A 72,089-nucleotide genomic window follows, 5' to 3' on the forward strand; every position below is an offset into this window, starting at 1 on the left:
AAATACTAGGAATTTCACTGTGCTCATATTAAACTTCTTGTATTCACATGGTTCTTCATAGTTTTTCTTTAAAATTAAACTCTTCATAGTGTTATCAAATATGAGGTTCCAGCTCTTTGATTCCTGTTTGAAACCATAGATGGATCTTTGAATTTTGCATACTTTATGCTAATTTCTTACTGATGTGAATCATTCATATTGAGACATGTAAATCTCTTCCTTAAAGTCATCATTAAAGAACAATGTCTTCACATCCATCTGCCATATTTCATAGTCATACCATGCTACCATGGCTAGAAATTTCATAATGTACTTTAATATCATGACTAGAGAAAATGTTTCCTCATAGTCAATACCTTGCATTTGAGTATATCCTTTTGCTACCAATCTTTCTTTGAAGTTCATTACCTTTCCTTTTGTAAATCCATTTGCTTCTTATGAGAACAATTCCCTCAGGTGGATCTACTAAGGATCATACTTGGTTCGAATACATTTAGTCTATCTAGAATTGCATGGCTTCAAGCCATTTGGATGAATCGGCATCAAACAATGCTTCTTTGAAATTTCTTGGACTCATCTTCTTGGATGGCCTTCTTTGATATCTTTGGAGCTTGTGTTTCTTTAACTGACAGTTGGAGTGTGGGTTCTAGTATTTCAGAAGTGGAGGTTCCCGAATATCTTCGAGTTCTATCATTCCGACTTTTCTATCAAATAGAAACTCCTTTTCCATGAAGGTGAAAGTTCTTGAATGAAAGACTTTTTTCATTGGGATCATAAAAATAATATCCAGCAAAATTCTTTGGATATTCCATAAAGTAGCACAAATTAGCTCTACTATCTAATTTGTCTCCCATTTCCTGCTTCACTAAGCATAACATCCTCATATTCTTAAGAAAGAATATTTTTGTTTATTTCACATCCATATCTCGTATGAAGTTTTATCTAATGCCTTTGTATGGATTTGATTCAACAATATTGCTGTAGTTTCAAGTGCAAATCACTAGAGAGATGACGAAAATTCAAAGAATCTCATCATAGATCGAACCATATCCATCAATGTTCGATTTGACATACCACTCAATTGGGGTGTGGCAGGTGGATTACAGTGTGAGAGAATCACATTCTCTTTAAGGTAGTTTTGAAATCCAATACTTAAGTATTCTCCACCTTAATCAGATCGAAGTGTTTAATAATCTTTCCTAGTTGTTTATCTATTTCAGCTCTGAATTCTTTGAACTTTTCAAAGGTTTCAGACTTGTATTTTATTAAATACATATACAAATACCTCGAAAAGTCATCAATAAAGATGAAATATGATCGATCATATTTGGTGCTAACACTTAGTGGGCCAAGCACATCTGTATGGATAAAATCCAAAATATCATGTGCATATTCCACTTTCCATAGGAAATGGACTTTAGTCATCTTTCCTTTCAGCAAAGACTTACATGTTTCAAGAGAGTTAATATATGACATGTCAAACATGCACTCTTCCACTAGCTTGTGCATTCTTATTTGAGAATTATATCATAGTCTAGCGTGCCACAAGTGTGCTTGATTTAGACTATCTTTTTTTTAGTTTGTTTTTGAAATCATTTAGACATTGTTTATGAAATATCACCATATTTTTTGAGTTCTAGCTATTTTCAGAATACATCTGGTCTAGATACTTTCCAAGGTCCATGCTTCTCGTAGTATAAACAAACATGTTCTGAATTATCGAGCTTTGTGGGACCTTTAAGTATCATTTGGAGCTTGCCTCTTATTAGAATTGTTTTTCTGGTAAGGTGAAAAACATTTCTTTCTCTTACATTGTGGGTTATTTTTCATATATGACGAGAAGCCCATGAGAGAACAACATTTTCCTTCTTTGCGGTGGCCTCGTAAGTCGTAAGTATATTGACTAGCTCTTCAAAGCTAGCCTCTAACTTATTTATGTTGGAGTTCACCACAAACTTTTCAAATGTGTAATAGATTGACAAAAAGATAATGTCATCATGTAAGTTGTTGAGAATCATCAATTCCAGTCCCACCACCTGCTCAATAAGCCCAATCACATGCACACCATGTTCATGGGCCAGAGCCAAAACTTGCATACGTATAATCACGAGCTTTCTTGAAAGTAGTGTGCATCACATTACGAATTTCAGCACCACATGTGCATTTGAATGTCAGCATAATTCATTATTTCCTCAAATTGTCCCCACAGTTAATTTGACATAGAAGCGACTATATTATACTTTAGCTTGCATACTATGGTCTCACCATCTCACATGCTTCACTAGTTCAACAAGGTAAACCCGAGGACCGCCTATGTTTTTAAGAACTTTATGCTTGTTTCAAATACTCTGGTTTCATGATATTGTTTACGATGTTTAAACAAGTGCTTTCGCAAAATTTGGTTGTGGTTGTTTTATTCCACATATTTTAGAACAATAGATGTTTTTTATTGCAATTTGAATGATTACTATTTATTTAAGAAAATTTTTATTTTTCCGCAAATTTAAAATAATTTAAAAGTACGGTACGTTACAAGTAAGATATAAAGATCGACTTGTTGCACAAGGTTTTTCTCAAAGGCCTGGAATTGATTATGAAGAAACGTATTCTCCTGTTATGGATGCTATTACGTTTCGGTATTTTATTAGTTTGGCGGTATCTGAAAATTTAGAAATGCATCTTATGGATGTTGTCACAGCTCATGCGGATCACTCGATAGTAATATATATATGAAAATCCTGAAGGATTTCAGATGTCTGAAGCACAAAGTTCAAAACCCAGAGAATGTTATTACGTGAAATTGTAAAGAACATTATGTGGGTTAAAGCAATCCGGCCAAATGTGGTATAATCAGCTAAGTGAACACTTAATGAAAAAGGGATATATAAACAATTCGATATGCCCTTACGTTTTCATTAAGAAAACAACATCCGGATGAGTAATTATTGCTATATATATTGATGATTTAAACATCATTGGAACGAATAAGGAAATTCAAGAAGTTGTGTCGTACTTGAAGGAAGAATTTGAAATGAAGGACCTTGGAAAAAAAAGTATTGTCTGGGTTTACAAATTGAACACATAGAATGTGAAATATTTGTTCACCAGTCAAATTATACAGAAAAGGTCCTTATACGTTTTAATATGGATAAATCAAATCCTTTAAGTATTCCAATGGTTGTTAGATCATTAAACATAGAAAATGATCTATTCCGTCTATGCGAAGATAACGAAGTTATTTTTGGTCCAGAAGTACCATATCTAAGTGCTATCGGTGCCCTTATGTATTTTGCAAATTGTACAAGACCAGATATATATTTTGATGTAAATTTATAGGCAAGATTTAGCCCAACTCCAACAAAAAGACACTAGAACAGAATTTAACATATATTCCGTTATCTACGATGAACGACAGACTTGAGACTTTTGTATTCAAAAGATACCAATCAAAGCATAATTGGTTATGCTGATGTTGGGTATTTATCTAATCTACACAAGGCACGTTCCCAAACCAGATATGTATTTACTCATGGAGTCACTGCAATTTCTTGGCATTCACAGAAACAAACGCTTGTAACAACTTCATCAAATCACGCCGAGATTATTGCACTACATGAAGCAATTTGTGAATGTGTGTGGCTAAAATCAATGACCGAACATATCCAAACCTCATACGGATTATCATTCGACAAGAAGCTCGTGACACTATATGTAGTAGCCCGAATTCCAAATTGGGTAATTAACGGAGTAATGGTGATTAAGAAGGTTTAAGGTGTAATTTTGGATATGGTCATGATCGGACGGACCGAAGAGGGTTCGGAAGCACCGAAGAGTTCGGACGATCCGAAGTGTAGTTCGGTGAATCCGATCATAGGTGTCAAGTGTTGATCGACACGTCATTTTCCATGCATGTTCGGACGGTCCGAAGTGTATGATCGGAGGATCCGATCATGAGCTGTCAAGAGCCAATGGACACGTAGCGTTCGGACGTTCCGAAGTGTTGTTCGGAGGATCCGAACATGGCCTATAAATAGTGCTCGGATTTCTCATTTGTGACTTGCCAATTCATGATTATGCCTCATAGTTGAGAGGATTTGGAAGGTTTCTAGGGTTAGTTGTTGGTCGAGCGATAGCCAAGAGCTGCCAGGAGTAGTAGCGTAGCGGCGCCTGAGTTTCAAGGCAATCGACATCAAAGGGCAGTCGACGGACGAAGGTAAACCCTAAACCTTTGGTAGTACTAGGGAGTACTGGTTTTGCTAGTCGAGCATGGTAGTATTGATTGAGTATGCTTTTGATGCGTAGGCTTGTGCTAGACCTGATTAGCGGTGTTGCGTAAGGCTAGGCTTGCTGTGATAGAGGTACGAAAGTACTATCCGAGATATCCTGGTTGAGTATACATTCATATATGTGTTGCATGAGTATTTGCTGCATTGTTATATGTCATATGATGCATGCTATTATGTCACGAGTTATGATGCATATTGCATATCATGTTGAGCCGTATCTCCTTCGAGATAGCCTTTACTGTTGAGCTGTATCTCTTTCGAGATAAGCTATATCTTGGGGCCGCTCAGCCCTGTCTTGTGGACGCATGGACACCGAGAGTACACAGTGGCCGACGGGTCGGGAGGGCTTCGGTGGTCCGGGACATTTTAGGTCCACGTCTGTCTTGTAGTGGATGCAGTGACCCAGAGGTTGGACCGCGCGGCACTATCCACTTGGCGCCTCTAGACTGAGCATTTTGAGATCCTTTGTGATTCCTGTTTCTTGACTACCCTGGTATCATACCATAGCATGTGCATTTCATATAGGTTTGTATACTCATACTTTTGTACTGGGCGTTCTTATCGCTCACGTCCTCGGTTTTGTTTATTCTTGGACACCCCATTCCCACGGGGCAGGCCTCAGGTTGGATGGCTCAGGAGGAGCAGGAGGAGGACGTTGAGTAGCTGGTTGGTTTAGTTTTCAGTGTTTTCCATTTGATTCGATATGGTTGTACTGGATATTTCATTTTGAGTTAGTCTAGACTTCGATTTCGATTGGGTTGTATAACTATTGTTGTTGGCCATATTTCCGCTGTTACCTCTGATTATAATTAATTAGGTTAATTGCATGCTTAGTTTTTGATTAGTAGGTGATTCTGGAACGGGTCACTACATTTATGGTATCAGAGCATGCGTATGATTTTGGGATATAGATTCTGTTTTGGGATTTCCGTTGACCATTTTACCATTTTCCCTATTCTATCTTGTAGCGATGGCTGACCATTTTGATGACGGGAGTAGTCAGGGGAGTGTAGGTCGATGGGGTGACCAGGACGATCTTAGACGTCATCGTGAGCATCGTCATCGTCGGGATGGTCCTAGGCGTTTCGATATGCATCGTTTCATGCAGATGGGGCCTAAGCCTTTAGTTGGCGGTGAGACTCCCGATGATGCGGAAGATTGGTTAGAGCGCATGGAGAGTTGTTTCCGCGCATTCCAGTGCACCGATGAGCAGAAGATGGAGACCCTTAGTTTTCTTCTCGAGGGCCGTGCTCGCAGGTGGTGGCGATCGACTTCTGCGCCGATAGTTCAGTCGCATGGTAGAGCGACTTGGGTCGATTTCCGTGCAGCGTTCATGCAGCTGTACTTTCCTCCAGCCCTTCGCCAGGCCAAGACGATTGAGCTCCTGAACCTTAAGCAGGGGAGTATGTCTGTTGATGAGTATCAGCAGAAATTCTTTGAGTTGTTACCCTTCGCTCCTCATATCAGTGGCAGTTCTGAGGCCAAGTATGATCATTTCCTCCAGGGCCTTAATCAGGAGATCTTTGATCGAGTCACTGTCTGTGATAATCCTACTTCTTATGATGGGTTAGTGAACCGGTGTCGCCAGGCAGAGATCAGTCTCCAGCGTGGTAGGGCTATTCTTTCTTCTTCTAGACCTCCGAGTACTTTGAGGCCTCGATCTCAGTCATTCAAGAAATCTGGTTCATCTTCTTCTGGATCTGGATCTCGATCTAGTGGTGTTTTCCGCTTTGGTAAGAAGAAGGAGTCTTGTGCGCATTGTGGGAAGAACCATCCATCGGAGCAATGCCGAGTAGCCGCAGGAGCTTGTTATCAGTGCGGAGAGATGGGGCATATTAAGAAGAATTGTCCTCAGTTGCGAGGTGGAGCAGGATCCGGTTCTGGATCTCAGACGACTGTTCAGCAGAGGAGGCAGGGTCAGGCAGTGGGTAGTTCGAATCTTCGACCTCGTGCCCAAGGTCAGGTTTTTGCGCTGAACCAGGATCAGGCTGCAGATGAGACGGAGAGAGTCATAGCAGGTACTTTTCATTTATGCGGTATTCCTGCTTTTGTTCTTATTGATACAGGAGCCTCTCATTCCTTCATTTCTGCACGATTTGTTAAGCGTCATAGGTTACCCTATGTTTCTCTAGACGTCATTCTTTCTGTTTCTACTCCGATGGGTCATTCGGTGTTAGCGAAGCGTCTAGTGATGGGTTGTCCCTTAGATTTTGAGGGTAACGAGTTGACTACGAATCTTATGATCCTAGAGATGGAAGATTTTGATTGTATCTTGGGTATAGACTTATTGACTACCTACCGAGCTACTGTGGATTGTTACCAGAAGCTTGTTCAGTTTCGTACGAATGAAAGCTCTAGTTGGTTTTTCTATGGTGAGGGAGCGCGACCTCCGATGCCAGTGGTATCTGCTCTGAAAGCCTGTCGTGCTTTAGAGTCGGGCGGGGAAGGCTACCTCATCTATGCGATTGATTCATCCGCAGGTAGTGTTGGTCTAGAGGATATTCCAGTGGTTTGTGAATTTCCTGATGTTTTCCCAGATGAGATTCCTGGTTTTCCTCCGGTTAGAGAGGTGGAATTTGGCATAGATTTAATGCCAGGGACTGCACCGATTTCTCGTGCCCCCTATCGTCTTGCTCCGTCAGAGATGAGAGAGCTGAAGCAGCAATTGCAGGATCTTCTTGATAAGGGTTATATTCGCCCGAGTGTTTCGCCTTGGGGAGCTCCAGTCTTGTTTGTCAAGAAGAAGGATGGATCGATGCGGTTGTGCATTGATTATCGCCAGCTGAATCGGGTGACGATCAAAAACAAGTACCCTTTACCCCGTATTGATGACTTGTTCGATCAGCTTCAGGGTACTTCTGTTTACTCCAAGATCGACTTGCGATCGGGTTATCATCAGATGAGAGTCAGAGATGATGATATTTCCAAGACTGCATTTCGTACTCGTTATGGGCATTACGAGTTTCTAGTTATGCCATTCGGATTGACGAATGCGCCAGCGGTGTTCATGGATCTGATGAACCGAGTCTTCCGAGATTTTCTGGATCAGTTTGTGGTGGTTTTCATTGACGATATCTTGATCTATTCCCACAGTGTGGAAGAGCATGCCCAACACTTGAGGATTGTGTTGCAGATTCTTCGCGAGAAGCAATTGTATGCTAAGCTGAGTAAGTGCGAGTTCTGGATTGATCGTGTGGTATTCCTTGGTCATGTGATTTCCAAGGAAGGAGTTTCTGTGGATCCCAGCAAGATTGAAGCAGTGCTGAATTGGTCACGTCCGACGACGGTGGCTGAGATCCGTAGTTTTCTAGGTCTGGCAGGGTATTATCGTCGCTTCATCGTGAATTTCTCTCAGATAGCCAGACCATTGACGCAACTTACTCGGAGGGATGTTCCATTTGAGTGGTCATCCGAGTGCGAAGATAGTTTCAGAGAGCTTCGTCGACTTCTGACTTCCGCACCTGTTTTGGCGTTACCGTCAGGATCTGATGGTTTCAGTGTTTACACCGATGCCTCCATTCAAGGCTTAGGGTGTGTGTTGACGCAAAACGGTCATGTGATTGCTTATGCTTCCAGACAACTGAAATCTCACGAGGAGAAGTATCCCACTCATGATCTGGAATTGGCAGCTATTGTGTTTGCGCTGAAGATTTGGCGTCATTATTTGTACGGTGTTCAGTTTGAAATCTTTACTGATCATAAGAGTCTGAAATATCTGTTCACTCAGGCTGAGTTGAACATGAGGCAACGTCGTTGGATGGATTTGCTGAAGGATTATGATTGCGAGATCAAGTACCATCCAGGTTCTGCGAATCTCACAGCTGATGCGCTTAGTCGCAAGGTGAGAGCCTCTGCACTTCAGACTTGTGCTATGACTAGTGCCATCCAGGATAGTTGCTCGTTGGGGTTTAACTTCAAGCATCGGAAAGGTATGGAGAGCATTCGTGTTGCTACCATTTTATTTGAGCCCAATTTGTTCACTCGGATTCGAGAAGCTCAGATGTCTGATCTCAAGACTCAGAGATTAGCTCGGTTAGTTGGTGGTGATAGCAATTTCCATTATCAGTCCAATGGTCTTCTGTGCTTATCTAATCGGGTTGTAGTACCAGAGGATGACACTTTGAGGGACGAGATATTGTCTCAGGCGCATCGAAGCAAGTTAAGTGTTCATCCAGGAAGCAACAAGATGTATAGAGACTTGAGGATGCGGTTTTGGTGGAAAGGGATGAAGCGCAGCGTGTATCAGTTTGTCTCCAAGTGTCTAGTTTGCCAGCAGGTTAAGGCAGAGCACCGTCGACCGGGAGGATTGTTGTTGAACTTACCTATTCCAGAATGGAAGTGGGAGCATATTACGATGGATTTCATTACTCACTTGCCATTATCTTCGAGGAACAGCGATGCTATCTGGGTAGTGGTGGATCGACTCACCAAGTCTGCTCATTTTCTGCCGTATAATCGTGATTTCACTTTCGATCGTATGGCTCGATTGTACATTCAGGAGATTGTACGTTTGCATGGAGTGCCTGTCAGTATTGTTAGTGACAGAGATCCTCGTTTTACCTCACGGTTTTGGGGTAGTTTCCAGTCAGCTTTGGGTACTACACTGAGTCTGAGTACTGCTTATCATCCGGAGACTGACGGTCAATCAGAGAGGACTATCCGTACGCTTGAGGATATGTTGCGAGCCTGTGTTATGGATTTCGGACCCGCTTGGCAGGATCATTTGCCTTTGATTGAGTTCGCGTACAACAACAGCTATCATCGTAGTATTGGTATGGCACCATTTGAGGCGTTGTACGGGCGACGTTGTCGTTCTCCATTATTCTGGGATGAAGTCGGGGAACGACAGGTAGAGGGACCGGAGTTAGTCCAGCAGGCTATAGATAAGGTTGCAGTAATCAAGAAGCGGATTAAGACTGCTCAGGATCGACAGGCTAGTTATGCGAACACAAAGCGTCGACCTCTTCATTTTCAGCCAGGTGAGAAGGTGTTTCTCCGAGTTTCGCCTTTTCGCAGGATTTTGAGATTTGGTCTCAAGGGTAAGCTGTCTCCGAGATTTATTGGTCCATTCGAGATACTGGAATGTGTGGGAGATTTAGCTTACAGACTTGCGTTGCCGCCGTACCTATCAAGTATTCATGATGTGTTCCACGTATCCTTGTTGAGACGTTATGTAGCAGATGAGTCGCACATCTTACATCCATCTGAAGTTCAACTTGATACGGATTTGTCTTACGTGGAGCGACCAGTTCAGATTCTAGATCGCAAAGATAAGGTGTTGCGGAATAAGATCATTCCTCTTGTCTTAGTGCAGTGGCAGCGTCGAGGCACTGAAGAAGCCACTTGGGAGTTAGAGAGTCGTATGCGTTCGGAGCATCCAGAGCTCTTTTGAGTTGTGCTTTGTATAAGTTTGTGTTTTCAGTTGTAATCATAGTATCAGTTGTATTCAACAACAATTGAGATGTATTAATGATGTTGTTATTTCGTTTTGTTCATTCTCTAAGCCTGATTTCGAGGACGAAATCTTTTAAGGGGGGGAGAATGTAGTAGCCCGAATTCCAAATTGGGTAATTAACGGAGTAATGGTGATTAAGAAGGTTTAAGGTGTAATTTTGGATATGGTCATGATCGGACGGACCGAAGAGGGTTCGGAAGCACCGAAGAGTTCGGACGATCCGAAGTGTAGTTCGGTGAATCCGATCATAGGTGTCAAGTGTTGATCGACACGTCATTTTCCATGCATGTTCGGACGGTCCGAAGTGTATGATCGGAGGATCCGATCATGAGCTGTCAAGAGCCAATGGACACGTAGCGTTCGGACGTTCCGAAGTGTTGTTCGGAGGATCCGAACATGGCCTATAAATAGTGCTCGGATTTCTCATTTGTGACTTGCCAATTCATGATTATGCCTCATAGTTGAGAGGATTTGGAAGGTTTCTAGGGTTAGTTGTTGGTCGAGCGATAGCCAAGAGCTGCCAGGAGTAGTAGCGTAGCGGCGCCTGAGTTTCAAGGCAATCGACATCAAAGGGCTGTCGACGGACGAAGGTAAACCCTAAACCTTTGGTAGTACTAGGGAGTACTGGTTTTGCTAGTCGAGCATGGTAGTATTGATTGAGTATGCTTTTGATGCGTAGGCTTGTGCTAGACCTGATTAGCGGTGTTGCGTAAGGCTAGGCTTGCTGTGATAGAGGTACGAAAGTACTATCCGAGATATCCTGGTTGAGTATACATTCATATATGTGTTGCATGAGTATTTGCTGCATTGTTATATGTCATATGATGCATGCTATTATGTCACGAGTTATGATGCATATTGCATATCATGTTGAGCCGTATCTCCTTCGAGATAGCCTTTACTGTTGAGCTGTATCTCTTTCGAGATAAGCTATATCTTGGGGCCGCTCAGCCCTGTCTTGTGGACGCATGGACACCGAGAGTACACAGTGGCCGACGGGTCGGGAGGGCTTCGGTGGTCCGGGACATTTTAGGTCCACGTCTGTCTTGTAGTGGATGCAGTGACCCAGAGGTTGGACCGCGCGGCACTATCCACTTGGCGCCTCTAGACTGAGCATTTTGAGATCCTTTGTGATTCCTGTTTCTTGACTACCCTGGTATCATACCATAGCATGTGCATTTCATATAGGTTTGTATACTCATACTTTTGTACTGGGCGTTCTTATCGCTCACGTCCTCGGTTTTGTTTATTCTTGGACACCCCATTCCCACGGGGCAGGCCTCAGGTTGGATGGCTCAGGAGGAGCAGGAGGAGGACGTTGAGTAGCTGGTTGGTTTAGTTTTCAGTGTTTTCCATTTGATTCGATATGGTTGTACTGGATATTTCATTTTGAGTTAGTCTAGACTTCGATTTCGATTGGGTTGTATAACTATTGTTGTTGGCCATATTTCCGCTGTTACCTCTGATTATAATTAATTAGGTTAATTGCATGCTTAGTTTTTGATTAGTAGGTGATTCTGGAACGGGTCACTACACTATATGAACATAATTGATGTGAATCTTTGTACGTACGAATAGCAAACACGATTAATTTAGAATCGTGCCCTCAATTCAATAACGAACAAGGAATCGTTGTTGTCCCGATCTTTTGAATCAAGTGTGTGTGTGTGTGATTTTCACCTCTAAACTATGAAAAGTTTAGCAACAAATAACCACGAGATAAACAACCGAAATTATGACAAACCTTCAAAGAACTTGTCTTTGACAATCCGCGTAAGAACGATCGACAAACGCCACGAAGTTAAAAACTTTGATATGTTTGATTTGAATAATAAAGCAAGGCTTTGAATGTTTTGAGAGAAAACTCTAAAACTTTGATAAAAAAAATCAATAATAAATCTGAATTGTGTCTCTAAAATTTCGTTCACATATGTTTACATATCAAAAGATATCAAATCTAGTTACCAAAATAATCAAAACTCTAAACTAGGATACTAGGATTTTCCCGCAACTGGCTCGCGCTTGGGTGGTAGAATTTGACTGCTCGAGTGCCGAGGGTTCTGTACTATTCGCGCTCGGGCAGTAGAATATGACCGCTCGGGCGTGAGGCATTCTGGAAATTTTCTCCTTGGACAGTAAATGTGGCGCTTGGGCGGTAATATTTGGTCGCCCGGGCGCCGATGCTTCTGGACTCCTCTTCATTTATCACTTGAATAATGTTCCTTTGGCTCCCAACTTTACTCCCTTGCATCACGAACCCTCCAGCACTTTGCACCCCGCTTGTATGTCCTTCTTCACTGCTTATAACCACCTGCAATGCTTCCTTGAATCTCTTTAGTCGTCCCCTCGTGATTGGTCCCTCCGACAACTCTAAAGGATCCCATGCTTTCCTTGGGGCTTGACCATCCGTGTTCGCATCATCCTCCCCTTCTTGAAAAGGATTTATCCTCAAATCTCGTTCATCACCTACATCAAACAACGACAAGTCACTAACATTAAAAGTAGAACTCACATGGTAGATCGAGTTTGTAGGCATTGTCATTGATCCTTTCAAGGACTTGAAATGGTCCATCACCCCTAGGTAATAGCTTTGAACGTCTCTTCTTGGGGAACCTTTCCTTCCTCAAGTGTAGCCACACCCAATCTCCCTTCTCAAAGATCACCTTCTTATTCCTATTGTTGGCTTGCTTGGCATATCGCTCATTCTTCTTTTCAATATTGGCCTTAACCTTTTCATGTAAACTCCTAACAAATTCAGCTTTCTTTTTGCCATCCATGTTTAACCTTTCACTCACAGGTAAAGACATCAAATCCAACGGAGTCAAAGGATTAAAACCATAAACAATCTCAAACGGCGAATGATTTGTAGTTGAATGCATGCAACGATTATACGCAAACTCAACAAATGACAAACAATCTTCCCAATTCTTTAAGTTCTTTTTAAGTATCGCACACAAAAGTGTTCCTAAGGTTCTATTAACAACCTCAGTTTGTCCATCCGTTTGAGGATGACAAGTATTAGAAAACAACAATTTTGTGCCAAGTTTAGCCCACCACATTTTCCAAAAGTAACTCAAGAATTTAACATCATGGTCAGAAACAATAGTCCTAGGCATACCATGCAACCTAACGACTTCTCTAAAGAACAATTCCGCAATGTGAGAAGCATCATCAGTTTTGTGACAAGCAATAAAATGTGCCATCTTAGAAAATCTATCAACAACAACAAATATCGAATCCCTCCCCTTGTTAGTTCTCGGCAACCCCAAAACAAAGTCCATAGATATGTCAATCCAATGTTCATCAGGGACAGGAAGTGGTGTATACAATCCATGTGATTGTGTCCTAGACTTAGCTTGCCTACAATTTATGCACTTATCACAAACTCGTTCAACATCACGCTTTATATGTGACCAATAAAAATGTTCATGCAATGCATTCAAAGTTTTTGCCACACCAAAGTGTCCCATCAAACCACCCCCATGTGCCTCCCTAACAAGTAATTCACGAATCGATGATTTAGGGATGCACAACCTATCTTCTCTAAACAAGAAACCATGATGCAAATAAAATTTGTCGTGTAGACCATGCATACATGTTTCAAATACACTCTTAAAATCATCATCTAGCACATACAATTCCTTCACATGCTCAAACCCCAAAATTTTTGACTCCAAGGTAGAGATTAGTACGTACCTCCGTGATAGTGCGTCGGCCACTACATTCTCCTTACCTTGTTTGTACTTGATGATGTAGGAAAATTTCTCTATGAATGCCACCCACTTGGCATGCCGCTTGTTCAGCTTTTGTTGCCCCTCAAGGTGCTTTAGAGACTCATGATCCGTATGAATCACAAACTCCTTAGGCCTCAAGTAGTGCTGCCACGTCTCTAGAGTCCTCACAAGTGCGTAGAACTCCTTATCATATGTGGGATAGTTCAGGGAGGCTCCATTGAGTTTCTCGCTAAAGCACGCCACCGGTCGACCTCCTTGCATCAAGACTCCACCAATACCTACACCTGAAGCATCACATTCAATTTCAAAGGTATTAGCAAAATCAGGTAAAACAAGTAAAGGAACATCAATTAATTTGTGCTTAATAAGATTAAAAGACTTCTCTTGCTCCTCGTCCCAACGGAATGGGACGTTGTTCTTGATTACCACCGTCATCGGTGCTGCCAATATGCTAAAATCCTTTACAAACCTCCTGTAGAAGCTTGCAAGTCCATGAAAACTTCGGACTTGACCAATAGTAGTAGGCGATGGCCAATCTCGAATACACTTACCTTGTCTTCATCCACTTGTATCTCCTGTGAGCTTACCACAAAACCAAGAAAGACAAGTTTGTTTGTACAAAAATCACATTTCTTTAAGTTAGCATATAGATTTTTAGCCTTTAGTGTGATTAGCACAAGTTTCAAGTGACCAACATGCTCATCCAAGTCTTTGCTAGATACTAGGATATCATCATAGTAAACAACAACAAATTTTCCTATGTATGCATGCAAGACATGGTTCATTAACCTCATAAAGGTGCTAGGAGCGTTAGTTAAGCCCAAAGACATGACCATCCACTCATATAACCCGTACTTGGTTTTAAAAGCCGTTTTCCACTCATCACCTTCTCTCATCCTAATTTGGTGATAACCACTTTTCAAATCAATATTGCTAAAGATACAAGCACCATGCAATTCATCTAACATATCATCTAGTCTAGGTATGGGATGCCCATACTTGATGGTTATATTATTAATTGCCCTACAATCCACACACATACGCCATGAGCCATATTTCTTAGGAACTAATAAAACAGGTACGGCACAAGGGGACATGGACTCACGCACAAAACCCCTATCTAACAACTCACTTACCTGCCGTTGAAGCTCCTTAGTCTCCTCCGGATTGCTTCTATAAGCTGGACGATTTGGCAATGCACTCCCGGGCACCAAATCAATTTGGTGCTCAATCCCCTTCAATGGTGGTAGTCCTTGAGGTAGCTCCTCCCGAAATATATCATCAAATTCCTGCAAAAATGAGACAGCAATGCTCGGAAGGGACCCAGCTATATCACTTGTGTTAAGCAGAATCTCCTTGTAAAGAATCAACACAAGTGGTTCATGTGTGTGCATTAAGTGTTTCAACTCACTTTTTTGAGCCATATATGATTTTTTTTTTGCCTCTTTCCTTTCATTTTCTTTTCTCTCAATTTCTTTCCTCTCATTTTCTTTTGCATGGCTATCTCACTCTTTTTATCACTCTTTTTTTCAGACATTTCATTTTTATTTTCAAAGGCCACCTCACTTTTTTGTTCACTCTTTTTTCCGGCCTCATCTCTCTTTTTCTTTTTTAATTGGTCCTCTAACACTTGCTCTGGGGACAAAGGAAGCAATACAATGAATTCCTTCTTCAATACAAATGAGTACTTATTCTTGAACCCATCATGTGTCACCCGCCTATCATATTGCCAAGGTCTACCCAACAAGATATGACATGCATGCATGGGTACCACATCACACAAAACCTCATCCACATACTTTCCAATAGAAAAAGACACCAAAACTTGTTTGTTCACCTTCACCTCCGCAAAATCATTCAACCATTGAAGTCTATATGGTTTAGGATGCTTTAATGTAGGTAAACCCAATTTTTCGACCATCTGACTACTAGCCACATTGGTACAACTCCTCCCATCTATAATTAGATTGAAAACCTTTTGATTTACAAAACAGCTAGTGTGGAACAAGTTCTCCCTTTGGTTAGTATCCTTCGCCTTGACTTGGGCACTCATGATTCGCCTAGTCACTAGTGCTTCATCTACAAATGCCTCATATCCCTAATCAGGATCCTCTAACGCGGGCATCTCATCATCATCACCCTCGTCACCACCCTCACTTTGAGACTCATATTCACCATAGTCATTTAAAATCATTACCCTCTTATTAGGACATTCACTAGCAATATGACCCAACCCTTGACACCTAAAACATCTAGTATCTCTAGCACGAGTAAGAGGATTTTCAGATTTACCTTGCACTCCTTGTTTAGGCGCATCTTGTTTGGTTTCAACCTTGGGCTTGGTCACCAACTTTCTTTCATCACGTTTTGCCCCATATGGTCGCCAAGAAGTTGACGAACTCCCACTTTGATTGGTGTGGCCAACTCCTCGCCTCTTGAGTTGTTGCTCCACTTTTACGGCCATTTGTACCATCTCGTCCAGATCCAAGTAGTGCCTAAGCTCCACTTGATCTTGTATCTCCCTGTTCAAACCACAAAGAAAACGTGTCATGGTCACGTCACTATCCTCCTCAATATTTGCCCTAATCATGACTACTTCCATCTCTTTATAGTAGTCCTCCACACTTTTCAACCCTTACCTCAAGGTTTTTAGCCTCTTAAACATCTCCCTATAATAGTGATTGGGCACAAACCTCTTTCTCATTACCCTCTTCATCTCATCCCAAGATTCAATAGGTCTCTCATTATACCTCCTTCTAGTGGTCACTAGTTGATCCCACAAAATGAGAGCATAGTCTAAGAATTCAACCACCGCCAACCTCACCTTCTTTTGTTCGGAGTAGTTTTGACATTCAAATTTGAACTCTACCCTCTTTTCCCATTCTAAGTACGCCTCCGGGTCAGATTTCCCATTGAATGATGAAATTTTGATCGTAATACTACCCATGTTACCATCTTCCCTATTCCCATCATATCTATCCCGTACGGCTTCTCTTTTTCCTCTACCGAATCCTCTACCTCTTCCATTCCTACCCCAATTTTTGACTCTCCTCGTCTCCTCCCAAATTATACTCCTCATCCTCTCTACCCAATTCCTTAGGTTTGGATTTACTCCCACTAGTACTAACTTCAAGCTTATCCAACCTCTCATGTAAGGGCTCTAATTCATTCCTCATCATCTTACTAAAATGCCCAAACAACGCCTCCATTTGAACCTTAGACAACCCCGAGTTCGAACTATGTTGGAACATTTCATGTTCGCAATTTTGATTTTGATGTTAACAAAACTTGTTATTGTGTTTGTAACATATTTACTCAAGTCTGAAGTTGCAAACACAAGAAGCAAGCTGAAAATGAATTCTGCACAAACTGAATTTCTGACAAGCTTAGATTTTTTGATGATATCTCTCAACTGGATGATTAAAATGACATTCCGCCAATTAGACTGATCAGAAAACTCAATTTGGAACAAGTCGTATTTCACGTCAGTTCGGAAAAATCAGATGTTATCATGGTCTAACTGATCGCTCAATCACCGAACTGATCACACGAAAACAACAATCAGTTGGGTTTGAGCAGCTGCAGTATTTTAGTCATATCTCTCAGCTCGGTTATCGAAACAAAGCGATTCAGTATGCGTTGGAAAGATAAGACGAAGATCTACAAATCACATTCAGAAGTCAAAGTCTGAATCAAAGCTTAAGATGCTGATAAATGACAATGAATCTACTGGTTCTGCACAAACTGAAATCATCCTAATCAGCTAGGCTGATTTCAGCACACCAGCTGAAACTGAACCAGCTGCTGACCAGCTGACCAACCAACTGAACTGAACCAGCTGCTGACCAGTTGAACTGAACGACCAGTTGAGTTGACCAATTGACCAGAGTTGACCAGTCGGGAAAATGCCTAGCAAGCTAAATTTGACCGTTGCAATTTCAGAAACAGTACAAAAACTTTCCAAACGGTCATATTCTTGTGTCTAACGTATATATCATTGTTGGTGCTTATAAATACAAAATATTGAAGATCAAACAAGAGCTTTTGAGGAGGATTCAAAACATGGGCAGTTAGCATGAAGAAATCAGCTAGTTGAGAGCACAAGCCCTTGTGTGAGGATACATTTGAGATGTACACTGTAAAGGAAAATTCCTCACACACAATCACTCACACTTCTACAAGAGAGTTGAACTTCAAAGATTAGTTGAGTGAGTCTCGCACAAAGACGTAAAACTTGTGTATGTAGTCTTTGCATATGAGACATTAAACAATATGCTGATTGTGAGGTGCTGCCTACAATCTTGAGTGCCTACAATCTTGAGTGCTAGGAGTTCAGTTTAGGAGTGGGTAAGTCCTAGCTGAATGAGTTTGTACAAAGTGTTGTATAAAACAAAGTCTTCTAGTGAATCCTTCCCAAGGGGAAGAAGGGGTGACGTAGGAGTATTTAAATCTCCGAACATCCATAAACAAATTCGTGTCTATTTGTTTATTGCATTTACTTACCATTTTCATAGTTTTAAAGAAGCATTGTTGAAGCATTTTATGTGTTCTTCAAATACCAAAATATTGCATACCAAGTGTTTGATAAGATGCTTCAACTAAAATATTTTTACTCATTCAACTTGCATATATTTTAAATGGCTTACAAAATATTCAATCGGTTTCTACTTAGGATTATTTCGAGTATTTTCCGCATGGTTTTTAACCAAACTCGATTTAATTCATCGGTGTTCAATATTTCAAGAACCGAGCTATTGTAGCTCAACGGTGATCCCCCTAACCGATCCCAACAAACTATCTCCTACCTCCCTCTCCATTTAATTTCAGATTTGTACCTGCAAGAAAACGTTAGTAGTAAACAAAATAGTTCTCACCCAAATTCTCACGGTCAGTCCAAAGAAAATTCACTCGTCTCTCCTCTCTTATTTTTTTGCTCACAACAAATACTCACTAGTCACTCCAAAGAAAATTCACTCGCACTCAAGTAATGTCACTCAAATTTGAGAGTTTTCTCAAGGGCTTCAAACTTTGTATTTTGAGTGTATCAAACAATCAAGTTTCAACTCGTGAACAATTGTGACCGACTCACTTGGACTGCGTAGACAAAGAATTCGAAGATCTCTCTTTTTTTTTTACTGTGAGAGGCAATTGAATATGACTCTCTAAAGGAAATAGAACAAGATATCAAAAAGAAATAATGATGAATTTTCGGAATTTTTGTATTATTTTTTTTTTGGCTGAGTACTACTCGAAAATTCAAAAAAAAAAAAAAGAACCACAAAATTTCGAGAATCACAGATTCACGAAAAAAACTCGAAGAACGACGGAATAACACAGATCTGAAAACAAACTGAGAAATAACACAGATCTGCAAATTAAAGAACAAGATAAACTTACTTGAATTTCAATGAACCTAAGCTCTGATACCAAATGATGTGAATCTTTGTACGTACGAATAGCAAACACGATTAATTTAGAATCGTGCCCTCAATTCAATAACGAACAAGGAATCATTGTTGTCCCGATCTTTTGAATCAAATGTGTGTGTGTGTGTGATTTTCACCTCTAAACTATGAAAATTTTAGCAAAAAATAACCACGAGATAAACAACCGAAATTATGATAAACCTTCAAAGAACTCGTCTTTGACAATCCGCGTAAAAACGATCAACAAACGCCACAAAGTTAAAAACTTTGATAAGTTTGATTTGAATAACAAAGCAAGTCTTTGAATGTATTGAGAGAAAACTCTAAAACTTTGATAAAATATCAATAATAAATCTGAATTGTGTCTCTAAAATTTCGTTCACATATGTTTACATATCAAAAGATATCAAATCTAGTTACCAAAATAATCAAAACTTTAAACTAGGAAACTAGGATTTTCCCGCAACTAGCTCACGCTCAGGCGGTAAAATTTGACCGCTCGAGCGCCGAGGGTTCTGTACTATTCGCGCTCGGATGGTAGAATATGACTGCTCGGGCGCGAGACATTCTGGAAATTTTCTCCTTGGACAGCAAATTTGGCTCTTGGGCGGTAATATTTGGCCGCTCGGGCGCCGATGCTTCTGGACTCCTCTTCATTTATCACTTGAATAATGTTTCTTTGGCTCCCAACTTTACTCCCTTGCATCACGAACCCTCCAGCACTTTGCACCCCGCTTGTAAGTCCTTCTTCCTTGCTCATAAGCACCTGCAACGTTTCCTTGAATCTCTTTAGTCGTCCCCTCGTTATTGGTCCCTCCGGCAACTCTAAAGGGTCCCATGCTTTCCTTGGGGCTTGACCATCCGTGTTCGCATCAATAATGCTACATGTGTTGCTCAAATGAAACAATGATACATAAAAAGCAACAGAACTAAATACATTCTCCCTAAGTTCTTCGCATTCATACAAGAGCTTGAGAAAAATAAAGATATTGATATTCGTTACATTCAATCAAGTAAAAACTCATCAGATCTCTTCACAAGCCAATTCCTACGACAATATTGAGAAAGTATATATATAATATTTGGATGCGCAATCTACAAAATTTGTGAAGAATCGCTTGTGTTAACATGAGGGGTAGTTTACGTGACTTTACTATTTTTCCCTTACTATGGTTTTTATCCCAATAGGTTTCTCCTAGTAAAGTTTTTAACTAGACAGTATAAAAACATGTAATGAAGACAGTCATTGTATCATGATCATCATCGCAAGGGGGAATGTTGAAAAATAAGAGTTGATATATTTGAATATTGAAAAATAAAAGTTGATATATTTGAATGTTGAAAATAAGAGTTGTAAATATTGAAAATTAGTGTGTGATGATGTATGTAATGATGAATTTAACTTTTGGATTATTTCCAAAGAAATTCTATAAATATGTTCTCAATTTGTGAAGAAAATCACAATTGAGTAGAGAGAAAATTTATAAAGTGTAGTTTGATATATTTGTGAGTTTGAGATTTTTACTTTTTACCGTAAATTTTTACTTTTAAGAGTACTATTATTTATAAGAACAATGAATCGAGTTACATATCATATGCTATTATTATATCCATTTTACATGTTTTCACTTGACTTTAATCCTTAAATATATGTTTGTAAGATGCAGATTTGAAGCTTCGTTTGTAAGATTTGACTTTAAAAGAAGAAAATAACATAGCAACATTAATTAATTTTGTAGTCTTCTCTTTTTTAAAATAATTGGAGTTTGGATTCAATCAAAATTTTTAAATAAAAACTAGATAAGAGCTGATATTAGATCCGAAAAATTATGATTTAATATCATAAAAAAGACAACTTTTTGGCTAGCTAGATACAATTATTTGGTGAATAATATAAAATAAAATTATTCAGACAATTCATTCTCTCTTGGTTGACTTATGTGATCCATCCCTCAATAAAACGAGCATGATTATTTTTTTTTAAAAAAATAGCATGTGGGGATGGCAGATTTTTACAAATCTCTAGGTGCCATGTTATCTAGTCAAGTTCTAAAATTTAAATTTATCATAAGGTAATTTAATCTTTTTTACTGATTAATAAGACCCAAACGTGAGATCCATAAGTTTTGGTCATCAATTTTCACTGAGGTAAGAATTGATTATTCCATTAGTAATGTAATGGGAATAGAGCATAGTCAAAACTTGGTGTGGTGAACCCAAATCTTTGTTGGTAAAGTGTGTGTTTCAAGTTTTCAAATTATAAATTGAATGTTTCTTGCTGCTTAAGTATTTCTAGCCATATTAACAGGAGATCTTCCTGCTTCTTTTTCCTTCCAAGTTTTGTTCATTGAAAGAAGAAATTTTGCTGGAATATAATGGGACAAGTCTTTGGCAAGCTTTATGATGATCTCTTTGGCAACTCGAAGATTCGGGTAATTTTTTTCACTCCTGAAGTTGATAAATTCGTGTGAAATTATAAAAACTATCAGCATTTTTTTTTGGTTGAGTTATGAAAGTGTTTGTTTCGAATTGAGATGGATGGAGTACTGATTGATTTGATCAAAATACACCTAGTTAGCTAGAGCCGGAAACTTTGTTGGATTGATATCTGTTTCTGAATGTTGTTCTTGGTTGGTGGCGTAGATCGTGATGCATGGGCTGGATTGTGCTGGCAAGACAACTGTTCTGTATAAGCTTCACAGCGGAGTGGTTCCGCCGGACGGTCCTACAGTTGGTTTGTTATTCTTTACCACTTATGGGGAGATCACACCCATATCTTTTCGGATTTTCTTGTTTTCGAGACAAAATTTGGACTTGAATGAATTATGTTGCAATGCAGGTTTCAATGTAGAGGAGGTTCGATATCGAGATATAACGTTTACGATGTTGGATATGGGTGGACGTGATAGAATGAGACCAATATGGAGACACTTCTTTTACAACACTTCGGGGCTGGTAATGCTTCTCTAGGCTGTAGAAACCATCTAATCTGATAGTGTGCTTGAAGTCGGCAATATGATCTATTTGATAGACAAAAGTGATTTCTTTCAAAACTTCAATTTTTAGGCAACATGATGATTCATTATTCCATTGCCTTTTTAAGCAGTAACAAGAACAATTAAGGCTTGTATTTGTAGGATTTGGGTACATATATACTCCAAGAAGCTATTTCTATGTGTCATTTGTTGGTGATTGGTTCTTCTCTTTTGACAGATATATGTCGTAGACTCTGCCGATAGAGAGAGTATTGGGTGGGCAAAGGAAAATTTTCAGGTTTAATTCGTCCGAATATATATATATATATATATATATATATATATATATATATATATATAGTATTTGTGTCTCCACGTCTCTTTTCACTTCTTTCATTCTTTTTTTCAGGCCATCATCTCACATCCATACATGATTAATGCTGTTATATTGGTCTTTGCAAACAAACAAGACATAGTAAGTCAGTTTTACTGAAACCGAACTCGAGCCAGCCACGAGTAGACGTTATTTCCATTAAAAGTATATTTCCTATTTTTGTCATCGGTATGACGTGTCACTATAAAATGCTGACATGTCGACGGACATTATCGTGACTCCACTTCCGTGAAAAGAACTAGAATCGCCAAAAACAAAAAGTACACGCATGTTAATTGACTGCAACTGTGAATTGATGGATAACATGACTAAAATTGAAAAATATAGAAGTTAGGGACAAATAATTGTAAATTGGCATTTATTTTTGGGTTCAGGAAGGGGCAATGACACCAACTGAAGTTTGTGAAGGGCTTGGTCTTTACGATATCAAAGACAGAAAATGGCATATACAGGCGACTTGTGCTATCAAGGGAGAGGGGTTGTATGAGGGGTTAGCCTGGTTGGCTTGCAAGTTGCAGGATAACAAAGCTGCTACTAAAATTTCTTACGACAAGCAGACTGATCTGTCCGCAATTGAATATGACGGACGGGATCCGAGTGAAGGGTAAAATCTAAAATACTTAATCCTATGCATGACAGATGAATATCCACATAAAGAATCCACATTTGGGGTCATTCTGCTGGGGTTTGCCATCTCAAAGTACATGGTAATACCGCAGTCTGGACTCAACAATCATGGGTATGATGGGTTTAAAATAAGATTGATATTTCCTAAAATTTAGGTTCAACTAAACTTTTGTTTGCTAGTATGTATACAAAACAAAAGGGTTCAGATCCTCTGCGGTGCATAAAAAAACAGCACACAGTGCTGTGCGATCAAACTACGTCGTTTACTGTCTTTTTCCCCCCTTTTGTATTCATTAAATTTGTACAGGATTTTGACCAGCAACTTGGACTTCTCTCATCTGATAGAATATTTAAATGATAAATTAATTATTAGCTTGACTTAAAAAATTTAATCTCAACAAAAATTTAATTAGAGGGTAATTTTTTAAAATAATTATAAAAATTAAATTCTTGTTAAATTTATTTTGTATGCAATAATATATAGTTTAATTCTATTAAGTTAAATTAATTATTTTAAAATTAAATAATATTATATTAATAATAATATTTTTACCAGTTGTTAACAATTTCTTGATATCATTCTCTTAATTCAATGAGTATTGTCAAATTTATTTTTTCAATTAATAAAATTTTCAACAATATAAGAATATTAACATCCTAATGCTTAAATTAAAATTTAGAACATTTACATCATGGAGTATAAGATAAAACTAAAAGTTAGCACTACATTTAATTTGTGTCCGAAATATTAAAATATGTTTAGATTTTAAATTCAGCATACCCAAAATATAGTTTATAGAAATTAAAAATATGATTACATTGTCTTATTCTTCATCAAAATGTAAGGTACATCCTCTAATCAAAATGCACAATAATTTCACATTTCCTAAAAATATAACCTAAAAGTAATTATATATATATATTATAATTCAAGAAGGAGAATAATAACAATGCATCATCAGTTTCCATGAATTTCGGTTCTTTAAAAACAGTCTAAAGATGAGATATGCCAAACTCGTGAAATTCGAAGTATATTCCAATATGGGAAAAAAATAAATAGTTCATAAATTTTGAGCCTTCATTTCAATTAACAATATTCTACCTTAAAAAAAAGGAGAGTTATTCAAGAATATGTAAAGGATATATCTCCATTGAAATTCATGACCTCAACAGAATACCGCCTACATTCGATAAGGATACTAATTAAACAAACTTTTTTTACTAAGATAAAATAAATTGCATGGGTTTATTTTTTGATGTTCGGAGATTTGAATAACTCATACGTCATTCATTCTTTTTCACAGAAAGATTATACTAAAAGACTTTGACAATTACAATGGCTTGCAACTACCCACTTCAGCAGGACATACCAATGCTTAACTGAAATTCTTAGTATCTCAAAAACTTAATATAAAATAGCAGTAAGACTTCTAATTATCAATAATTTTAAAATAATTAATTTAACTTAATAGAATTAAACTATATATTATTGCATACAAAATAAATTTAACAAGAATTTAATTTATATAATTATTTTAAAAAATTACCCTCTAATTAAATTTTTGTTGAGATTTAAATTTTTAAGTCAAGCTAATAATTAATTTATCCTTTAATTATTCTATCGGGTGATTTTGGTCTGATTTGATTTCTTAGTGTGTTTTTAAAAAAATTAATAGTAATAAACTTTGCATGAATTAATTGATTGTCTAAAAAATTACATTTAATTATTATTTATATTGGCCATGTTGTTAGTAATTAATTCAACAAAACCAAAATTTGATGATGTGTTTTTGCACAAGAAGCCCAAGTTGCTGGTCAAAATTCAGTACAAATTTAATGAATACAAAATGGAAAAAAAGACTATAAATGACGTCATTTGATGGCACAGTACTATGTGTTGTTTTCTCTGCACCGCAGAGGATCTAAACCCCAAAAAATCGGGATGTAGTTAATTATAGATAGTGTTGTAAAAATGAATGTAAGGCCCATTAACATTTGAAAAATTAGTCGAATGTGATTCGTCCAATAAAATCTAAAATTTACTTGAAAATTGAAATTTATATTTCGAGTAGATATTTTTAGAATATTAATTTGTTCAAAACCAATTTTCGGATAAATGAGAAATTAATACCAGTAAATTTTTTACTTTTAAGTAGTGTTCAAAACCAATATTCGACCACTTCCGCCGCCGACCGCCGCCACAAATCTGGAAGGACAATTTTGTCAATTCATCAAAAGATTATTATTTATCACTTTCTTAACAATCATATTAAACATAATATTATTTTATCATTATTACTTCAATCATTTTTTTTTATCATTTCTCTCTTACTCATTTCATTATTTTATGCTCCAAACCAAACGTAGCCTAGCGTAAAAATCATTCCAACTCTTGGAAATCTATAAATAGGTCGATCCTTATATCATAATGGAAAAGGCTAGGCATTCAAAAACTTTAGAATACATATATTTTCGTCAATTACTTATTGTTGCATATAATTTTCGTTTATCATATCTGAAGAAGGTTCAAAAACATCTTGAACTTCACCCAGTTTTGTAACTGGAGTGATGATATTACAAAACACAAGTCCTTGTATCTTGGGAGACTATTGTCGTGTTCAATAAGCGGTGTATGTGAGGATAATTCGTCTTAAGGAGATATAGTTGAATTATAGCCTCAAGTTACATTTTGTTCGTGCCTTGGTCCAGAGCTTGTCCCAAAATTTGCTGCGAAATCAACCCAATAGTTTCAGTTTTGTATTGTATTCAAACCAACAATCTTAAGAAAATTTTTATTGTGCATTCTAAATTCATCATCTGGGGCTCATTCCAGCAAGTGTTCTAGCGGTCCATGGTGAGAAACCCGAGAAGTTTGGGAGCACCGAATTCAAAAGATGGCAACAAAAGATGATGTTTTATCTGACCATCTGGAATCTTATGATTTTTTTTGTATGAGAAGGCTCCAACGGTATCTGAAAAAAACCGACAAATACAAGGTAACTGCTTATGATGTTTGGGGAAATTGTTATTATTTATTTCGTAATTATTTCATCAACTATTTAGACAATACATTATACGACGTGTATAGTCGAATGGAAAATGCAATAGATTTGTGAAGATTCTTGGAAAAGAAATATAGAGCAGAAAATGTCTATGAAGAAATTCATTGTTGGAAAATTTATAGACTTCAAATTTGTGAACTCCAAATGTTATAGTACAAGCCCAAGAGTTGCAATTAATTTTACATGAAAGATAAATGAGATCAAGTTAACATGACAGTTGCAGATTATGTCGTGACTCGTGACAAGTTATACGATATACATGGAAACATGCTTCATTTTTGATGAATTTTGAAGAAAACTTGGTGGATAACTAAGTGGAATGATGTGTCAATTATATATAACGTGCTGAGTACGTCGTAATAAGATGTTATACTCTTTGTTGTTTGATTATTGATGAATTTTATATGTTTTGTACCCTTAAAACTTCGAGTTTTAAGATAAAAAATTTTGAATTAAGTTTTATAAGCTTTTGATTTTAAAATTTAAATTATTAATGAAATTCGAGAGTCCAAGTTTAAATTTTGTAAACAAAATATGCTTAAATCTAAATTTTCAAAATATAAAATCTTGAATTTAGATATCTAATTTATAACAATTAAAATTTGGAAAACTTAGAAGTTTGAACACCAATCCAACAATAATTGAGATAATAGACTTTAGAATACCATATTGTCAAATTTGATAATAATGTATTAAGCTTTGAATTAATTAAGCAATAATGTTTAAATTCAAACTTAGCAAGATATACAATCATCAATTTCGATTTATAAGTTAAAAACACTTTGAATTTATAAAGTTTTTAGTTCTTTAATTAATAATGTTTAAATCTAAATTTAGTAAGATATTGAAATATTGAATTTTGGTTTCTAAGTTTATGACACTTAGAACTTGGAAGAATTTAATTTGTTAAATTTTGATTTCTAAGTTATGATGTTTATAATTTTAAAGTATTTGATTACCCAAAATTGTGGGGGGAAGCAATCTCATTGACAACCTATTTTATCAATAATAACTACACGAGTAAGTCTTTCGTGAGCGGTCTCACGAATCTTTATCTGTGAGACGGGTCAACCTCACCGATATTCACAATAAAAAGTAATACTCTTAGTATAAATATTAATATTTTTTCATGGATGACCCAAACAAGATATATGTCTAACAAAATATGACCAGTGAGACCGTCTCACACAAGTTTTTGCCTAACTACAGGTAAGAAGAATACAACTCCTTGCGAATTATAGAATATCTACAAAATTTTCTATGAATATCTTAAAATGTGAGAGTATTTGGCAAAAGTAAAAGCGCCTAAGTCGAAACAAATGGAGGTATGTATCAAAAACAATTCATTGCCTCATATTCGATATATCAATAATAGGTGTGATTATTCGATTTTTGTGTATAATTCATACCTCGCAAATAAAAGCAAAGAAGAAGTATGTCACGACAACTATGACAACAAAAATGAGACAAAAGTTCTTCGTGATGAAATAACGATATAAATTTGTTGGAATATTTCATATTCGCAATCTTGATTTTGATGTTAACAAAACTTGGTATTTTGTTTCTAATAAATTTACCTAAGTGCACAGAATTTGAAACTGATCAGGATTCGAACTGATCAGTTATCGAGCCAAAAATGAAGCTATCGAGATGCAAAACTGAAAGTGCCTACTGATTGCCCAAACTGAATCAGTTCAACTGATTATCCAGCTGATAGGTGGTTCAGCAGAAGACCTTCAGAAGCCCGGCCAGCTGATGAAAATCTTTACTGATGAAGAGCCCAGCTGACCAGTTCAACTGAAGCAGTGAAATTAGTTCAGCTGACGAGCCAACTGATTTCACCAAACCAGTTCAAGATCAGTTCAACTGACAAGTTCAGAACATCAGTTAGGAATCAATCAGTTTGCATAACACGACAAGCTTATTCAAATGGAATCCAGCTGTGCGCCTTGAGTAAAAGCTTTTGTCCAGTCAAAGAAAAATAATGGACGTTGCAGCAGTGTTAAATCCTAAACGTTCCAGAATGGCTGTCGGAAAGTACAGACATATTTCGAGGAACGAATTCGAATTGCAATGAACATATTTGATGAGTCTTGGTGTACGGTCTCATTGCCTCTATAAATACTAGACCTAGATCAGAAATATACAAAAGTGTGGAAAAACAAGAGTGCATGAAGATTGAAATAAGAAGGGCACGTACAATGCATATCAGCTTACAAGAAGCAATCAACCCAGATTTGAGGGAACACTTCAAATTGTTATCAGATTAGCTTAGAAGAATTTTTCCCTCAGTGCGTGAGAACACCTTCGTGTTGTATTCATAGATCAGTTCTCACACACTCACACACAATCACTCACATATACAGAGAGCTGAGCTTATTGAATAGCTGAGAGAGTCTTGTACAAAAATAATAAACTTGTGTATGTAGTCTTTGACACATAGATGTTAAGCAAGTGTTGGCTGGAAGGTGTTGCCTTCAATCTAGGCTAGGAGTTCAGTTAGGCAGTAGTGTAAGTCCTAAGCTGAGTAGGTTTGTATAAGGCATTGTATAAATCAAAGTCTTCTATTGGATCATATACCCGAGATGATAGAAGGGGTGACGTAGGAGCAGTTGAAGTCTTCAAACATCTATAAACATATCTTCTGTACTTAACTGCTTAACTATTGTTTTCAAACTGATTTGATCAGTTCAAGCTATTATCAGTTCAGTTCTCACCATAACTGAACTGATATATGCAAGAACTGATACTTCTTTTATCAGTTTACAAAATTTAAAAGTTTTAAACTAATTACAATCACATGCTTTAAAAATCATACTTTTATTTAAAATAGCTTTTGAACATAATTAACATTTAAAAATAGCTTTAAGCATAAATAAATCATTTAAAAATAGCTTTGTGCAAAAATAAATCATTTTAAAAATAGCTTTAATCATCATGAATCATATATCATAAAGTTTTCAGTATAAATCATTTTGGGTGAAGTTTGATCCTGGAAAGTGACTAGCTTTTATCCTTCGGTCGACTGATTAGTCTTCAGCTCCACATGGCCTATGGGGGTGTGCACTATGCTCCACAGTGGAAATACGATTTTCTGGGTCCCTCTGGGGCCTTTTCCCGTAAAGGGGGTCCTCCGGTGCCTTGGCCCGTATATGGACGCCCTCACATCATCCACAAAAAATTGTAAATTCACCGTCCTCACATAAATAGATTGCCCACAAATTATATATCATATGTCACAGTCAGTTCACATCCTTTAAAATTTTTTTATTTTCTTTAAAAATCATATAATAGCATAACTTTCCAAAAATAACATTTTAAACAGTATAAATTACACATCTTTACCATAAATCATAAAATAACATATTATCATCAAAATCATCATTTTAAATCATAAAATATCATTTAACATGCATTATGGTCCTTCGGTACGCTTCCAAGCTTTTTCTTATTTCATTGTGTAAAATTACTGTTTTTCCCCTCAACGTAAAAATTCTCGAATTTATCGTTTTATCACTTTTAATGACATGAGCATATTCCAAATAATTATATAAGCTTAAATAAAAAATTTCATAATTTTATAAAGCTTAAAACTAGACTTTTCAATTAATTATTTAATTAGCGTTTCGTGAGACGATTAGATCCCTAATAAATTCAAAGCTCATTATTTTGATACCAAATTTTAAACATAACATATTTATTATTTATTCTATCCTTGTGAGCCATGAACCACACCCGTGGACCCATGGTTCCAATTTTCCTTATTAAATTCGAAATAATGACTCTCATTCGAACACACCGAGCCATCTCCCAATTTACTTGAGCCACGTCAAGCCAAACCCTAGTTAACCCACCTAGGCACCCTACTGACCAAGCCTAGCTCTTAGAACCAGACCCTAGCTCGCTCAAACTCACCTGGACAGAAACACAAACATGCACGCTGGTTGTGAAACACCCCACTTAAAATTATTTTAAAATGAAATATAACTTGACATCAGCGGAAGCATTTATCGTAAAAAAAATATACTTTATATCCATTGTAACCATTTTCATAAAATACAAACCAAACAATACATAAATTCAATACATCTTAAATCAAATACCCACAATACATATAATAAAATACATGATATTTTTAAAACTTTAAATGTTCAACTCACACTAATAAAACATTAACATAACCAAATAAAAGTTGTTCCATTTTCAATAGCTATATGACTTCTTCTCCTTGGACAATCTGCTTCAAATCTTTTTATTACCTGCATCACATGAAATAACTGGAATGAGATAAAACTCAGTAAGTAGAGAACTTTACATAACAAATACATATTTATATGGCTTGGCTTGAAATATCTCAATGGCAATGAAAGTGAACAATACCATCTTCAATGAACAATAATGAAAGAATAATATAGATGGTATACCATAACATGAATATGAAACAATAGCTCAATGATCTATAATCTGTGAATGTTATCTCTGTTAATATATATAAATATATATCGGACTGTGAGAGATAACCATGAAATGAAATGATAGTCTGTAACTTGTAATCTGTGACCTGTGAATATTATCTCTGTTGATATATATAAATATATATCGGACTGTGAGAGATAATCTATGTATAGCATCTCTGTGATATATGAAAATATATACCAGGCTGTGAGAGACACTCTTCATGTGATTGGCCAATGACATGCATGAATTACTATCATTTCCTTGGATTGGAACATATGAAATTCATTGAAACAATTCATCAAACACTTGATATGCACATCGGATTGTAGCATATGGAATTCAATGGGACAATTCATCAAACACTTGATATGCACAAAGGATTGTAGCATATGAATTTATTGGGACAATTCATCAAACACTTGATAGGCACAATAGTTTGCTAGCTTCTTTAACAATGGAATCAATAGGATTCTTGGATCTTTGAATATATAACAATGAATATGGCATAATATAACCATAAAAGAAGCTAGACATCAATAAACATGGCTTGGATGCATATATATCATGTGAGCACAAGAAATAGCTTCTACTTACAACCCAATCAACACTTGGTTGCAAAGATGACCTCAATAGAATCCCTACAACAATAAACACCATAAAAACTATGAATTAACATCATATAAACTTAGATCTATAAAGTCAACGTATTCATCTAACCCAACAATTCTTCACAAAACCCATAAATAATTAAGATCTTACTTTGTAGCTAGCACCTAGTCTAGGAGATGCTAAGATTTCCACAAAATCCTTGAACTTGAAGAAGATTTGGTAGAGAGAAATTTTGGGGAAAAAGATGAGAAACGTAGGAGAAAGAAGGAGAAAGAAGAAATGAAAATAAATCTTCAAACCATGCTATAAAAACTCATTCCTAACCTTAAAATCGCATTTCGGAATAGCACTTTTCGTCCAAAAATATCCAGCACCGCACCCGCGCTCAATGGGCAGCGCGGGTGCGGCGCTGCCCAGCACGAGGCAGCGCACCCGCGCTGCCTCGTGCAGCGCAGGTGCGGCCCTGCTTCGGCAGGGCCGCGCACCCGCGCTGCAAGATGCAGCGCGGGTGCTGCCCTGCCTCGGCAGGGCAGCGCGGGTGCGGCGCTGCCTCGGCAGGGGCGCTGCCATAGGCAGCGCAGGTGCGGCGCTGCCGCCCGCACCGACGCCCAACTTCTCCGACACGAACCTCTAAAAACGACTTTTCTAGACTTGATATCCAACCTTTTTTTTATTCCACTCAATTATTATGAATTTTAACAACCAACTTCTTTATAAAATCAAGCATAAAACCATCACCAAAACTTGTCCAATCCCATATTCATCAACAACTAGGCCACTATAATTTCTCTAACCCATTGACAATAACATGAACTATAATCAACACTAAAACTTGACCATATCAATATATATGAATATCCCATAATCATAACACATGAAATCACTGATCAATGAACAATAAAACTTGGGATATTACAATCTCCCCTCCTTATAAAAATTTCGTCCCCGAAATTACTTACTATCAAATAGATTTGGATAACGTTGCTTCATTTCCTCTTCCGGTTCCCACGTGGCCTCTTCAATCACTTGATTTCTCCATAAAACTTTGACAATGCCAATATCTTTGTTCCTTAACACCTTAACCTTACGATCAAGAATTTGAACCGGCTTTTCATCATAGCTTAGGTTAGGCAAAAGTTCCAATGACTCGTACCTAAGAACATGAGATGGATTCGCAATATACTTACGAAGCATGGATACATGAAATACATTATGAACTCGGTCCAAGTCCGGTGGTAAAGCAAGACGATAGGCTCGCTCTCCAATCTTATTTAGAATTTCAAATGGTCCAATGTATCGAGGACTTAACTTACCTTTCTTGCCAAATCTCATAACTCCTTTAAGAGGAGCTATCTTGATAAAAACATGATCACCAACCTCGAATGCCAAAGGCCGTCTTCTCACATCGGCATAACTTTTCTGTCTAGACTGAGCTGTCTTCAATCTTTCTTGAATTAACGCCACAACATCTGCTGTTTGTTGAACCAACTCAGGGCCCAACATCTTTCTTTCACCTACCTCTTCCCAATACAAAAGAGATCTACACTTTCTTCCATATAAGGCTTCATAAGGTGCTAAGCCAATGGAAGACTGGTAACTATTATTATACGTGAATTCAACCAATGGCAACTTGGAATCCCAACTCCCAGGGAAATCAATTGTGCAAGCTCTTAACATATCCTCAAGAATTTGAATAACCCTTTCTGATTGCCCGTCGCTTTGAGGATGGTAGGCGGTGCTAAAGGCTAACTTCGTGCCCAAAGCTCGATGTAAACTTTTCCAGAACTCTGATGTAAACCTCGGATCACGATCTGACACTATAGATACCGGTATACCATGAAGTCTCACAATTTCTTGAATATATACATCGGCATATTGATTCATAGAATATGTTATCTTGACAGGAAGAAAATGCGATGATTTAGTCAATCGATCAACAATCACCCAAATAGAATTGAAACCTTTCTGAGACCTTGGCAATCCAACCACAAAATCCATTGTGATGTGTTCCCATTTCCATTGCGGTATAGGCAAAGATTGCAATAATCCCTCCGGTCTTTGGTGTTCACTCTTAACCTGCTGACAGGTTAGACATTCAGAAACAAATACTGTAATGTCTTTCTTCATACCTGGCCACCAATAAAGACGTCGAAGATCTTGGTACATCTTGGTACCACCAGGATGTACAGAGTATGGCGCCGTGTGAGCTTCTATGAGTACCTCTCTTCGTATGTTATCACCAATAGGAACACATATTTTACCTCGAAAGGTAATCAAACCATCACGATTCAATCCAAATTCAGAAACTCCAGATAATTCTTTATTCCTTTTTAACTCCAATAACTGAACATCAGAATGTTGTTCCTTCAAAATTCGATCAAACAAAGTTGAGCGGAGAACTAATGTAGATAAACTAGCCACTGTCCCTGAAGATACCAATCTTATCTCATTCCTTTGCAAATCAAGCAACAAAAATTTAGAAATCATAGCATTTAATTCTGAACTTGACTTGCGACTCAAAGCATCTGCAACCACATTAGCTTTACCAGGATGATAGCTAATGGTACAATCATAATCCTTGACAAGTTCTAACCATCTCCGCTGCCGCATATTCAATTCTTTCTGTGAAAACAAATAACTCAAACTTTTGTGATCCGTAAAAATTTCACATTTCTCACCATAAAGATAGTGTCGCCAAATCTTTAATGCAAACACCACAGCTGCTAACTCCAAATCATGAGTAGGATAATTTTTCTCGTAGTCCTTTAACTGACGAGAAGCATAAGCTATCACTTTCCCATGCTGCATCAGTACAGCACCTAACCCCAATTTTGAAGCATCTGAATAAACCACAAAATCTTCAGTACCACAAGGAAGTACTAACACAGGGGCAGAAGTCAACTTATCTTTTAACTCTTGAAATGCTTGTTGACATGCTATAGTCCACTCAAACTTGACTGACTTACGAGTTAAACTCGTCAATGGCAATGCTATCTTTGAGAAGTTTTCTATAAACCTTCGATAATATCCTGCTAAACCCAGAAAACTTCTCACATCTGAAACTGTCTTTGGAATGGACCATTGTTGAATAGACTCAATTTTAGAAGGATCTACAGAAATTCCTTCCTTAGAAACAATATGGCCCAAAAATGCCACTTGTTCTAACCAAAATTCACATTTCTTGAACTTTGCATATAATTGTTTTTCCCTCAACAAGTTCAACAAAATCCTCAAATGATCTCTATGAAGTTCTCGTGTCTTAGAATAAATCAAAATGTCATCAATAAAAACAATGACAAAGGTATCCAAATACGGTGCAAAGACATGATTCATTAAATCCATAAACACTGAAGGAGCATTGGTTAATCCAAAAGACATCACCAAAAATTCATAATGTCCATACCTCGTTCTAAAAGCAGTCTTTGATATATCCTTATTTCTCACCTTTAATTGATGATAACCAGACCGAAGATCAATCTTCGAGAATACTATTGCTCCTTGCAATTGATCAAAAAGATCATCTATCCTTGGCAAAGGATATTTATTCTTAATAGTTACCTTATTCAGTTCACGATAGTCAATACATAATCGCAATGATCCATCCTTCTTTTTCACGAATAACACTGGAGCTCCCCAAGGTGAGAAACTAGGACGGATAATGTAGTGACCCGTTCCAGAATCACCTACTAATCAAAAACTAAGCATGCAATTAACCTAATCAATTATAATCAGAGATAACAGCGGAAAAAGTCGACAACTATAATTATACAACCCAATCGAAGTCTAGAATAACTCAAAATAAAATATCCAATACAACCATATCGAATCAAAACAATACCGATAAACTAAACCAACCAGCTACTCAACGTCCTCCTCCTGCTCCTCCTGAGCTGTCCAACCTGAGGCCTGCCCCGTGGGAATGGGGTGTCCAAGAATAAACAAAACCGAGGACGTGAGCGATAAGAACGCCCAGTACAAAAGTATGAGTATACAGACCTATATGAAATGCACATGCTATGATCATGATACCGGGGTAGTCAAGAAACAGGAGTCACAAAAGGATCTCAACAATGCTCAGTCTAGAGGCGCCGAGTGGATAGTGCCGCGCGGTCCAACCTCTGGGTCACTGCATCCACTACAAGACAGACGTGGACCTAAAATGTCCCGGACCACCGAAGCCCTCCCGACCCGTCGGCCACTGTGTACTCTCGGTGTCCATGCGTCCACAAGACAGGGCTGAGCGGCCCCAAGATATAGCTTATCTCGAAAGAGATACAGCTCAACAGTAAAGGCTATCTCGAAGAAGATACGGCTCAACATGAAATGCAACGTGCAGTAATAAACGTGACATAATAGCATGCGTCATATGACATATATCAATGCACCACATACTCATGCAACACATATATGAATGTATACTCAACCAGGATATCTCGGATAGTACTTTCGTACCTCTATCACAGCAATCCTAATCCACTGGAACAACCAGACAACAGGTCTAATCCAAGCCTATTCATCAAGTGAAAACCATCACTAAACTTATCTACCAGACTTAACTAGATAATCCTGAGATAAATACTGATAAAATTCCAAACCTTCGTCCGTCGCTAGCCCGCTGATGCCGCTAGCTCCCAACTAGAGCACAGCTCTGCTACAAGACCAGCAGCTCCCCGCTAGTGCCCAAATCTCGGAAAAAGACTAGAACCTGTCAGAAACGACTGAAATGCTATGGAACTCTCTGAATTGGCGAGTCAAAATGAGGAAATCCGACCACTATTTATAGGCCATGTTCGGATCCTCCGAACACCACTTCGGAACGTCCGAACGCTACGTGTCCATTGGCTCTTGACAGCTCATGATCGGATCCTCCGATCATACACTTCGGACCGTCCGAACATGCACGTGTCCAGCTGCTCTTGACACCTCATGATCGGATCCACCGAACCTACACTTCGGAACGTCCGAACTCCCACGTGTCGATCAACTCTTGACACCTAATGATCGGATCCACCGAACTCACTTCGGACCTTCCGAACTCTTCGTTGCTACCGAACCATCTTCGGTCCGTCCGATCATGACCACGGTCAAAATTACACCTTAAACCTTCTTAATCACCATTACTCCGTTAATTACCCAATTTGGAATTCGGGCTACTACATTCTCCCCCCCTTAAAACGATTTCGTCCTCGAAATCAGGCTTAGAGAATGAACAAAACGAAACAACTCTCCATGCGCTCTAACCAATCCTCAGCATCATCGGGAGTCTCACCACCAACTAAAGGCTTAGGCCCCATCTGAATAAAACGATGCAAATCAAAACGCCTAGGACCATCCCGACGATGACGATGCTCACGATGACGTCTACGATCGTCCTGGTCACCCCAACGACCTACACTCCCCTGACTACTCTCATCACCAAAGTGGTCAGCCATCGCTACAACATAGAATAGGGGAAACTAGTAAATTGGTCAACGGAAATCCCAAAACAGAAATCTATATCCCAAAATCGTATGCATGCTCTGATACCATAAATGTAGTGACCCGTTCCAGAATCACCTACTAATCAAAAACTAAGCATGCAATTAACCTAATCAATTATAATCAGAGATAACAGCGGAAAAAGTCGACAACTATAATTATACAACCCAATCGAAGTCTAGAATAACTCAAAATAAAATATCCAATACAACCATATCGAATCAAAACAATACCGATAAACTAAACCAACCAGCTACTCAACGTCCTCCTCCTGCTCCTCCTGAGCTGTCCAACCTGAGGCCTGCCCCGTGGGAATGGGGTGTCCAAGAATAAACAAAACCGAGGACGTGAGCGATAAGAACGCCCAGTACAAAAGTATGAGTATACAGACCTATATGAAATGCACATGCTATGATCATGATACCGGGGTAGTCAAGAAACAGGAGTCACAAAAGGATCTCAACAATGCTCAGTCTAGAGGCGCCGAGTGGATAGTGCCGCGCGGTCCAACCTCTGGGTCACTGCATCCACTACAAGACAGACGTGGACCTAAAATGTCCCGGACCACCGAAGCCCTCCCGACCCGTCGGCCACTGTGTACTCTCGGTGTCCATGCGTCCACAAGACAGGGCTGAGCGGCCCCAAGATATAGCTTATCTCGAAAGAGATACAGCTCAACAGTAAAGGCTATCTCGAAGAAGATACGGCTCAACATGAAATGCAACGTGCAGTAATAAACGTGACATAATAGCATGCGTCATATGACATATATCAATGCACCACATACTCATGCAACACATATATGAATGTATACTCAACCAGGATATCTCGGATAGTACTTTCGTACCTCTATCACAGCAATCCTAATCCACTGGAACAACCAGACAACAGGTCTAATCCAAGCCTATTCATCAAGTGAAAACCATCACTAAACTTATCTACCAGACTTAACTAGATAATCCTGAGATAAATACTGATAAAATTCCAAACCTTCGTCCGTCGCTAGCCCGCTGATGCCGCTAGCTCCCAACTAGAGCACAGCTCTGCTACAAGACCAGCAGCTCCCCGCTAGTGCCCAAATCTCGGAAAAAGACTAGAACCTGTCAGAAACGACTGAAATGCTATGGAACTCTCTGAATTGGCGAGTCAAAATGAGGAAATCCGACCACTATTTATAGGCCATGTTCGGATCCTCCGAACACCACTTCGGAACGTCCGAACGCTACGTGTCCATTGGCTCTTGACAGCTCATGATCGGATCCTCCGATCATACACTTCGGACCGTCCGAACATGCACGTGTCCAGCTGCTCTTGACACCTCATGATCGGATCCACCGAACCTACACTTCGGAACGTCCGAACTCCCACGTGTCGATCAACTCTTGACACCTAATGATCGGATCCACCGAACTCACTTCGGACCTTCCGAACTCTTCGTTGCTACCGAACCATCTTCGGTCCGTCCGATCATGACCACGGTCAAAATTACACCTTAAACCTTCTTAATCACCATTACTCCGTTAATTACCCAATTTGGAATTCGGGCTACTACAGATAAAACCTTTATCTAATAGCTCCTGCAATTGATTCTTTAATTCTTTCATTTCAGTTGGAGCTAATCTGTAAGGAGCCTTAGAAATTAGAGCTGTACCTGGAATTAAATCAATAACAAACTCTACCTCTCGATCAGGTGGTAATCCAGGTACATCATCATCAAATACATCAGGATAATCCTGAACCACATCAATATCCTGTATCTGTATTTTACTTTCCTTTCTTGTATCCAAAACTGAAGCTAAATAACCAACACAACCCTTATGCAACAATTTAGTAGCTTGAAGGCAAGAAATAATAGGGATACTTAATGAAGAGGTACCACCCACAAATAAATCCTTCTCAATATCATCTGCTAAAAATTTTACTGTCTTGCTAACACAGTCAATCACAGCACGATAAGCAGACAACCAATCCATACCCAATATCACATCAAATGCAACCATTGAAATTACAATTAAATCTGCATACAACAATCTTGATCCCATCAACACAGGACAAGCCTTAATTATACTATTTGTCCAAATTTCTTCCCCAGAAGGCAACACAATATTAAATTGAACAGACACCACAGTAGGTTCAACAGATATAGTATGCATAAACTCCTCAGATATAAAAGAATGTGTTGCACCTGTATCAATTAAGGTAAGTGCTTCTTTTCCCAAAATGAAAATATTACCTGATATGACTGAAGCATCAGGATTTGCGCCCTCCTTTGTCATTGAAAAGATTCGACCTTGCACTTTACCTTTTCCAAAAGAAAGAGGACAGTTATAAACCGTGTGTCCAACTTCCTTACATCTATAGCAACGACTGCTGCCAATTAAACATTCTCCTTTGTGTGACTTTCCACACTTGGCACACAATAGTCGATCATTATCTGCAGGAGGCAAAGGAAATCTACTACGCTGATCCATCTTGCCTTTGCCTTTATAACCTCCTCCTCTAACATTCACACTTGAACCCTGACCCTGACCTCTGGCTTGAAAAACTTGTCTCCTCAACTGTCTATCCTTCTCAATCTCGTGCTCATCATGTTCAGCAAGTAAGGCTCTCTCCACAATTTCTTGATAATTCACTACCTTGGACATATGGACATCCCTACAAATTTCAGATTTCAAACCACGAATAAAGTGTTCACCTTTATCCTTGTCATTCTCAGCAATAAAAGGAACAAACACACAACCTTATTCAAATTTCAGTATGTACTCAGTAACAGACAAAGAAGCCTGTCTCAACTCCAGAAACTCTTTCACTTTCTTGGCCTTAATTTCCTTTGAAAAATATTTGGCATGAAATAATTCCTTAAACTCGTTCCACACCAGTTCTTTAACATTAACAGTCACTTTGGTGGCTTCCCACCAAATACGAGCAGCCTTTACCAACATAAACACAGCACAACCAACTTTATCTTGATCAGAAAATTTCAAATAGTCAAAGATGGCTTCCAAAGCTTTGACCCATTCAAGAGCTAATAATGGATCAGGACCACCAATAAAATCAGGAGGATTCATCCTCCTGAAACGATCATACGCACCATTTTCAGAATTATTTGTCGCGCCTTGAATTCTTTCTTGTGCTTGACCTTGAATCGTAGTTTGCATAGTCAATAACTGTTGGATCTGATCACCATGAACTTTAGCTTGATCTTGCAATAACTTAGTAAATTCATCTACTACACGAGTAGTCTTATCTGAGGAAGTAGTACTATCATCCCCTTCAACATTCTTACGCTTGGTAGGCATTTCCTATATAGGTGCTCATGTTAACATGGATAGAATGAAAGAATACATCAATGGCAATGGAATAGAATCAAATGTCAATGTTAAAATCAATAGATGCAGGATTGAAAACATACCAGATTGTCCTAGGCAGAAGAAGTCATATATGGTCCAAAGAACATTGCTCTGATACCAATTGAAACACCCCACTTAAAATTATTTTAAAATGAAATATAACTTGACATCAGCGGAAGCATTTATCGTAAAGAAAATATACTTTATATCCATTGTAACCATTTTCATAAAATACAAACCAAACAATACATAAATTCAATACATCATAAATCAAATACCCACAATACATATAATAAAATACATGATATTTTTAAAACTTTAAATGTTCAACTCACACCAATAAAACATTAACATAACCAAATAAAAGTTGTTCCATTTTCAATAGCTATATGACTTCTTCTCCTTGGACAATCTGCTTCAAATATTTTTATTACCTGCATCACATGAAATAACTGGAATGAGATAAAACTCAGTAAGTAGAGAACTTTACATAACAAATACATATTTATATGGCTTGGCTTGAAATATCTCAATGGCAATGAAAGTGAACAATACCATCTTCAATGAACAATAATGAAAGAATAATATAGATGGTATACCATAGCATGAATATGAAACAATAGCTCAATGATCTATAATCTGTGAATGTTATCTCTGTTAATATATATAAATATATATCGGACTGTGAGAGATAACCATGAAATGAAATGATAGTCTGTAACTTGTAATCTGTGACCTGTGAATATTATCTCTGTTGATATATATAAATATATATCGGACTGTGAGAGATAATCTATGTATAGCATCTCTGTGATATATGAAAATATATACCAGGCTGTGAGAGACACTCTTCATGTGATTGGCCAATGACATGCATGAATTACTATCATTTCCTTGGATTGGAACATATGAAATTCATTGAAACAATTCATCCAACACTTGATATGCACATCGGATTGTAGCATATGGAATTCAATGGGACAATTCATCAAACACTTGATATGCACAAAGGATTGTAGCATATGAATTTATTGGGACAATTCATCAAACACTTGATAGGCACAATAGTTTGCTAGCTTCTTTAACAATGGAATCAATAGGATTCTTGGATCTTTGAATATATAACAATGAATATGGCATAATATAACCATAAAAGAAGCTAGACATCAATAAACATGGCTTGGATACATATATATCATGTGAGCACAAGAAATAGCTTCTACTTACAACCCAATCAACACTTGGTTGCAAAGATGACCTCAATAGAATCCCTACAACAATAAACACCATAAAAACTATGAATTAACATCATATAAACTTAGATCTATAAAGTCAACGTATTCATCTAACCCAACAATTCTTCACAAAACCCATAAATAATTAAGATCTTACCTTGTAGCTAGCACCTAGTCTAGGAGATGCTAAGATTTCCACAAAATCCTTGAACTTGAAGAAGATTTGGTAGAGAGAAATTTTGGGGAAAAAGATGAGAAACGTAGGAGAAAGAAGGAGAAAGAAGAAATGAAAATAAATCTTCAAACCATGCTATAAAAACTCATTCCTAACCTTAAAATCGCATTTCGGAATAGCACTTTTCGTCCAAAAATATCCAGCACCGCACCCGCGCTCAATGGGCAGCGCGGGTGCGACGCTGCCCAGCACGAGGCAGCGCACCCGCGCTGCCTCGTGCAGCGCAGGTGCGGCCCTGCTTCGGCAGGGCCGCGCACCCGCGCTGCATCTTGCAGCACGGGTGCTGCCCTGCCTCGGCAGGGCAGCGCCCCTGCGCTGCCATAGGCAGCGCCGGCGCAGGTGCGGCGCTGCCTGCCCAGCAGCGCTGCCGCCCGCACCGACGCCCAACTCCTCCGACACGAACCTCTAAAAACGACTTTTCTAGACTTGATATCCAACTTTTTTTTTATTCCACTCAATTATTATGAATTTTAACAACCAACTTCTTTATAAAATCAAGCATAAAACCATCACCAAAACTTGTCCAATCCCATATTCATCAACAACTAGGCCACTATAATTTCTCTAACCCATTGACAATAACATGAACTATAATCAACACTAAAACTTGACCATATCAATATATATGAATATCCCATAATCATAACACATGAAATCACTGATCAATGAACAATAAAACTTGGGTTATTACAGGTTGTATCTCACGCCAAAGAATCTTAGAGACACTAGGCCGCTTCCAGCCACTTAACCAGCAACCACCTCGGACCCTCACTGACCTTGGACCATGCCCAGCCTCTTCCTAACCAGCCCAAGCCCTCAGATCAGCCCTCAAAACTCTCCCTGAACGCAACCAAGACCCATGATGCTACAAACTCACGCTCAAAGACTCCTATCCAGCCAAGCCACCACCGAGCCCACCTGACCCTAACCAACCTTGGACCATGCCCAGACCAGACCAGCCCAAGCCCTGGAACCCACGCATGAGCAACCTGAAACAAGGACAGAAACCTATGCACCAAGGAGCTTCCCTTGCGTTTCTTTCGTTTGGCTCGAGCCATAGCGCACCCAGCCGCTCCAGCCCATAGCCCGACCCATGATTATCACCCTAGGACCCTGATGGACCAGCCTTGCTCGTGCCCAGGCCAGCCGCAACCCCTCTTGCTACTGTGATTCCCTACTAGCTCATGTGAGGTGTCCATGCTCCACGGGTCTAATCCAAAGCTGCAACCAAGGAGTCCTAGCCATGATAGGACCATTCCTGACCCTGACCCACATCCCTTAGGACCCAACCCCCAGACTTGGTCGAGCCCCATGACTCCATGCAAACTATCGAATCCCATGCATCATAACACCTTCGGCCCTACCTTGCTTCTTGTCCCAATGTAGTGACCCGTTCCAGAATCACCTACTAATCAAAAACTAAGCATGCAATTACCCTAATCAATTATAATCAGAGATAACAGCGGAAAAGTCAACAAAAATAGTTATACAACCCAATCGAAGTCTAGAATAACTCAAAATGAAATATCCAATACAACCATATCAAATCAAAACAATACCGATAACTAAACCAACCAGCTACTCAACGTCCTCCTCCTGCTCCTCCTGAGCTGTCCAACCTGAGGCCTGCCCCGTGGGAATGGGGTGTCCAAGAATAAACAAAACCGAGGACGTGAGCGATAAGAACGCCCAGTACAAAAGTATGAGTATACAGACCTATATGAAATGCACATGCTATGATCATGATACCGGGGTAGTCAAGAAACAGGAATCACAAAAGGATCTCAACAATGCTCAGTCTAGAGGCGCCAAGTGGATAGTGCCGCGCGGTACACCTCTGGGTCACTGCATCCACTACAAGACAGACGTGGACCTAAAATGTCCCGGACCACCGAAGCCCTCCCGACCCGTCGGCCACTGTGTACTCTCGGTGTCCATGCGTCCACAAGACAGGGCTGAGCGGCCCCAAGATATAGCTTATCTCGAAAGAGATACAGCTCAACAGTAAAGGCTATCTCAAAGGAGAATACGGCTCAACATGAAATGCAACGTGCAGTAATAAACGTGACATAATAGCATGCATCATATGACATATATCAATGCACCACATACTCATGCAACACATATATGAATGTATACTCAACCAGGATATCTCGGATAGTACTTTCGTACCTCTATCACAGTAATCCTAATCCACTGGAACCACCAGACAACAGGTCTAATCCAAGCCTATTCATCAAGTGAAAACCATCACTAAACTTATCTACCAGACTTAACTAGATAATCCTGAGATAAATACTGATAAAATTCCAAACCTTCGTCCGTCGCTAGCCCGCTGATGCCGCTAGCTCCCAACTAGAGCACAGCTCTGCTACAAGACCAGCAGCTCCCCGCTAGTGCCCAAATCTCGGAACACGACTAGAACCTGTCAGAAACGACTGAAATGCTATGGAATTCTCTGAATTGGCGAGTCAAAATGAGGAAATCCGACCACTATTTATAGGCCATGTTCGGATCCTCCGAACACCACTTCGGAACGTCCGAACGCTACGTGTCCACTGGCTCTTGACAGCTCATGATCGGATCCTCCGATCATACACTTCGGACCGTCCGAACATGCACGTGTCCAGCTGCTCTTGACACCTCATGATCGGATCCACCGAACCTACACTTCGGAACGTCCGAACTCCCACGTGTCGATCAACTCTTGACACCTAATGATCGGATCCACCGAACTCACTTCGGACCTTCCGAACTCTTCGGTGCTTCCGAACCATCTTCGGTCCGTCCGATCATGACTCTGTCAAAATTACACATTAAACCTTCTTAATCACCATTACTCCGTTAATTACCCAATTTGGAATTCGGGCTACTACATTCTCCCCCCCTTAAAACGATTTCGTCCTCGAAATCTAGGCAAGAGAATAGAACACCATTGTAATACACTGCAAATATTCTTCATTACAACTGTATAACAATTACATCCCAGGCTGATCCTGGTTCAGCGCAAAAACCTGACCTTGGGCACGAGGTCGAAGATTCGAACTACCCACTGCCTGACCCTGTCTCCTCTGCTGAACAGTCGTCTGGGATCCAGAACCAGATCCTGCTCCACCTCGCAACTGAGGACAATTCTTCTTGATATGACCCATCTCTCCGCACTGAAAACAAGCTCCTGCTGCTAATCGGCATTGCTCCGATGGATGGTTCTTCCCACAATGCGCACAAGAATCCTTCTTCTCACCAAAGCGAACAACACCGCTAGACCTTGATCCAGATCCAGAAGAAGAAGAACCAGATTTCTTGAAAGACTGAGGTCGAGGGCTCAAAACACTCGGAGGTCTAGAAGAAAGAATAGCCCTACCACGCTGGAGACTGATCTCTGCTTGACGACACCGGTTCACCAACCCATCGTACGAAGTAGGATTATCACAGACAGTGACTCGATCAAAGATCTCCTGGTTAAGGCCCTGAAGGAAATGATCGTACTTGGCTTCAGAACTGCCACTGATATGAGGCGCAAAGGGTAACAACTCGAAGAATTTCTGCTGATACTCATCAACAGACATACTCCCCTGCTTAAGGTTCAGGAGCTCAATCGTCTTGGCCTGGCGAAGGGCTGGAGGAAAGTACAGCTGCATGAACGCTGCACGGAAATCGGCCCAAGTCGCTCTACCCTGCGACAGATCTATCGGCGCAGAAGTCGATCGCCACCACCTGCGAGCACGGCCCTCGAGAAGAAAACTAAGGGTCTCCATCTTCTGCTCATCGGTGCACTGGAATGCGCGGAAACAACTCTCCATGCGCTCTAACCAATCCTCCGCATCATCGGGAGTCTCACCGCCAACTAAAGGCTTAGGCCCCATCTGCATGAAACGATGCATATCGAAACGCCTAGGACCATCCCGACGATGACGATATTCACGGTCACGATGACGCCTACGATCGTCCTGGTCACCCCATCGACCTACACTCCCCTGACTACTCCCGTCATCAAAATGGTCAGCCATCGCTACAACATAGAATAGGGGAAATGGTAAAATGGTCCACGGAAATCCCAAAACAGAAATCTATATCCCAAAATCGTATGCATGCTCTGATACCATAAATGTAGTGACCCGTTCCAGAATCACCTACTAATCAAAAACTAAGCATGCAATTACCCTAATCAATTATAATCAGAGATAACAGCGGAAAAGTCAACAAAAATAGTTATACAACCCAATCGAAGTCTAGAATAACTCAAAATGAAATATCCAATACAACCATATCAAATCAAAACAATACCGATAACTAAACCAACCAGCTACTCAACGTCCTCCTCCTGCTCCTCCTGAGCTGTCCAACCTGAGGCCTGCCCCGTGGGAATGGGGTGTCCAAGAATAAACAAAACCGAGGACGTGAGCGATAAGAACGCCCAGTACAAAAGTATGAGTATACAGACCTATATGAAATGCACATGCTATGATCATGATACCGGGGTAGTCAAGAAACAGGAATCACAAAAGGATCTCAACAATGCTCAGTCTAGAGGCGCCAAGTGGATAGTGCCGCGCGGTACACCTCTGGGTCACTGCATCCACTACAAGACAGACGTGGACCTAAAATGTCCCGGACCACCGAAGCCCTCCCGACCCGTCGGCCACTGTGTACTCTCGGTGTCCATGCGTCCACAAGACAGGGCTGAGCGGCCCCAAGATATAGCTTATCTCGAAAGAGATACAGCTCAACAGTAAAGGCTATCTCAAAGGAGAATACGGCTCAACATGAAATGCAACGTGCAGTAATAAACGTGACATAATAGCATGCATCATATGACATATATCAATGCACCACATACTCATGCAACACATATATGAATGTATACTCAACCAGGATATCTCGGATAGTACTTTCGTACCTCTATCACAGTAATCCTAATCCACTGGAACCACCAGACAACAGGTCTAATCCAAGCCTATTCATCAAGTGAAAACCATCACTAAACTTATCTACCAGACTTAACTAGATAATCCTGAGATAAATACTGATAAAATTCCAAACCTTCGTCCGTCGCTAGCCCGCTGATGCCGCTAGCTCCCAACTAGAGCACAGCTCTGCTACAAGACCAGCAGCTCCCCGCTAGTGCCCAAATCTCGGAACACGACTAGAACCTGTCAGAAACGACTGAAATGCTATGGAATTCTCTGAATTGGCGAGTCAAAATGAGGAAATCCGACCACTATTTATAGGCCATGTTCGGATCCTCCGAACACCACTTCGGAACGTCCGAACGCTACGTGTCCACTGGCTCTTGACAGCTCATGATCGGATCCTCCGATCATACACTTCGGACCGTCCGAACATGCACGTGTCCAGCTGCTCTTGACACCTCATGATCGGATCCACCGAACCTACACTTCGGAACGTCCGAACTCCCACGTGTCGATCAACTCTTGACACCTAATGATCGGATCCACCGAACTCACTTCGGACCTTCCGAACTCTTCGGTGCTTCCGAACCATCTTCGGTCCGTCCGATCATGACTCTGTCAAAATTACACATTAAACCTTCTTAATCACCATTACTCCGTTAATTACCCAATTTGGAATTCGGGCTACTACACCCAAAGTTCCAGCATGTTTTCTATTAAATTTTATCATGTTTTAACCAATAATCATTCATATTTTTATCATGTATTGGCGGCATACTCGTTGGATTCAAAAACATTTTTAAAACAAGCGTAAATCATCGTATTTTTGAAAATAAACATTTACCATAAAAGATATCAAACACCTATATTTTTCATGCATAAACAATTAGTCATGCATAATATGATTTGTATGATGTTTAAAAGAGTTTAAGAACGTGCCTTTACGTTTATAACGCTCGAATTTTCAATCGTCAGCGAGGAAGGACGAACGGACGATGAAGAACACAAGCCTTTTTTCTTCCCCAATATTTTCAAAATTTTGTGTGTGTGAGTGTGTGTATTTCGGCTGCTGAAACATGTAGATTACGGGTTGGAAGAAGCCCTAGGTTCTTATTTGTAATTAATTAACATGTTAATGGGATTTGGTTTTGGGATTGCAAGCTTAAGGATAATTAGTCCTACTCAAATTAATTAAATTGGGCCCAATAATAGTTATTTAATTAAAACATAAAATCTTATAAAATCAGTTTCCATAAAATAATATTTTTGATCTTTTAAAACTCCTTGTTTGCCCAAAACCGGCTTCTCGGGAAAAAGCGAGCTCGACTCGTAAAATAATTCGAACTCCAACATTTTTAGGAAAATTAAATAATTTTTAAATCATATTAGGAAGCGTTGTCATTATTTAATAAAAATACATATTCTTGTCTTGGTCGTCTCCGGTATCCTTTCCCCTGCCTATTATCGAATATTCGGGAAAAGTCCTTAATTTAATGTAATCATGTCATATTATCATTTAATCTTGCAATCATACATTTAATCATATGATAATTATTATGCTAGCATTTAAAATCAATTAAATAATACAAAAACGCAATTAAAATAATTTTGCATGCATGCGGTTAACGTATGTTTGTTTTTCGGACGTTATAATTCTCCCCCCTTAAATAGAATTCCGTGCGCGAAATTTTTCTTTGACTTGATGATTGCAAAGCTTAGATTCCCTTATCCACCACAAATAATCCTCTAACTTAAATCTTACTCTTCAATTCGGTCCTCAAAATCTTGAAATTGCAATTCTTACCCAAAAATTTCCCACAGTCGACTACTAAATCCAGCTCAAGTAGTGCATGCACCCTATTCTTCTCTAAATTCCAATCAATTTTACTACCCAACATGCATTTAATCATTTTTTATACAGTATGCAACTAACATTTATATCATGTATCATAAAAGCATTTAAAATAATTTTAGCATATAAAGTATAAAGCAGTAAAAACTCACATACTTGATGCGTGACTTCTTGAGCTTATCGAAATGACAGTGCACAAACCTTTGGGGAAAACCTTGGCTCTGATACCAACTAAAACGACCTCTATTTTTTTTTTCTAATCATAAAGCATAACTTGAAAATTCTAAAATAACAAACTTAGCATTTCTAACAATCATAATAAATTAACAATTGAGATCTCAAGTACATAAAATAAATCTTAAATCATCAACTGACCAAAAGTCCTAAATCGACATTCGAAAAGATCAACTAACAATAAAATAAAGAATAAAAATATCTCTAATAAAAATCATTAGCATAATCTTTAAATCATTTATCTATTAGCTAGTGCGGAAACATAAAGGCCCTCAGTTGTATACTGCTGCACTCGATCCACTCAATCGTCACCGTCTCCCATAAATCATCAAATCCTGTATCATACAAACCTAGTGAGTCTAAAGACTCAGCACGTTCTAAACATGGATAGAAAATAATACATATACAATCATATGCATTAAAAATCATACTTTTATTTAAAATAGCTTTTGGACATAATTAAACCATTTAAAAATAGCTTTAAGCAAATCATTTTAAAAACTGCTTTAATCATCATCATAAATCATATATCATAAATCATTTTAATCATAAAGCTTTCAATCATAAATCATTTTGGGTGAAGTTTGATCCTTGAAGTGACTAGCTTTTATCCTCCGGTCGACTGATCAGTCTTCAGCTCCACATGGCCCATGGGAGTGTGCACTATGCTCCACCGTGGAAATACGATCGTCGGGGTCCCTCTGAGGCCTTTTCCCATACACGGGGTCCGTCTAGGTCCTTGGTCCGTAAACGGGGTCCTCTAGGGCCTTGGCCCTCACGTCATCCCCACAAAATTGTAAGTTCACTGTCCTCACATAAACGAATCGCCCACAAATCATATATCATATGTCACAGTCAATTCACATCCCTCAAAATATTTTTCTTTTTCTTTAAAAATCATAAAATAGCATAACTTTCCAAAAATAATATTTTAAACAGTATAAATTACACAGCTTTACCATAAATCATAAAATAACATATTATCATATGTAAGAATCAATCTCAGACCCTTACTTCAAAAAATACCATACTGATGCTGGTCAAGCTTGCTTTAACTGTGGGAAAAAGAGGCATTTTATTGCAGAATGCAGTAGGCCAAAGAAATGATGCAAAGAGACCGGTTGACATGAGACAGTCTAAAGACGATAAAAAGTTCACCAAAAAGAAGATTCAACGAGTTCTAGTAGCAAAAGAGGACAAAAGAAAATGGGCTGACTCAGATTCAGAAAAATCCATCTCTGAAGAATCTACAAGTGAAAGTGAAGATGAGGCAGTAAAATGTCTCTTGGCCAATGAAGATTCAGAATTCTCAGATGAAATGGTATTTAACTTTGACTCTCTTGAATTCACTCGAGAAGATCTGGTCACAGCATTGTACGACATGGTAAATGAGTTTACAGGACTATCGCAAAAAATTTATGAAGCCAAAACAGAAAAACATGACTTAAAAAACAAGTGGACTCTCTCTAGCTGCTCACAGCAAAAGGAGGTCGACGGTTTGAAAGTGAAGTTAAGTCTGTTAATTGGTGAGACTCATGTTTTGCGTAGACTGTTCCATGCTACGTTAAAAGAGAACAAACACTTGATAAATATAGTCAACTCATGGAACAAGTCCTCTGCCTCACTTAATAAGATGCATGAGATGCAAAAACCAGTCGGAGACAGAACCGGGCTAGGTTACAGTATCAATGAATGCAGTAATTCAGAAGCATCAACTCAACTGTTACTAGAAAAAGACTGCTTAAAATTAATTAAATTTTTCAGATCTAGTGCGGTATATGAACATGACAAGCCTGAAGTCCAAGGCATTCAGAATGTAAATCTTGAGAACAATGGAAGGCGATGTGGTTTAGGATATGTCGAAATTAAGAGTGCTAATTCCAACCGATCATGGCTTAGACGCAGGCCGAATTCAACCGTTCATAGCGATTCAGATTGGTCCCGCGGAAAGCCAATGTCAACCGGATATCACTCAAAAACAAGACCTAACCGCTACCACAATAACCGACCTATTCAAAAGAGGTACAGAGTGATTGACAATGACAGTCGGCAAAGATAACATACTGAAAAAGAAATAACACTGCATACACCACCTAATTATGCACTTAACCGCGCTTACCTTGGGACACACCATGGAAAGTCCTTTAGGATAATCCAGGTGTGGATTCCTAAGGGTCTAATCAGCTCAGGACCCAAATAGGAAAAGGGTACCAATATCTCATTTTCATAATGTCAAGCATTGAATAAAAAGAGATTGGAAGATTCGATCTGGTTATTGGACATCGGTTGTTACAGATACATGACCGGGAATAAAAGTCTTTTATCAAAAATTGTAAACTACAGAGGACAAACTATCATCAAAGGTGATAACTCTAAAGAAATATACCCTTGTGGTAATTGATGACTTCTCCAAATTCAAATGGCTAATATTTTTAAGCTTCAAAGATCAAACCACGGTTCAACTAATCAAGCTCCTCAAAAGAATTCAAAATGAGAAAACTACAGCAGTAGACAGAATCAGAAGTGACAGGGGAACTCAATTTCTGAACCAATTCCTATCATCTTATCTCGAAGATGATGGCATAAAGCATGAGCTCTCAGCTGCTATATCACTTCAAAAGAATGGAGTAGCTGAGAGAAGGAACCACACACTGAAGGAAGCAGCTAGGACCATGCTGGCAGAATCTAGTATCTCAGAACGATTTTGGGCAGAGACTATAAATACAGCCTGTTATACTCAGAACCGGTCTATGATCAATAAGAATAATGAAAAGACTCCATATGAAATCTGGACCGACAAGTAGCCAGAAGTTGGATACTTCCGCATCTTCAGTTGTAAGTGTTTTATTCATAATAATGGCAGGACACACCTAACCGCATTTGATGTAAAATCCGATAGTGGTGTTTTCTTGGGATACTCAGAAGTGAGCAAAGCATATAGAGTTTATAATCAAAGAACTCTCACCGCTGAAGAATCCATACATATTGTATTCAATGAATCATCCATATGTCATGACAATAACAGTAGCACCATTCATGATCTAATCAATAAGCTTGATGATACTAACCTTGAACCAAGCAGTTATAACGAAATAAATTTAAGAGAAATAGGTGAACACATATTAGAGCAAAGTCCAACCGCTCAAGAACAGACTCATCAGACAGTCGAACCAGAGAACAATCATCAACCTGAGATTGTTCAGATAGAAGAAGATTCGCTGGAACAAGAAAATAACATCACACAGCCAACCGAGCCAGATCCATATGGACCATGTCTCCAGTTTAAAAAGGACCATACACTTGAGCTGGTAATCGGTAACCCTACTGCTCCTCTTAGAACTAGAAATCAAATGATTAATGAATTTATTCATGCTGCGTTTGTCTCCAAGTTAGAACCATAGAAGATTGATGATGCATTGCATGATATCAACTGGATAGAGGCTATACAAGAGGAAATTAATCAATTTGAAAGAAGCAAATTCGGCATCTAGTTCCTTGTCCTGATCATTTGCACGTTATTGGTACTAGATGGGTGTTTAGAAACAAAATGGATTAAAATGGTTCGATGATCAGAAATAAGGCCAGACTAGTAGCTCAAGGTTATAGGCAGGAGAAAGGAATAGACTTTGATGAATCTTTTGCCCCTGTAGCTAGGATAGAAGCAATTAGAATCTTTCTGTCCTTTACAAAATTTAACGACTTTAAGGCATATCATATGGATGTTAAATCTGCATTTCTAAATGGTTTTCTAAATGAAGAAGTCTATGTAGAGCAACCACCTGGCTTTTTTGATCACGTTCATCTTGATTATGTTTATAAACTAGATAAAGCCATGTATGGACTAAAATAAGCCCCTAGAGCATGGTATGACATGTTAACTAAATTCTTGCTTGAACGTGGCTTCTCAACTGGAACTGTTGACAAACTTCGTTTAAATTTTCAAAAGCTCGTTGTTTGTACAAATATATGTGGACGATATTATATTCAGATCAACTAATCCTAAATTATGCGAGAGATTCTCTAAGATAATGCAGGAGCAGTTTGAAATGAGCATGATGAGAGAGCTGAACTTCTTTCTAGGCCTGCAAGTCAAGCAGTCAAAGGATGACATCTTCATTAACCAAGCTAAATACACGAGAGATACGCTGAAACAGTTTGGAATGGAGAATTGCTTTCTAGCCACTACCCTGATGAGCTCATCAATCAAACTAGACAATGATGAAGGGGGAATCTCTGCGGTCACGCCAGTCGTCCAGATATAATGTTTGTTGTTTGTCTATGTTCTCGATTTCAATCTAATCCAATGCAATCTCATATTACTGCCGCTAAACGAATCCTTAAATAACTTAAGGGTACTATTAATGTGGGCCTTTGGTACCCAAAAGATTTAAGTCTTCATCTTGTAGGATATTTAGACGCAGACTATGTCGGTTGCAAAATTGACAGGAAAAGCACTAGCGGTATATGTCAGTTTTTGGGTGATAGACTAATATCGTGGTTTAGCAAGAAACAGACGTATATTCACAAAATCGTTACCAGATGCTAAGTTTCTTATTTCCGAAATACGCTTGGTTTAATCGATTTAGCTTTGTCATTTTTTTAACATTCTTAGTTGACTGAATTATTACTAAGTTTGTTATGCAGTAAATAAAGTAATAAACAGATGAAGAGCGGTAAAAACAAAACAAATTTCATTAATTTATATGTGCACGTACAACATCAATTTCTTTTTTCATTGCACCCCTCTAGAAGGCCAACCAAGTGGTCAGACCTCCGACAGAGGTGAACATAAAGTCCTCTAAGAAGGAAATCCTTCTCAGAACCCTCTGTTCCTTCAAAAGAATGAAGAGGTAGACACCTTCATCAGAGAAGATGTCATTGGTATCAGTGACGCGGAGGCGCCGCTGAAACTTCTTCAGTGTTGCAACCCCTTTGGAGGTAGCAACAAGCCCTCCCCCGATGGAGGACCGAAGTTCCTGGATTTTCATCCAAGACGCTGTCCTCCAGCGCATCCTTCCGCGCCATGGTTTTCTCCTACATGAATTCCTTAGCGAGATCTGGCTCACTTGCACTACCGCCAGGATTCATTTTCTCTTATCTTGCTCTGCACCTTAAAATGATTTTGTGACTAACCCCTCTGGTTGTATTTATAGGTAAGAACCATACGACAAGTCACAATCGTAATTACTGTCAAAGAGGATCTGAAGAGTTCTCTGCAAATCGACCGCCGTTTCATTACCTGAGGATAAGTTTTCTTAATGCATTTGATTAGGGGGAATACCGGTTTAGTCAATGAATTAATATAACTCAACCGCCTTCTCTCTAATCATATTAAACGTTTCATTTCTTCATATTGGGCACGTGTTGTTTTCCACGTCATTCGTAAAAATTACGCAACTTTGTGTCTGCCCTATTTGTGACAACTACTTTCTCAAAATTCGAAATTAATCATTTTACCGCCGTCTAAATTTTTTCAATAATAATCCCTCTACTAACAGTCCTCCACGTGGACTGACTTGTGATTCTTTGGACCGGACATTCATACACAAATTCAGTATTATTCTTATCTTTATTTTGCTGCAATCATATGCAATTCCTCTGAAATATTATATGAGATTATCTTCTAGGTGTGTATGGTAATCTTTTAAACCACACAACGGTTGGAATCACCGACTTCACTACACTTCCAGAAGGCAACATTGAACTTTGGAGAAGCAATTTCTCCATCACTGAATCCCCAGTTTCTTCTCTAACCTGTCGAAAATGAGCTCTGAAGATCGAATTCAGATTTTTGGCTGATATCATGGCAAAATAAGTCCTTGCCAAAGCTGGTGCATATGACAAGATAACCTTTGAAAAATTTCTTGTCATGGCAACCATCTCATCAAATCTGAAGGTCAACTGGTCCGACATTCTGTTCAAAACATTGGTGGCTATGATAAAGAAAGAAAACCAGTCTCAAGGATTTGTGGTTCAAATTTATTATCTGCTAAATGACGTTGGAGTTCAACCGATGGAAATGACTGAAGTTGGAAAGACCAAGCTATTCAACTGGCCAACAGTTGAAAACTTTATCAAGAAATTCGACCAATCAATGAGGAAATAGTCTCTATAAAAACAAAGACTGAGGTTGAATTTGTAAAACAAAAGAAGATTGAGTCAACTCCAAAGGAACAAAGAGAAAGCTGATCCTAAAATCTAGCTCTGATGATGAATCTAGAGATGATGTCCCTGTCTCTCAAGTTTTCAAGAAGAAACGGTATGGAAAGCCCAAGACAACGAATTTCAAGCTGATTAAGCATCTTTCGGTGCCATTGGTCCTTCCCCCAACCCTGCACTCCCTGCAACAAAGCTCAAAGGTATTCAAATTGTTGAACCAGATATTGAATCTTCTTACTTAGGAGTACCTATCATTCTTTCAACAGACAAAAGAAAAAAGTCATGATCGAAGAACCACCAAAAACCAACTCAGTACATACCCCATAGTCATTACCAGTGAACGTGTCAATGAGACCGTTCAGAAAAAGATGGAGATCTTTGATCAATGGGTTTAATTTCGAACCGTCACAACCTTTGACTCATTGATTTAAACTAGTATGATCAAAGCTGCTGCCAAGCTTGAACGGTCCATATTAGAATGGACAGAAACATCAAATATTCCAACCGCTCTACGTCGACGAGATTTCTTGAAAATTCAGATGAAAGAGAGTGCCCTCCGAGCACTAATCCAATTGAGACGGAACAATTTCATTCCTACTTGCCTTACTGCAAAGGATGACTCAGCTGCTATCTCCCAGCTTGAAATGGATGCTCTCTCGCTTTCTATGATTGTTGCTCAGATGAGGCATGACCTTCATCTTCTAGCGGTTGAATAAAAGAGTAATCTTGACTCTAAACTGAAATTACATGAAGAACTGAGCTCTCAGACGCTCAAAGACCAATCCACAGTTCAAAATCACCCATCTTCATCATCTGACGAGCTTACTAAACCTTCATCGCTAGAAGTTCCGGTCAAAACTGCTTTGATGAATAATGAGGACAACACCCTCCCACCAACTGAAATACTCATGCCCAAGGAGCTCCCATTACTGAACAACTCTGCACCCAGGATGTTTCAGACCCTCTGCCTGCTTCTCACTCGATCTCTGAGATTGATACACCAAATCAACAGACTCGTGTCAGCCTCTCTGAAATCCAACCTCTCTGTTGATGAGGCCGTGCAATTATTATATGACTTTGATAACACCACAACTTACAAAGAGAAATCATCTTCTCCAAAATCTCTCTCTGCTGCTGATCTTCATCAATACGTTCTCCAAGAATAGTTGATATCATCTCCCAAAGATTTACATAATGACGAGGTAACCGTTACATGCATACCTGCAAATTTTCCTACATCTGTGGCCTCGGATGCAAAGGAAGGCACCAGCTATATACCCTCTGCCTCAACTGATGATATTAACAAAATTATTGAAGATATATCTGCTAAAAAATGATCTTCAGTCATCGAAATCTGCTGGTAAAGCCTCTTCCTCTCAACTGGTCTCTTTCAAGGCCAGATTACATTCTGATCAGGCTGCATCTGAAGAAAAAGAACACACAGAAGACGGTTGCCAAAAAGAGATTCTGACCAGACTTGTCAATTTGGATCACTCAATTCTTGCTCTCAACCGCAAGCATTTTGATCTAAAGATACTTTTAATTCAATGAAGTTTGATCTCTGCAAAGGCTTTTTTGCCATGAATACAAGTATCTCCCTCCGGCAAGCCAAGAATAATTTTTCACATCTCAGCATGTTCTTTGAGCTCTCAGGACAAATAAATCGTCTTCAAGCACATGTTGATCAACGCATGAATGCCCAAGGAGCCCAGATTGCAGAAATTATGGAATTTCTCATTCATGGTGATGTCAAAAAGGGGGGGAAAGAGAGCGACTAAGAGTCATTTAGGACATCTCTAGTCATAAACCTCATCACCAGGTTTATTCTGTGCCACATCACTGCCACATCAAAAGTTAAAAACCTCATTATTTTTAAACCTTTCCACCCCAATCATAAACCCAAAAACACAATTTTTGTAGACCCCACTATCAAATCACACATTCATCTACTCATTTTAATTTACTACCTTTATTTTTTACTTTCACTTATATATTTGACTAAATATATATTTATACTAATCAATTTAGTTTTCTAAATTATTTAATTAATCATACATTTTTTTATAATTTAGCAAATTTGAACAATTTATTTAAAAAATAATAAAATAAAAACATCATCGAAATTTTATTGAGAACTTCAATAAAAATCAGTACAAACAATTCACAAAATAAAATATAAAAGACAATTAACTGTTGACGTAACTTTGCCCATATGTGTTCAACCAAGTCAGCTCGAAGTTGATGATGTATTTCCCTATCACGTAGATTTCAATTTCTCTTGATGTATTCATTAAATTCTCCAATCGCACCGTGGATTATCTCTGGAGACGTATCATCGACGTGCTCATCCGACCAATTGGGTGATGTATCTCCCTCATCCTCAACTATCATGTTATGCAAAATAATACATGTATACATGATATCTTTCAAGTTATTCGTGTACCAAAATCTCCCTGGACCTCTGATTATTGCCCAACGAGATTGTAGAACCCCGAATGCCCGCTCGACATCCTTTCGTGCAGCCTCCTGCATTTCTTTAAACTTCTTTGTTTTAGGGTCCTGAGGGCACATGAATCTATTGACAAAAGCTCCCCACTCCGGATAGATTCCATCTGTTAAGTAGTATCCTTGTGTATATTGTGTGCTATTTACCGTGAAATTTATCTCGAGTGCATTTCCTTGCAGCACATCATTGAACAAAGGTGATTGGTTAAGCATGTTGATATCATTATTTGATCCTGCAACACCAAAAAAAGCATGCCAAATCCACAAGTCTGCAGACGCGACCGCCTCAAGCATGATTATAGGGACTGCATGGTCACCTTGATATGAATCTGGCCGGGCATGACGTGCTAATGGTTGGAAAGAAATTCAAAGAGGCACTACAAGGAGTGATGATCAAGGAAAAAGGGCTTGTGATGCATGGGAATATGTTTGGAGATCAAAAGAACATTATTCAAGCATTATTTTTGTCGACCGAGGATACACGGACATGTACCCGGACCTGTACGCGGGGACCGTGTCATCACAATCGAGAATGAAGAAAACCGAGCCTACACGGACCCATGCACAAAGGGCTAAACGGGGTCCGTGTCTTTTGTTAGCTGGAGAATATTTTTTGGCCGAGTGTACACGGACCCTCATCCGGAGGCATACATGGGGTCCGTGTAGGCTCGGTTTTCTTCATTCTCGATTGTGATGGACACGGTCCCCGTTTACAGGTCCGAGTACAGGTCTGTGTATCCTCGGTCGACAAAAATGATGCTTGAATAATGTTTTTTTGATCTCCAAACATACTCACATGCATCACGACCCCTTCTTCCTTGATCATCACTCCTTGTAGTGCCTCTTTGAATTTCTTTCCAACCATTAGCACGTCATGCCCGGCCAGATTCATATCATACTCCCCTTCTTCAAAAAGATTTGTACTCAAATCTTGCCCTCCTGCACAAAAACGAAGCAAGTTAGTAACAACAAGGATGATATTATCAACATGCTTACCTTTAAGCTCAAGTTTGTAGATGCCATCGCCCACATGCGACATCAACGTTATGATCCCTAACTCCATGGCAGCATTCATCATCAACTCATCAACATCAACATATACCAGGTAACAAATGACATAAAATGATAAAATACCGTTAAGTATCACAAAAATCAAGTTCCTCCCCTTCTTAGACCTAGTCAACACCAAAGCAAGTATCATACAAATGTAAGTATATCGATTACTAGGATTAAGAATTAAGTCATGCATGTCATAAAACCCTAGCCTAATTGCTATCTTTATACATGCAAGACCCTCGTCACAACACCATTTGACATACCTCTTCATATGTAACCAACACATATAATCATGCATTTTATCAAAGATAAAAACACCACTGTATGCATCACTAATACGTAACTCATGCAATGAATATAGAATGAAGAATTTATTCTCCTTAAAATTGTACTCATTATGCACATAAAAATTCTGATATTCACTCATGCTCTTTTCAACGCTATCATCGAACAAGTATAAATCATGCAAATAGAACATACTAGATGTACTACGCATGTAAACATTTAACTCATCACAAAGATTTGAACATAATGCATACAATTCATTGTCATAACAAAAACTCATCAATTTGAAAACTCTTGAAAAATCACAATCACTAACATTTAGATTTGATATATTCAATATGTCATCATTCTCCAATCTATGACTCCTAGGGACAAAGGTTAATTCACCGTTAGACCATTTAAACATCCCACTCTCAACTCTCTCACCAAACTCTTGAATACAACATAACAATGAAATAAGATAAGAACGAAAGTCATACCTCATGGTTGTTGTGTTGGCAACTAACCTTACCTCACCTTTATTAGTTCCACATTCATATGGATCATCCCATGGATTTCCAAAATCATCAACACTTGCTCTTCTCCACATCATGAGGGCGCCAAAGTCCTGTAAAGAAGAATTAATACTGCTCGGGATTGAACCGGCTATATCATCACTAGATATATAAATCTCATCTTTGTACAAAGGTACTTGGAGAGATTTATACAAAATTAAATAACTCTCATCCTCACTCTTTTTACTCTTTTGGGCCTTTAGTTCATTTTTCTTTTCTTTTTCTTTGGCCTCTTTTTCTTTTTCATATTTTTTTTCTTTTCATGGCCATCTCACTCTTTTGTTCTCTCTTTCTTTCGACCACATCACATTTTTTTCCACTCAATTCATGCATAGATTTCAATTGATCCTCAAGCACATATGGATTTAATTGAGCAAATGAAACATTTTGTCCCTCAAGAAATGGATGTACAATAATTGCTCCTTCACTTAATGATTCAGCTTCCACTATACATTGTTTAACATCCTCCGACTCATCAACTAATGGACTACTATCATCAACAACTTTCTCAACTACCACCCCAAATTCAGGCTCAACTACCACCTCATCCTCCATTCGAGATTCAAGCTCACCCACAACATCAAGCTCCATTTGAGAATTAAGCTCAACTGGTGATTTTATTATGGTCACCTCATCACGTGGGCATTGAGTGATATCATGTCCGCCCTCAAAACACCAACAAAATATAACATCACAAGTACTAGAAGTTGAATTTTTAAATGTACCTTGATATTCATATCTTGTAGTTCCACGTCTTGACTCCTTCTTTGTCCTAGCAATGATTTTCTCTTCCAAGCTCGTCCTCCACGTGGACGCCAACGACTTCCTATGCACATCACATTCACCTCTTCGGTCCACTCTTCTATTCTCCTCACATCGCATATCATCACGATCCAACTGCAACGCTCTTCTCCCTCCAAACCTACTACCTCGCCTATTCTAAACACCATGTATATCATACATCTCCTCTCCTTCACACCTCCTATATTTTTTTCGTAGAGGCTTAAACTCCTTCTCCCACATTCTATCCAACCCTCCTAACATCGTTTGAAATTGACGTTCGTCAATTATTATACCTGCAAGAAAAGGTTAGTATAAAACAATAAAAGAATAAAGTTTCTTCACCACAAATTCTCACTAGTCACTCCAATGAAAATTCACTCGCACTCATCTTTTTTTTTTGTTTTCCTCACCACAAAACCTCACAAATCACTCCAAAGAAAAATTCACTCGAACTCGTCTTTTTTTTCCTCACCACAAAACCTCACAAATCACTCCAAAGAAAATTCACTCCACTCAAATATTTTCACTCAAATGAGAATTCTCAAGGGGGCGCTTAGTCTCGTGGCTTCTACGTATCAAACTTATGAGATCAATCCTGTGACGCTTGAAATTCGACTCACTTAGACCACACAAGGATAAGAAACTTCGGAGATCGACAAGAATGCGACTAAATGACAAGGACCACTTAACGCTGAAATATAAGAGCTAAAATTCCAACAAACACCCGATTCAATTTTTTTTGTTTTCGTGTGAACAGTACCGTACCGTGAACAGTAATTCCGGAGATGAACAGTACCGTGAACAGTAATTTCCGGCAACGAACAGTAATTTCAGACACGATGAACAGTAATTTCCGGTAGATGAATAGTAATTTCCGTCGGATGAACAGTAATTACGGCATATGAACAATAATTTCCGACACGATGAACAGTACCGACATGAACAGTAACTCCGGCGGATGAATAGTAATCACGATTTTTTTTCTGTAGATTCAACAAATCCGTAGAAATCGCTACACGAAAATCGGTATTGAAAATCCTACGAAGAATTAAACGGATACGCTTACTTGAATCAAAAACCAAAAGCTCTTATACCACCTGATACGATCCCGTCCACGAGATCTTTGATTTTTCCCGATCTTTGAAACAAGTAATTGATAGGTGTGATAATCGCCTCTAGATCACGCGGTCTAGCAACAATTAATCAACGATAGAAACAATCGCGTTCAAGAGAACCTCCAAAGAACCCGTCCTTGAAAACCCTCGTGAAAATCGATCGACAAACGCCACGAAAAATAAATCTTTTGATAAGTTTGATTTGATACGACGCAAAAGTCATAACGAAACTTAAGCTTGTTTTTTAGAGAATTCTCAAAGAAGTTTTTTTTATAAAAACTCAATCAATGACTCAAAAGTTCTTTACCATGATAGATTTTCGAGTATATATTGTTCACAAATCTCAAAGATATCAAATCTAGTTACCAAAATAATTAAAACTCTAATTTAGAAAAAAAATATTCTCGCCTAAAACTAAAGGACACGGACCCCATGTATGCCTCCGGATGAGGGTCCGTGTACACTCGGCCAAAAAATATTCTCCAGCTAACAAAAGACACGGACCCCGTGTAGCCCTCCGTGTATGGGTCCGTGTAGGCTCGGTTTTTTTCATTCTCGATTGTGATCAACACGGTCCCCGTGTACAGGTCCGGGTACAGGTCCGTGTATCCTCGGTCGACAAAAATGATGCTTGAATAATGTTCTTTTGATCTCCAAACATACTCCCATGCATCACGAGCCCTTCTTCCTTGATCATCACTCCTTATAGTGCTTCTTTGAATTTCTTTCCAACCATTAGCACGTCATGCTCGGCCAGATTCATATCACACCTCGTGTAAACTGAACTTTCCAAGTGACCAGTCAATTTTTCCATTCCCAATGCATGCAATCAAGCTACCCAACATGCCGGGGAATCTGTGTCTCTGCAGGTGCATTTAAAATGTTTTTTATCATCAGCACTGGGCCTTCGAAGGTATCGCTCACCAAATATTTCAATCACACATCGACAAAAGTTGAACAAGCAATCGAGCCATTGTTTCAGCAACCCGTAAGTACTCATCATAATGATCTGCAGTGCCTCCGTATGCCAGTTGACAGATAGCAACTGTGCATTTTTGAAGTGGTGAAAAGCCTTTTTTTGACGTTGCATCGACTCTCTAGTGAAAGTATTCATCATGACTTTCCAATGCATTGACTATGCGCAAGAGTAGCTCTCGTTGCATCCGAAAACGTCGGCGAAGTACTTCGTTGCTCCATACCGGTTGTTCTGTGAAGTAATCATTCAGAAGACGAGCGTGTGCAGCTGCACGGTCCCGTTCCACATATTTTCTCCTCTTCGATCCACCAAAAGAACTTTGTGTTGCCCCGAGAAGCATATGCTGTTGTTGGAGTATCATTTTCATCATTTGTTCATCTGTGTCATCATTCATTGCCACTTCAAAGAAGTCATCATCACTATCGGTGGTAGAGAATGAGTTGTGATCTGTGGACATATTTTCCATATACGAATGTATCAATGTTTTGTAGTATAAGGATGTGAAGTCTACCCTTGATTATATAGACTATTCTTTAATGTCTATATATTGTTGTCCTCAACATCAATAAATAATATATTTCAGCATTAGATGCTTTTTTTATGATAAAGTAAAGTATATAGACTATTCTTTAATATCTACCTATTGTTGTCCTCAACATCAATAAATATTATATTTTAAGCATCAGATGCCTTTTTTTTTATGAAAAAGTAAAGTATTGTGTGGCAAATCAATGTCAGATTCGGATTGATTTATCGAACAAACAACAGCTGTAACCAACTAGGAGATTGTAATCCGATAAAAAAAAGCACAGACAACAACAAGATACAACCACATAAAAAAACAAAAAAAAAATACAAGAAGATAAGAAGTAAAAAACAAGGTAAGAAAAATTAAACAACTACTAAATTCCCCATTTTTTTTTAAATCGTCACACATATGAACGTGAATACGAAGTTGCTCTTGTGTCACTGCAGTAGTATCTTTCATAAGGATTTGATATTCACGTGTTCGGTTGTGAGATCTGATTTCCTCCAATTTTTGTTGCGTGTAGGCAGTAAATTCCTCCATATTTTTGTCAATGCTTTCTTTCAACTCTTCGTATGGTACTAATTTGTTTTTTCCCTTTCTTTTTGCCGCTTTTTGCCCAATTGGTCAACTACAACTTCGCTCTTCATCTTCGTCAACACTCATCTTTGGATTTGAATAGGACATGTATTCCCCTGAAGCAGAAGTTTTTTTCTTCTTCATTCCGCGATGATCGATTGATTGTGGAGCAAACTTCTGGTACTCTGCAAGAATCCTCCACACATGCTCATACTTGAACGGTTTGTTTTTGTTCTTTGGCTCAGTCATCCACTCTTCATGTGCCTTTACAAGTATATCAGCGTCGTTGCAACCACTTCCCCATTGACTATGAACTTTACTGTATATTCCATTAAACATCGACGTCATTTTTTGCATATAGTAGAAATGTGATTTCAATGGTTGCCATCCTCTCTCAATAGTTCAGGCAGGTCGATTTTTGTTGTACTCCACTGCGATCCTAGCCCACATTTGTTCCATCTTCTGAGAATTACCGATTTTAGGATCAGTGCTAATATAGACCCATGACATTGCAAGGACCTTCTCTTCTCCGAGTGACCAAAAAACCTTTTTTTGTTGTGGTGCATGGTCCTCATTGCCTGAATCTGTGTCCTTATCAAGGATAATATTCTCGAGTCCAACTGGCGATGAATGTGGTTGCAAATGAGATCTGGGTACAGAAGTAGGCGTCATGGATTCTTTCTCTGTGCCAGTTCCCTCTGTACTAGTCCTTCTTGATTCGTCTGAACCAAAACCCGCTGCTATAGGAGGAGGAATTCCATAAGTAGGTGGTGGCATGAAAGGATATTGAAAAAATTCCGGTGGGTACATTAAAACCGGAGCTCCCTGGCTATTATTCAAATTTATTGGTAAATTTGGGGAATATTGAAATTTATGAGGGAGAATATTTGGATTGTCCGGAGATGAATTATCTTGTGAGTTGGAAGAACCCAACAAATTCATCCAATATTGATGGTAATTTTTATCCATCTGTGGATAGCAAGAAAGAAAATGTAATTGTGTAAATTGAAAGAAAAATGATAGTGTTGGGTAGAAAATGAGACTATGCCTATTTATAGCCAAAAATGGAATAATTATTATTATTCTTATTATTTTTTAAATGAAATAAAAAAAATTATGCAAAAAAAAAAAGAATCAAAATGCGTGCAAAAAGGAATGGACAATTATATGAGTTTGTGTGGGCCATATATCAAACTAAAGAAATAAAAAAAAAAAAAACAAAAGTTTGGCACAACTTTTTATATTGTGGTGGGACCCACACAATAAACATGGTTTAAAACCATGGACCATGTTCATCCTATAAACCTTGAACCTACAATTCTCAATGCAATGTTTTTTAATTGGTAAGGTTTATTTTATAAACCTCATGCCATGAACCTCCCATTGGAGGTGCTCTTAGCAAGCAGAGATTTAAGTTATGAAAGAACTGGAAGAAAGGGCCAAAGCTGAACGAGCATGTCAAAAGTAGTGTTTATATCTTGTATTTGTTCATTTGTTTATTTTTTTTTGCTTTAGAGATTGTAATTTCATTTACACAATGAAATGCAATATTTTCTCTTGACATGTGCATTATTTCTATCCTGCTATAATTATATGTAAAACTCTGTATAGCCTTGCAGCTGAGTTTTGTCATCACCAAAAAGGGAGAAATTGTTAAGAAATTATTATTATCCAAAAGTTTTGGTGATGAACAAAATCAAGATAGCACTTCACTATTTCAGGAAACAGCTGCATATCTTATGTGTAACATGTATTAGTTCAACCACCTAGCCTAGCAACTGGATTGCTTCACTACCAGCTACAACAAAAAGAGTTTAATTGCTTAACAAAGGATATACTAAAGAAGTATGGCCGCTGATAATTCAACCTCCTAAAGAAAAAGAAGATGAACTTCTCAACCGGCTGATTAGAAGACATCATTAAAGAGAGTTATTTATTATCTACTTAATAAAAAACATTCTCTGACCAGTTCAAGACATTCAATATTTTGCACCGCTTCAAAGTTAACTTGTCCCTACATTTGTCCCGAGAATGATATGCATTTATATCACTATCTCAGAAAGGAAATATCTTTTATCTTACAAAGGTCTGAGGATAAAATCAGTTGCCATAAAGAGTAATTCTGCAACAACTCTTCAAAGAATGGGACTCGAGGCAATATCATCAAAGAGAACATTTAATGCATATATGAAGAACATTAAATGCAGTTGTAGCTAATAGTGAAACAACTTCTCTCTGGTACAAGTTAACGTTACTCAATCCTTTGGACCGTTGGAATGATCGCCTATATTAACAGAGAAGCAAGTGTGCAATAACACACGCGATACATTATCTAATTCAAAACAGTGAAATCATCACAAGCTTGCATACATCAAAGATTCAGTGTGCACTCAAAAGTCTACACACTTCATCGTTCATAAGCATGCACTGAATAGAAAGATATCTGATCATTCAAGGATCATATTCATGTTACCAAAATCAATTTGTTTACTTATATCAGTAAACTTTTGGTTATTTGTTTAAGTTGTGGTGTTTGGTGGACCTAGTATTCTTCAAATCCAGAATTGTAAAGTAATCACTAAAAATTCCAAAACAGACAATGTGATAAGTCATGATTAGAGTGGGCTGTTTTAAAGAGGTTTTTGTAAAGCTAAAGTATTTTAGTGAAATCGTTCCTAAAGAAGAAGAAAGGGTGACATAGGAGTTTTCACCTCTGAACATCCATAAAAACTTTGTGTCTTTACTTCCTGCAAGCACTTACTTTTCACTCTATTTGTTTATAAGTTTGCCAACAAGTTTTTAGCTATCATTAAAAATCTTGAATCGTTTTTCTGCACTTTACAGTGATTCATATTTCTAACAATTCTGAGAAGAATTTTCAACCGCTTCAAAACGGTTCAAAACCAGTTTTGAAAAGCAATATGATTATGAGCATGAAATTTTGTTGACCAAGGATTTTTACACAAAAGTGTTGGAATATTTCATGTTCGCAATCTTGATTTTGATGTTTACAAAACTTGTTATTGTATTTCTAACATATTTACTCAAGTGTGAAGTTATTAGACAAGAAGCAAACCGAAACTGAATTATGCACAAATTGAATTTATGTCAAGTTTCGCTATTTGGATGATATCTCTCAACTAGATGATCCAAATGACAATACACCAACATGACTGATCAGAAAATCAATTTGGAACAAGTCGTATTTCACGTCAGTTGGGAAAATTCAGATGTTATCGAGGTCTAACTGATCGTTGAAATACCGAACTAATTGCACGAAAATAGCAATCAGTTGGGTATGAGCAATTACAGAATTTTTTGTCATATCTCTCGGTTTGGTTATCGAAATGAAGCGATTGAGTATGTGTTGGAAAGATAAGACGATGATCTACAAATCATCTTCAGAAGTCAAAGTCTGAATCGAAGCTTAAGATGCTGATAAATGACGATGAAGCTACTGGTTCTGCACAATCTTGTGTAACTAATTAACTGAAGATAAGGGGGATCAGTTCGGCAATGTATCAGTTCAATTATGGTGAGAACTGAACTGATAGATACTCGAGCTGATCAAGTCGGTTTAAAGCTAGCGGTTAACAGTTAGAGTACACAAGATATGTTTATGGATGTTCAGAACTTCAACTGCTCCTACGTCACCCCTTCTACCACCTCAGATAGGATCCACTAGAAGACTTTGATTAATTACAGCAAGTGTAATAATCCACCCAGCTTATGACTTACCCACTGTCTAACTGAACTCCTAGTCTAGAATGAAGACAACACCTTCTAGCCAACACTTCTTTAACGTCTATGTAAGAAAGACTACATACACATGTTTTACATCTGTGTGCAAGACGGGATTTGAGTGGTGGTGAGTGTGTGTGTGTGTGTGTGTTAACTGATCTCTGAAAACTACCCGAAAGTTGTTCTCACACATTGAGGGAAATAGGCTTCTAATCTAAGCTGATAACACATTGAAGTGTTCCCTCTGGGCTAATTGCTTCTCTCTTGTAAGCTGATAAGCAATATGCGCGCCCTTCTTCTTTTCACTTGTCAATTCTTATCATCGTCTTCACCGAGCTTCGGTTTCTATTTATAGACGTTGGGATGAACATACATTGAGTTCAGTGAAAGAATCTGTCGTTTCCGCTCCGAATAAGAAGGTTTGTTGCAGTTTCAATTTGTTCCTCCAAATAGATATCTGAAACAATTGGCTTTAAGTGCTGCTGTAACGTTTATTGTACCTTGATCGTACAAAAGCTTTTGTACCTTTTTGCACAGTTGGATTAAGCTTGTCGTATTTTCAAAGTTGTTTGCTCCTAACTGATGTTTTGAACTGGTCTTGAACCGGTGAGGTGAAGTCGGTTGACTCGTCAACTGAACTGATTTCACTGATTCAGCTGAACTGGTCAGCTGGGCTCTTCATCAGTTGAACAGTTCATCAGATGGTCGGGCTTCTGAAGGTCTTCTGCTGAATCACCTATCAACTGGACAATTAGTTGAACTGCTCTTGATACTTCAGTTGATCTGATTCAGTTTGATCAATCAGTTGGCACTTTCAGTTTGCATCTCGATAGCTTCAGTTTAAGCTTGGTAACTGATCAGTTTTAGTTTCTGTGCACTTAGGTAAACTCATTAGAAACAAATAAAAAAAGTTTTGTTAATATCAAAATCAAGATTGAGAACATGAAATATTCCCACAAGCGGTATAAAATTTGCAGCCTACTTATGCTCGAGAAAAAGCAGTTTATTCGCAAAAGGCAGAGCATATGTACTGCAGCAGAAAATGAGCCATGCATAAAATTGGTTAGTTATCCCTATTCTTTTATAATTTTCAAACTTTCAAAAGGGAGACCTCATTATATTTTTAATGGAGAGATTATTTTTAAATAATGAGGGGGAGAAAATTTGTGCCCAAAATGTTTTGAAAATGTGACTTTTTGAATCACACAAAAAGGGGAGAAATATGTTAGGTTAATCGATTGTTTATCCAAGTTTTGTGATAATCAAAAAGGGGGAGATTGTTGGATAATTTCAAGTTCACAATCTTGATTTTGATGTTAACAAAACTTATTATTGTGTTTCTAACATATTTACTCAAGTGTGAAGTTATTAATACAAGAATCAAACCGAAACTGAATTCTGCACAAACTGAATTTCTGTCAAGCTTCGGTATTTGGATGATATCTCTCAACTGGATGATCCAAATGATAATACGACAATATGACTGATCAGAAAAAATCAATTTGGAATAAGTCGTATTTCACGTTAGTTGGGCAAATTCGGATGTTATCGAGGTCTAACTGATCGCTGAAATACCGAACTGATTACACGAAAACAGAAATTAGTTGGGTTTGAGAAGTTGCAGAATTTTCGTCATTTCTCACAGCCCAGTTATCGAAATGGAGAGATTCAGTATGAGTTGAAAAGATAAGACGATGATCTACAAATCATCTTCAAAAGTCAAAGTCTGAATCGAAGCTTAAGGTACTGATAAATGACGATGAAGCTACTGGTTTAGCACAAACTGATATCAGTTAGGCTGATTTCAGCACACCAGCTGAAACTGAACTAACCAGCTGCTGACCAACTGAACGAGACCAGGTGAACTGAACCAGCCGCGGATCAACTGAACCAGACCAACAAACCAGTTGAACAGAATCAGCTAAACTGAACCGAACCAACAGCTGACCAACTGAACTGAACTAAACCAGCTGAACTGAACAACCAGCTGAGTTGACCAGTCGTGAAAATGTTCAGCAAGGCAAATTTTACCGTTGCAATTTCAGAAACAGTACTAAAACTTTCCAAACGGTTATATTCTTGTGCCTAACTTATATATCATTGTTGGAGCTTATAAATATAACATCTTGAAGATCAAACAAGAGCTTTGAAGAGGATTCAAAGCATGGGCAGTTAGCATGAAGAAATCAGCTAGTTGAGAGCACAAGACCTTGTGTGTGGATATATTTGAGATGTACACTGTAAAGGAAAATTCCTCACACGCAATCACTCACACATATACGAGAGAGTTGAACTTCAAAGATTAGTTGAGTGAGTCTTATAAAAAGACAATAAACTTTTTTTATGTATTCTTTGCATATGATACATTAAACAATATGCTGATTGTGAGTTGCTGCCTACAATCTTGAGAGCTAAGAGTTCATTTAGGCAGTAGTGTAAGTATTAAGCTGAGTGGATTTGTACAAAGAGTTGTATAAATCAAAGTCTTCTAGTAAATTCTTCCCAAGGGGAAGAAAGGGTGACGTATGAGTATTTGAAGTCTCCAAACATCCATAAACAAATTCGTATCTATTTGTTTATTGCATTACTGTTCATTTCCACTGTATTTAAAAGAGCATTGTTGAAGCATTTTATGTGTTTTTCAAATACAAAATTATTGCATGCCAAGTGTTTGATAAAATGCTTCAACTAAAATATTTTTACTCACTAAACTTGCATATATTTTAAATACTTTACAAAATATTTAATCAGTTTATACGAGGATTATTTCGAGTGTCTTCCGTTTGGTTTGAAACCAAACTCGATTTAATTCATCGGTGTACAATATTTCAAGAACCGAGCTATTGTAGCTCAACGATTACCCCCCTAATCGATCTCATCAATTGGTATCAAAGCGGGTTGTTCTTAAAAGAACACTGAAACTGATTTTGATGTTTAAAATTCAAAAATTTTCAGATTTTTTTAAACATATATATACAAAACTGAATTTTCGTGCAGCTTACAGCGACCGTGGGAAAAATGACACATCTCCTTGCTCGAGTGTCTAAATGAAGAACCGTTTTTTTCGTTGCAAACTAGACTCGTAAAGGATTACAACGGTGTTGGATCGGGAAAATACTCTAAAAACGTGTTGAGCTACACTAGCTCGTGTTGTAAGAATGTTTACACCAATGAATTAAATCGAGTTTGAAATTAAATCAAGCGGAAAATAATCGAAGTAATCTTTCATTAAGAAAATTAATCGGTTAAATCTTTTAATCTTGTATAACTAATTAACTGAAGATAAGGGGGATCATTTCTTGCATGTATCGGTTCAGTTATGGTGAAAACTGAACTGATAGATATTCGAACTGATCAAGTCAATTTAAAACTAGGGGTTAACAGTTAGAGTATACAAGATATGTGTTATGGATGTTCGGAGAATTCAACTGCTCCTACGTCACCCCTTCTACCATCTCGAGTAGGATCCAATAGAAGACTTTGATTAACTACAGCAAGTGTAATAACCCACCTAGCTTAGGACTTACCCACTGCCTAACTGAACTCCTAGTCTAGAATGAAGGCAACACCTTCCAGCCAACACTTCTTTAACGTCTATGTGAGAAAGACTATATACATATGTTTTACGTCTATGTGCAAGATGGTATTTGAGTGGTGGTGAGTGTGTGTGTGTGTGTGTGTGAACTGATATCTGAAAACTACCCGAAAGGTATTCTCACACACTGAGGGAAAGAGGCTTCTAATCTAAGCTGATAACACATTGAAGTGTTTCCTCTGAGTTGATTGCTTCTCTCTTGTAAGCTGATAAGAAATATGTGTGCCCTTCTTCTTTCCACTTGTCAATTCTCATCATCGTCTTCACTGATTTTCGGCTTCTATTTATAGGTGTTTGGATGAACGTACAATGAGACTCAGTGAAAGAATCCATTGTAGTTTGAATTTGTTCCCCCAAATAGATATCTGGAACAATTGGCTAAGCGCTGCTGCAACGTCTCTTATTGCACCTTGATCGTACAAAAGCTTTTGTACCTTTGTACACAACTAGATTAAGCTTGTCGTATCTTCAAACTGGTTCGCTCCTAACTGATGTTTTGAACTGGTCAGTTGAACTGGTGAGGTGAAGTCGGTTGACTCGTCAGCTGAACTGATTTCACCGCTTCAGCTGAACTGGTTAGTTGGGCTCTTCATCAGTTGAACACTTCATCAGCTGGTCGGGCTTCTGAAGGTCTTCTATTTAACCACCTATCAACTGGACAATCAGTTGAACTGCTCTTGATACTTTAGTTGAACTGGTTCAGTTTGATCAATCAGTTGGCACTTTCAGTTTGCGACTCGATAGCTTCAGTTTAATCTTGGTAACTGATCAGTTCGAAGCCTGTTCAGTTTCAGTTTCTACGCACTTAGATAAACTCATTAGAAACAAATAAACACGTTTTTTTAACATCAAAATAAAGATTGAGAACATGAAATGTTCCCACAATCGGTATAAAATTTGCAGCCTACTTATGCTCCAGAAAAAGCAGTTTATTCGTTAAAGGCAGAGAATATGTGCTGCAGTAGAAAATGAGCCATGGAGAAAATTTGTTAGTTATCCATATTCTTTTATAATTTTCAAACTTTCAAAAATATCGGGGGAGAAATCATTATATTTTTAGTGGAGAGATTATTTTTAAATATTGAGGGGGAGAAATTTTTTTCTCAAAATGTGTTGAAAATGTGACTTTTTGAATCACACAAAAAGGAGGATAAATAATTTAGTTTAATCGATTGTTTATCCAAGTTTTGTGATCATCATAAAGGGAAGATTGTTAGAACATTTCATTTTCGCAATCTTGATTTTGATGTTAACAAAACTTGTTATTGTGTTTCTAACATATTTACTCAGGTGTGAAGTTATTAACACAAGAAGCAAATCGAAACTGAAGTTTGCACAAATTGAATTTCTGTCAAGCTTCGCTATTTGGATGATATCTCTCAAATGGATGATCCAAATGACAATACGCCGACATGACTGATCAGAAAATCAATTTGGAACAAGTCGTATTTTACGTCAGTTAGGCAAATTCGGATGTTATCGAGGTCTAACTGATCGCTGAATTACCGAACTGATTGCATGACAACAACAATCAGTTGGGTTTGAGCAGTTGCGGAATTTTTTTCATTTCTCTAAGCTCGGTTATCGAAATGAAGCGATTCAGTATGAGTTCAAAAGATAAGACGATGATCTACAAATCATCTTCAGAAGTCAAAGTTTGAATCGAAGCTTAAGATCCTGATAAATGACGATGACACTACTGGTTGTGCACAAACTGAAATAAGTTAGGATGATTTCAGCACACCAGCTGAAACTGAACCAGACCAACTGAACTGAACCAGGTGCTGACAAACTGAACCAGACCAGCTGAACTGAACCATCTGCTGATCAACTGAACCAGACCAACTGAACCGAACCACCAGCTGACCAACTGAGTTGAACTAAACCAGCTG

At 38.4% G+C, this 72,089-nt stretch overlaps 2 protein-coding genes across 2 annotated transcripts; one reads left to right on the forward strand and one right to left on the reverse strand.

The window, feature by feature from the left end:
- Positions 1-21,052: 21,052 nt before the first annotated feature.
- LOC140816938 (uncharacterized) lies at positions 21,053-22,880 on the forward strand. Its single transcript, XM_073176447.1, has 6 exons — positions 21,053-21,333; positions 21,545-21,635; positions 21,741-21,856; positions 22,115-22,174; positions 22,286-22,351; positions 22,645-22,880. The coding sequence occupies exons 1-6, from the start codon at positions 21,277-21,279 to the stop codon at positions 22,876-22,878; spliced, it is 624 nt and encodes a 207-aa protein (XP_073032548.1). The 5' UTR covers positions 21,053-21,276; the 3' UTR covers positions 22,879-22,880.
- A 9,097-nt stretch (positions 22,881-31,977) lies between these two features.
- Positions 31,978-39,803, reverse strand: LOC140816048 (uncharacterized). The gene is made up of 5 exons (XM_073175115.1): positions 39,268-39,803; positions 38,066-39,159; positions 33,247-33,551; positions 32,571-33,102; positions 31,978-32,498 (listed from the first exon to the last, which is right to left on the reverse strand). The coding sequence occupies exons 1-5, from the start codon at positions 39,801-39,803 to the stop codon at positions 31,978-31,980; spliced, it is 2,988 nt and encodes a 995-aa protein (XP_073031216.1).
- Positions 39,804-72,089: the final 32,286 nt, after the last annotated feature.

This window comes from Primulina eburnea, chromosome 16, assembly GCF_022965805.1.
Source record: "Primulina eburnea isolate SZY01 chromosome 16, ASM2296580v1, whole genome shotgun sequence".
Classification (NCBI taxonomy): Eukaryota; Viridiplantae; Streptophyta; class Magnoliopsida; order Lamiales; family Gesneriaceae; genus Primulina; species Primulina eburnea.

Coding starts and splice junctions, on each gene's coding strand:
- LOC140816938 (XM_073176447.1), top strand. CDS start 21,277: ATGGGACAAGTCTTTGGCAAGCTTTATGATGATCTCTTTGGCAACTCG. Junction 22,175..22,285: donor GGGCAAAGGAAAATTTTCAG/GTTTAATTCGTC, acceptor TCTTTTTTTCAG/GCCATCATCTCACATCCATA. Junction 22,352..22,644: donor TTGCAAACAAACAAGACATA/GTAAGTCAGTTT, acceptor TTTTGGGTTCAG/GAAGGGGCAATGACACCAAC.
- LOC140816048 (XM_073175115.1), bottom strand. CDS start 39,803: ATGCCTACCAAGCGTAAGAATGTTGAAGGGGATGATAGTACTACTTCC. Junction 33,552..38,065: donor GCAGGAGCTATTAGATAAAG/GTTTTATCTGTA, acceptor ATGTGGTTGCAG/ATGCTTTGAGTCGCAAGTCA. Junction 33,103..33,246: donor GTGATAACATACGAAGAGAG/GTACTCATAGAA, acceptor ACCTGTCAGCAG/GTTAAGAGTGAACACCAAAG.